The sequence below is a fragment of the Pistacia vera genome, unplaced genomic scaffold, assembly GCF_008641045.1.
Source record: "Pistacia vera cultivar Batoury unplaced genomic scaffold, PisVer_v2 Contig205, whole genome shotgun sequence".
In the NCBI taxonomy this organism is placed as follows: domain Eukaryota; kingdom Viridiplantae; phylum Streptophyta; class Magnoliopsida; order Sapindales; family Anacardiaceae; genus Pistacia; species Pistacia vera.
Window position 1 is genome coordinate 72,232 of NW_022196008.1, and position 72,089 is coordinate 144,320.

Here is a 72,089-nt window from a genome sequence, read left to right on the forward strand (position 1 = left end):
ATTTTAGACACCAACCAACTGACACGTGCACCAACGTTGATTGATCAATAAGTACACGTGATTGAGAATAAAAGGAAATAAATGAATGAGAGCTTTTAAAGTGGTTCGGATGCTAAGGTAGCAAATCCTACATCACTGATTTGTATTAATATGGTGGGTCAGGTCGCTAAAGCGGACTGACTTACAAATGATTGAAAAGTAAAATGCAGAGCCTTTTTGAGAGAGAGATTAAATGTCAAAATGATCGAATCCCCTTAATGAAGGGTCTTTCTTCTTTATACCCCAGCCGAATGGTGTATCATCATTAAATCCTTGGTTGGTGTGATTGTCATAACATAATCAGGCTTTACGTCCCATTACCCACTTCCCAGCTGATTTACGCGATTTGGAGTAGGTAAGCGGACAGTGGGAGCTCCAGGGTGCATGGCAGGCCTGACGGCGCTTACCATTCTGACGGGAGCAGGCCACGTCTCGTCACGTGACTCCATGTCAACCCTTTATTTCCCGGGCATAACAATCACCACCCAAAATCACCAACAAAACACACACTACCAAAATTATGTTACAAGACAAATCAAACAGAAGAAAGAAAATAAGAAATAAACTTTGATCTTTACTAACAAAACCAGATTTTTGAAGGGTATGTTGTTATGTTTTTTTTCAACTTTTCAATAATATGTTAATCCAAAGCTATAATATTGTTAGATAATACAATCTTAAATCAAAATGACAGCATATAATATAATATCACGGCCACAACAGGGCAATAAGGAAAATAGATATCATTTTGAAGGTCACAACCAAAATTACAGCATGCAAATTTTCCCGAAATCAAAACCAATAACCCATAAAGCCCTAATCATACAAATTTCATAACCCCAAAAGCCATATTAAATCAAATGACAACATTCCATACAGCAGCCAAGAATAAACAGATCGACAAACAAATTAAAGAAACAAATTGAAGAAGACTGAAATACCTTTAGGATAGAGGACTGACAAAGCATGGCTGCCATCCCAAGCTTCGATTTAAGAAAATGGCCTTGAAACTGTTTTTCATTTTTTTTATTAAAGAAGATGAGTGGCATAGTTAGGATTAACTAAATACGAAAATGGGTTAAAATGAAAGATTGAAACATATGGGGCCAAATCAGAAATAATAAAAGTTTTTAAAATTTGAAATTTCTCAAAACAGGCCCCACTAACTATTCACCTCGCTTAATCGAAATTCATCAGGGCAAAAAGCGATTTCTTGAACCAATGGGAGACAGTGCGATTTCCGATCGAACCCGCAATTCACACCATATTCAATCGTAAACTCAATTTCTTGAACCCTAAACAGAATATAGTCATGATTTCCGGTGAAAGTCACGATTTTCGATCGATTTCTTGAACCCTAAATGGAATCTGCGCGATTTTTGGCGATACAACCCCAATTTCCGATCGAAACTACAATTTTGACACCAATTCAACAAAACCATGGTTGACACTCACATGACGAGGAAAACCCAACTCCACTTCGAATCCTAGATTCTGGTGGCGCAAGCAGTTCAATGGTGCTCCTGTGGATCACGATCAGTGAAGGTGGTCCACAGGCAGAGGAGACGTCGGCAGCACAAAAGAACAGGGAAGAATCGGCAAACGGTTATGAAGGCGAGGAGTCAGGTGAGAATTCAGGCCAAGAGGAGGATCCAGCGAGAATTCAGGCTAGGAGAGTCTTCCGAGGATTCAGGCGACGAGAAGGAGGTCAGCGGAACGAGGCGGCGGCAAAGAAAAGGTACGTTCTGAACTGTATTGCTTAAGCGATTAATCCTCTTTACTCATGGTCGCATCACTGCCCAGATCTAAGATCGCTTAAGCGATCCTTTATGCTTAAGCGATTGATTCAGTGACTCTGGTCGCTTAAGCGATTTCAATCTTTTCGACGCAGAATCATAGATATAAGATATTATGCGATCTTTTGTGTCGCTTCAGAAAATCTTTTAGTCTACTCGTGGTCGCTTAAGCGATTGCAGAGCGTTAAGCGATCTTGCACAAGGCAGAGTCAAGATATCGCTTAAGCGACCACATGGTAATTTTTTGCTGCTAATATTTTGTTATTAGTTGTTTTAGTTATTTTTGTTCTGACATTTTTTATATCGATTGTGCAGATTGTGCGGACCGTAAACTATACAGACTATGAGTTGGACTTATAAGCGATAAGTGCATACTTCCCTGCAAGGGTGATGGTAAGGTCAAGTTGGAAGTTTTGATAGAATCAGGCATTTTAGATGGAATATGCATGGTAGAAGAGATTTCTGTCGCACTTGTTTCGGTAGGTTTTTAGGACTCGAAAATCATTGGAAAAAGGCATTTTGGGGGCAGGGAGTGCATACATATTGCTACACTCAGTAAATGCAATAAAAAAGATGTGGTTTGTGGTGGGCGGAAAGCCACTACATTTGGCATGATGGAATATGCCCTAGTGACGGGCTTAGGATGTGGGGAAGTGCGAATAAGAAGGCAGAGGCAGTAAGGAACAGGGGGAGCCAAAAGTTTTATAATAAGGTTTTGCAGGGGGATAGTCTATTACAGCACAGGTATTAGAGAATAGGCTAGAAACAGTTGAATTTACTGATACAGAGAAGATAAAGTGTGCTGGTTTGTTTTCACATTCGATCTTATTGGCTGGTGACTCAACAAAAGCTGTTGAGAAAGATTGGTTGTTGTTTGCAAGCAACTTGAAGTTCTTTATTCTAATCCGTGGGGACTGAATCATATGAGCGAACCATCAACAGCCTAAAAGTAGACATGGCGTTAAAGCAGTCCCAATGGGAGGGGAAGGATAAACCAAGCACGTACAATTTGTTTGGCTCCATGGGCAATACAGGTAATATTAATAGCTTTTTGTTATATTTTTTGTAACATATATGTTGTGAATTATGATATGGACTGGTTTTTTACAATATAGGCTGGATGTACGAGGTCATCCGTCTTTGCTAAGAGGGGGGGGGGGGGGGAGGGGGGAGAGGAGCAACAGTTTGGATGTGCAGCAGCAATTTCCTAGGATATTGCGGCGGCATGTCTAGAGGTACACCCATTGGATTATGAGCAAATAGATGTTAAGATTCGAGCGGCTGGGGTAAGATTAAAGGACTAAGCTTTTGAATATGCAGTTGCTTTAAAATGTCGCTCAATGATTGATTTTGTTCTTATTGCAGGGAGTCGTCCGTCCCTTCTCACCGCTACTGGGGCTGAAGTGGAAGAGGACTATGTCAAATCTTTCAAAGCACTAGAGGATGCAAGGGATGAACAGATAGACTGCCTGATGCGGGACCTAAAAGGGGTCACGCATGTGATGGCAGTTGTTGGGCCACTGCTTCACACGTGGTTGATGTCGAGGATGATGAAGCTCCAATCGATCGGAGGTGAGGAGGAAGAAGAGAAGAGGGAGAAGAGGTTCGATGCCTCAGCAAACGGTACAACAGTACCGCTTTGTCGAGCAATCGAGTCGGGAGAATGAGGTGTTGATCTAAAACGGCTTGTTTGAGGTTCAATAGCCGTTTATGCAAGTTTGACAAGATGGAAGAGTGCATGAAAAGGGGGGGAGAGAAAGTGGGTAAGGGAGAGAAGTTGGTACAGTGGAAGAGGAAGTTGGTATAATGGAGGAGGAAGTTGGTGGAGAATTAAAGGCTGTTGAAGTGCAAACTGGCTTGAAAAGAGAGAGCGGAAGAGCAAGTTGTGAAATCACCTACATGGTATTGACAAGTAAAGAAGAAGAAAATAAGAAATAATGGAGGAAGAACCAGAAAAATGAGAAGGTTGGTGGAGGAAGTGGGGCGGTGGTGATAATGGAGGAGGGCGAGGTGGGAGGCGAAGGAAGCGGGGATGTAAATAGAGGAAGCGGGAGGGAGGGGCAAGGGAAAATGGACTCAAATGTCGATTTGTATAGGCCATAGAGGAAAAGAGAAAACTCTTTAGCCTATTACAATCGATCAAGAAGTAATGGCCATATAAAGTGTAAGACGGGGATTATCCTCGGGAATGGTTTTAGTAGTTGTTGACGATGGGCACGTGGCTTGAGGACTCGGTGGTTATTTTTGTTAATTTTCCTTATTTTTGCCTATGTTTTCCATACTTATCTTTGTTGTTTTATTTGATGCAGCACATCGATGAGATATTGGCACTGATGAGGCTACGCAGACTACTGATGGTGATGTTGTATCCCAACTGTGCCATCACCGATGTGGCGTTTGGCCAAAGGCTTGTTTGGCATATCGTACTTTAATTAAAAATGCCGTTGCTAGTGGTGCAGCAAAAGGACCGAAGCGAAAAAGATTGGCCCAGTACAGTTGGATACATCCCTGATGATTTTCATTTTGATGACAGAATTATTACTACATCATCCTTGTCAAACAGATGCACATGGATAGCAATTGTTGCATCTAGAGGAGGGGTTGCTAAAGATCCTTGACTGCAACCCCACTATTTGTCGAGACAAGCAATGGAGGTGGAGTTAGAGCCATGTCCAGGTTGTTCCCGCAGTTGTTGCATGTAGCGGATGTTTGGGCACTTGGGTGATCAAGTACTAACGAAAAGTGGCCAATTAAGCGCTCTACCGACCCATAAAGAGGCAAGGTAAATTTATATAAAAACTAACTTACATAATCAATGTTCTATAAGTTTTCTAATGCTAATGTCTTCTCTATTGTGTGCTGAATGTGGGGCATATGCCCTGAAATTTATTGAGTTCGACATGACAATAGCCCGATGGAGGGTTGAATGACGAAACAATGAGATACTATCGGGAGGGCTGGGTGTGTCGACTGCTTCCATGGGCAGATGGATCCGTTTTGAGTGAGACAGAACCTAATAAAAAGGTATGAAAGTTGGACTTGAATTTTTAGTTTATGTGATGTTGATGTTGATACTTGGGTTTGGTGCTAATGCTGCAGGTGTCATGCTTATATGGAGCTTTATCGAAAGAGACAGACTGAGTAAATTCTCACCTAACCACTCTATAACTTTTTTATGTGTTTTTTTTTTATTTACAAAAGTTGACGTGTCGCAGGTGTGTGCCAGATAATTTTACAGGGTCCTGGCAAACAATGAGAGGAAACTTCTCAAGGCTGGTTGGCAAAAAGGGGCATCTGCAATAAAGGCTGCTGGGAAGGCATGGTACCAAACAATGATCTCAGACAGGTATAGTAAACAGAATTCGAAAACTTCTCAAAGGCTGGTTGGCAGGAGGAGGCATCTGTAATAAAGGGATTGTGCAAAGGTGTTAGTGACATTAACTCTTTGGCATCAAAAAGTAAATTAAAGGTATTGTATAGGAAATGTGAAAGATTTATTATGTATGGTGTGATCATTGTCAGAAATTGGATCTGACATTGGGAGATATTTTGTTTGTCCATATAAGATATCTCATTAGCAGTTTGAATTTACTATGTATGGTGTGATCATTGCTGCACACCAAGTGGTAATGGTTTTTTAGCGTTTTGTTTCATTTTGTGTATCACTACAACGTGTGATGTACTGGTGTGATTATTTGATTCACCACAATTGGGGGTAAGGTAGCTTGTCCAAATATTCGATATTTGCCGCATCCCATGCCTATTTTTTATTTTGTGTTTCGATAAACAGGTTACATTGATGTCTCTATATTTGATTTGTGATGAATTAGATTGATATAAATACTAATTTTGCGATACAAATTCTTTTCGGATTTGGGGGGAAAAAAGTGATGTACAAATGTTTCCCATACACGTCATTTCGAAATTAATTAACTTAGACAGGCATGGTACCAAACAATTAGTATAGACCCACCAATATATCTCTTAACGACCAAGACTTTCCAAAATGATGCTTAAGCGATCTCAAATTGCTTAAGTGACCAGAGTCTATTAGAGCATCGCTTAAGCGATACATATGATCGCTTAACGATTACCTCATGGGCAGTTATTCTGCCTCGAAAAATATCGCTTAAGTGATCCCAAATCGCTTAAGTGACAGAGACTCGTTTAGGAAGAATCGCTTAAGCGATCATAGATCTGGCGATATATTCTGTCTCGGATAAAATCGCTTAAGCGACCAAGAGGATTTTAAAAATCGCTTTAAGTGATATAAATGGATTGCTTAAAAGATCATAGATCTGGGCAAATTCATTCTGCCTTAGCCAAGATCGCTTAAGCGATTAAGGGTCTTTTACGAAACTTACTTAAGCGATACAAATGGATAGCTTAAGCGATTTTCGATCTGGGCATCTGCCACAGGCTAGATCGCTTAAGCGATACCAATCGTTTAAGCGACCAGGGGTAAAAGCGAAGAATCGTTAAGCGATATAGACGGATTGCTTAATCGACCAGAGTATAAAGCAAAAACTCCTTAGCGTACCGACGGATCTCTAAACAACTGTGTAAATACAGAGGATGCTAAGTGATACTATGTATTCGGATATTATTTATTGTATTTAGAGCATCGGTTAACCGATTACGCGTATGCTAAACATATAGGGTTTGCAAGGTGTTCAATGGACTATGACCTTTATTATAGATTAAACATTAGTTTTTACGTAGTGAAACAGTAAGTGTGATGTGTTTACGTACAGCTCAAGTTATGGCAGAAATACTGAAGCACGTCCAAAGACGTTTTTCTTCAGTTCCCAGCGTACTTTTCACGACTTCAAGCCAAGTTTTCACCCTTGTCCAGTCAGAATTAGGAAACACCCAAAACATGAAAGTTGTAGCTCTTCTTCTTAGAATTCCAAAGCTTCTAAATTCAGGTCATTCTGAGTTTCCAAACTCAAGTTACACAATTTACGCTCAAAACTGTCATTTATGCTAAAAATCATCGTTTAGGCCTACAAAAACAAATTAATAGAATTAGGTAGCAATTATGGCCCAATTTGTATGAAAAGTATCCTAAATCCTATCAAAATTCAATGCAAAATCATAGTATAAAATATGCTTATCACCCTCATAAGTGCTTGGTTTTCAACCTTATCGTACAAGTCCCTCCGAAGTGATCCAGTTCCCACCTCTACAGGAACCATCGCTTCGCAGCCATAGGCTAGCGAAAAAGGGGTCTCTGAGGTGGAAGTTCTTGGAGTTGTTCTGTACGCCCATAAGACTTCGGGGAGGTCGTCAGCCCAATTTCCCTTGGCCGCCCCGAGCTTAGCTTTTAGGGTATGCTTGATGGTCTTGTTGACTGCTTCAACTTGGCCATTTGCTTGCGGTCTGGCGACTGAGGCGAATTTTTTATGGATGCCCAGCTCGTCGCAGAATTGTTTGAACTCCTCGTTATCGAATTGCTTTCCGTTGTCCAAGATGAGGGTGTGAGGAATTCCGTAGCGGCACACTATGTTTTTGAAAACGAAGTCTTTTAGCTTTTTGGTCGTGATCGTGGCCAGCGGTTTGGCTTTCACCCATTTTGTGAAATAATCTACCGCGACCACAGCATACTTGACCCCTCCCTTTCCAACTGGCATGGGACCGATAAGGTCGATCCCCCATATGGAAAATGGCCAGGGGCTAGACATTGTTATCAGCTCGTGCAAGGGGGCTCGCGGAATGTTCGCGAACAGCTGGCACTTGTCACATTTTTTGACAAAATTGTGCGTATCTTCCTGGATCCGGGGCCAATAATATCCCTGGCGAACAACTTTGCTCGCGAGAGATCGAGCGGCTGTGTGATTACCTCAGATTCCTTCGTGAATTTCCCTCATGATGTAGTCTGCTTCCTCACTGGTTACACATCAGAGGAGAGGGGCACTGAATCCTCTCCTGTACAGCTGGTCCCCGATGAGTGTGTAACGAGCAGATCTTGCTCGCAGGACCCTTGCCTCAACCTTGTCGTCTGGCAAAGTCCTATCCTTGAGGTACTGGATGATGGGAGTCATCCAGGAATCCGGTTGAGTCATGTTAACGGCCTGTTCAGTTGAGCTAATAGTTGGAGCATCCACGAAACGAACAGGAATGTTGTCTGGAGCCTCTGAGTCTAACGACGAGGCTATCTTTGCTAGAGCGTCCGCTATAGAATTGTTATCTCTGGGGATCTGAGTGATTTCGAAGTGCTTAAACGACCCTAGAGCGGTCTTGGCCTCCTTTAGATAGCGGACCATGTTCTCTTCTTTAGCTTGGTACTCCCCTAGAATTTGGTTGACGACCAGCATGGAGTCACTGCAAATGCTGATCGCGGTTGCACCCATTTCTTTGGCAAGTCGCAACCCGGCGAGCAGGGCTTCATACTCTGCCTCATTGTTGGTCGCCTTAAACTCGAACCGGAGAATACCATGAATTCGAGCCCCTTCAGGGCTTACAAGGAGAAGACCCGCACCGGCCCTTTTCCTGTTCGATGACCCGTCAACGTAGAGGTTCCAAGTTGACAGGTTCTGAATACTTTCTCGCATGACCTCGCTGGGCTGTTACTCGCTCGGGAGATAGGAAAATTCTGAGATGAAGTCTGCAACAGCTTGCCCTTTAATGGTTGATCTGGGCTTGTACTTCAGGTCAAATTGGCTCAGTTCCATGGCCCATTTGAGCAGCTTACCTGAGGCTTTTGGTTTCTGGAGGACTTGCCTGAGGGGGTAGTTAGTCATTACGTTAATTGTGTGGGCATGGAAGTAAGGTCGCAGCTTTCTGGACGCGATCAGCAGAGCAAAGGCTAGTCGCTCCATTTCTGGATACCGCCTCTCGGTATCCGATAAACGCTTGCTTGCATAATAGACTGGCCACTGCGCCTTTTCCTCTTCCCGCACTAAACCTGCACTGACCACGAACTGAGAGACGGACAGGTAGATGAGCAGGATTTCCTGTGGAAGAGGCTTAGAGAGGAGAGGTGGTTTCCCCAGGTGTTCTTTTATACTCTGGAATGCTTGTTCGCATTCGGGAGTTCACTCGAATTTCTAGTTCGCCTTCAGAACATTAAAGAATGGTAAGCAGCGGTCTATTAGCCTTGATATGAAGCGACTAAGCGTCGCTATTCTATGCCCCGCTGATTAACCATATACCCAAGGAACTTTCCCGATGACACCCCGAACGAACACTTGAGAGGGTTTAGCTTCATTCTGTAGAGTCGGAGAATGTCAAACATCTCAGCGAGATGCGTAATGTGTTCTGAGGCGACCTGGGATTTGACCAGCATATCGTCCACATAGACTTCCATTGTCTTCCCGATCTGGTCAGAGAACATTCGGTTGACCAACCTCTAATAGGTCGCGCCCGCATTCTTGAGACCGAAGGGCATAACTTTGTAACAGTATAGCCCCCGGTCCGTAATGAAAGACGTATGCTTCTCATCCGGCCCATACATCCGGCCCATAAATCAGCCCTCCTTCTAGCGCCAAACTGTTGATGCGTGATTTTAGACACCAACCAACTGACACGTGCACAACGTTGATTGATCAATAAGTACACGTGATTGAGAATAAAAAGGAAATAAATGCAATGAGAGCTTTTAAAGTGGTTCGGATGCTAAGGTAGCAAATCCTACATCCACTGATTTGTATTAATATGGTGGGTCAGGTCGCTAAAGCGGACTGACTTACAAATGATTGAAAAGTAAAAATACAGAGCCCTTTTTGAGAGAGAGAAAGAGTAGAGTAAATGTCAAAATGATCGAATCCCCTTAATGAAGGGGTCTTCTTCTTCTTATACCCAGCCGAATGCGTGTAATCATCATTAAATCCTTGGGTTGGTGTGATTGTCAGAACATAATCATGCTTTACGTCCCATTACCCACTTCCCAAGCTGATTTTACGCGATTTGGAGCAGGTAAGCGGACATGTGGGAGCTCCAGGGTGCATGGCAAGCCTGACGTGCGCTTACCATTTTGACGAGAGCAGGCCACGTCTCGTCACGTGACTCCATGTCAACCCTTTATTTCCCGAGCATAACAGAAGTCCCCTAGTTTTTAAGGTTTGAGGATCGAACTTTGGAAACTAAGTCATGCCGTGATTGGAGGTTTTGGTTGTTTCGACCTGAATGGAAAAAGCTCGGGACAGGACCTTATGCGAACACGACCTCGCGCAATTCTTTGCCCAAACGACCTGACAACCATCATTCTAACGACCTGGGTGTTAGGTAACGACCCGGTTGTGCAGCGGAAAACAAAAAATTTACAACCACGGATCGTTCCTTAGAACCCAAAATCAAGGCACAGATTTTACAGTTTATGCAAAATATAAGAATCTGCAGAAAAATAAATCCAAAGGTTTGAGAAACCATACCCACGTTGGAGGCTCCACCAATGTTGTCTCTGAANTATGTTACAAGACAAATCAAACAGAAGAAAGAAAATAAAGAAAATAAACTTTGATCTCTACTAACAAAACCAGATATTTTGAAGGGTATGTTTGTTTATGTTTTTCTTTTCAACTTTTCAATAATATTGTTAATCCAAAGCTATAATATTGTTAGATAATCCAAATCTTTAAATCAAAATGACAGCATATAATATAATATCCACGGCCACCAACAGGGCAATAAGGAAAATAGATATCATTTTGAAGGTCACAACCAAAATTACAGCATGCAAATTTTCCCGAAATCAAAACCAATAACCCATAAAGCCCTAATTCATACAAATTTCATAACCCCAAAAGCCATATTTAAATCAAATGACAACATTCCATACAGCAGCCAAGAATAAACAGATCGACAAACAAATTAAAGAAACAAATTGAAGAAGACTGAAATACCTTTTAGGATAGAGGACTGACAAAGCATGGCTGCCCATCCCAAGCTTCGATTTAAGAAAATGGCCTTGAAACTGTTTTTCATTTTTTTTTATTTAAAGAAGATGACGTGGCATAGTTAGGATTAACTAAATACGTAAAATGGGTTAAAATGAAAAGATTGAAACATATGTGGGCCAAATCAGAAATAATAAAAGTTTTTAAAATTTGAAATTTCTCAAAACAGGCCCCACTAACTATTCACCTCGCTTAATCGAAATTCATCAGGGCAAAAAGCGATTTCTTGAACCAATGGGAGACAGTGCGATTTCCGATCGAACCCGCAAATTTCCACACCATATTCAATCGTAAACTCAATTTCTTGAACCCTAAACAGAATATAGTCATGATTTCCGGTGAAAGTCACGATTTTCGATCGATTTCTTGAACCCTAAATGGAATCTGCGCGATTTTTGGCGATACAACCCACATTTCCGATCGAAACTACAAATTTTGACACCAAATTCAATCCAAAACCATGGTTGACACTCACAATGACGAGGAAAACCCAACTCCACTTCGAATCCTAGATTCTGGTGGCGCAAGCAGTTCAATGGTTGCTCCTGTGGATCATCCGATCAGTGAAGGTGGTCCACAGGCAGAGGAGACGTCGGCAGCACAAGAACAGAGGGAAGAATCGGCAAACGGTTATGAAGGCGAGGAGTCAGGTGAGAATTCAGGCCAAGAGGAGGATTCCAGCGAGAATTCAGGCTAGGAGAGTCTTCCGAGGATTCAGGCGACGAGAAGGAGGTCAGCGAGAACGAGGCGGCCGGCAAAGAAAAGGTACGTTCTGAACTGTATTGCTTAAGCGATTAACCTCTTTTACTCATGGTCGCATCATCTGCCCAGATCTAAGATCGCTTAAGCGATCCTTTATATCGCTTAAGCGATTGATTCAGTTGACTCTTGGTCGCTTAAGCGATTTCAATCTTTTCGACGCAGAATCATAGATATAAGATCACTTATGCGATCTTTTGTGTCGCTTCAGAAATTCTTTTAGTCTACTCGTGGTCGCTTAAGCGATTGCAGATCGCTTAAGCGATCTTGCACAAGGCAGAGTCAAGATATCGCTTAAGCGACCACAGTGGTAATTTTTTGCTGCTAATATTTTGTTTATTAGTTGTTTTAGTTTATTTTTGTTGCTGACATTTTATTTATATCGATTGTGCAGATTGTGCGGACCGTAAACTATACAGACTATGAGTTGGACCTTATAAGCGATAATGTGCCATACTTCCCTGCAAGGGTGATGGTAAGGTCAAGTTGGGAAGTTTTTGATAGAATACAGGACATTTTAGATGGAATTATGCATGGTAGAAGAGATTTCTGTCGCACTTGTTTCGGTAGGTTTTTAGGACTCGAAAATCATTGGAAAAAGGCATTTTGGGGGCAGGGAGTGCATTACATATTGCTACACTCAGTAAAATGCAATAAAAAAAAGAAATGTGGTTTGTGGTGGGCGGAAAGCCACTACATTTTGGCATGATGGAATATGCCCTAGTGACGGGCTTAGGATGTGGGGAAGTGCCAGATAAGAAGGCAGAGGCAGTAAGGAACAGTCGGGGAGCCAAACAGTTTTATAATAAGGTTTTGCAGGGGGATAAGTCTATTACAGCACAGGTATTAGAGAATAGGCTAGAAACAGTTGAATTTACTGATACAGAGAAGATAAAAGTGTGCTTGGTTTTGTTTTCACATTCGATCTTATTGGCTGGTGACTCAACAAAAGCTGTTGAGAAAGATTGGTTGTTGTTTGCAAGCAACTTGAAGTTCTTTAATTCTAATCCGTGGGGACTGAAATCATATGAGCGAACCATCAACAGCCTAAAAAAAGTAGACATGGCGTTAAAGCAGTCCCAATGGGAGGGGAAGGATAAACCAAGCACGTACAATTTGTTTGGCTTCCCATGGGCAATACAGGTAAATATTAATAGCTTTTTGTTATATTTTTTGTAACATATATGTTTGAATTATGATATGGACTGGTTTTTTACAATATAGGCTTGGATGTACGAGGTCATCCCTGTCTTTGCTAAGCGGGGGGGGGGGGGGGAGGGGGGAGAGGAGCAACAGTTTGGATGTGCAGCAGCAATTTCCTAGGATATTGCGGCGGCATGTCTAGAGGTACACCCATTCGGATTATGAGCAAATAGATGTTAAGATTCGAGCGGCTGGGGTAAGATTAAAGGACTAAGCTTTTGAATATGCAGTTGCTTTAAAATGTCGCTTCAATCTGATTGATTTTGTTTCTTATTGCAGGGAGTCGTCCGTCCCTTTCTCACCGCTACTGGGGCTGAAGTGGAAGAGGACTATGTCAAATCTTTCAAAGCACTAGAGGATGCAAGGGATGAACAGATAGACTGCCTGATGCGGGACCTAAAAGGGGTCACGCATGTGATGGCAGTTGTTGGGCCACTGCTTCACAACGTGGTTGATGTCGAGGATGATGAAGCTCCAATCGATCGGAGGTCCGAGGAGGAAGAAGAGAAGAGGGAGGAAGAGGTTCGTATGCCTCAGCAAACCGGTACAACAAGTACCGCTTTGTCGAGACATCGACGTCGGGAGAATGAGGTTGTTGACCTCATAAACGGCTTGTTTGAGAGTTTTACAATAGCCGTTTATGCAAGGTTTGACAAGATGGAAGAGTGCATGAAAAGGGTGGAGGAGAAAGTGGATAAGCTGGGAGAGAAAGTTGGTACAGTGGAAGAGGAAGTTGGTATAATGGAGGAGGAAGTTGGTGGAGAATTAAAGGCTGTTGAAGTGCAAACTGGCTTGAAAAGAGAGAGCCGGAAGAGCAAGTTTGTGAAATCACCTTACATGGTATTGACACAAGTAAAGAAGAAGAAAATTAAGAAATAAATGGAGGAAGAACCAGAAATTGAGAAGGTTGGTGGAGGAAGTGGGGCGGTGATAATGGAGGAGGGCGAGGTGGGAGGCGAAGGAAGCGGGGATGTAAAAATAGAGGAAGCGGGAGGGAGTGGGCAAGGGAAATTGGACTCAAATGTCGATTTGTATAGGCCAATAGAGGAAAAGAGAAAACTCTTCTATGCCTATTACAATCGATCAAGAAGTAATGGCCATATAAAGTGTAAGACAGGGGATTATCCTCGGGAATGGTTTTAGTAGTTGTTGACGATGGGCACGTGGCTTGAGGACTCGGTGAGTTATTTTTGCTTAATTTTCCTTATTTTTGCCTATGTTTTCCATACTTATCTTGTTGTTTTTATTTGATGCAGCACATCGATGAGATATTGGCACTGATGAGGCTACGACAGACTACTGATGGTGATCTGTTGTATCTCGACTGTGCCATCACTGATGTGGCGTTTGGCCAAAGGCTTGTTTCGGCATATCGTACTTTAATTAAAAATGCCGTTGCTAGTGGTGCAGCAAAAGGACCGAAGCGAAAAAGATTGGCCCCAGTACAGTTGGACTACATCCCTGATGATTTTCATTTTGATGACAGAATTATTACTACATCATCCTTGTCAAACAGATGCACTGGATAGCAATTGTTGTGCATCTAGAGGAGGGGTTGCTAAAGATCCTTGACTGCAACCCCACTATTTGTCGAGACAAGCAATTGGAGGTGGAGTTAGAGCCATTGTCCAGGTTGTTCCCGCAGTTGTTGCATGGTAGCGGGATGTTTGGGCACTTGGGTGATCAAGTACTAACCGAAAAGTGGCCAATTAAGCGCTCTACCGACCCAATAAATGAGTCAAGGTAAATTTTATATAAAACTAACTTACATAATACAATTGTTCTATAAGTTTATTCTAATGCTAATGTCTTCTTCATATTGTAGTGCTGAATGTGGGGCATATGCCCTGAAATTTATTGAGTTCGACATGACCAATAGCCCGATGGACGGGTTGAATGACGAAACAATGAGATACTATCGGGAGGGCTGGGCTGTCGACTGCTTCCATGGGCAGATGGATCCGTTTTGAGTGAGCAGAACCTAATAAAAAGGTATGAAAGTTGGACTTTGAATTTTTTAGTTTATGTGATGTTGATGTTGATACTTGGGTTGTGGTGCTAATGCTGCAGGTGTCATGCTTATATGGAGCTTTATCGAAAGAGACAGACTGAGTAAACTTCTCACCTAACCACTCTATAACTTTTTTATGTGTTTTTTTTTTTATTTACAAAAGTTGACGTGTCCGCAGGTGTGTGCCAGATAATTTTTACAGGTTCCTGGCAAACAATGAGAGGAAACTTCTCAAAGGCTGGTTGGCAAAAAGGGGCATCTGCAATAAAGGCTGCTGGGAAGGCATGGTACCAAACAATGATCTCAGACAGGTTACTCGTAAACAGAATTCGAAAACTTCTCAAAGGCTGGTTGGCAGGAGGAGGCATCTGTAATAAAGGGATTGTGCAAAGGTGTTAGTGACATTAAACTCTTTGGCATCAAAAAGTAAATTAAAGGTATTGTATAGGAAATTGTAAAGAATTTATTATGTATGGTGTGATCATTGTCAAGAATTGGATCTGACATTTGGGAGATATTTTTGTTTGTCCATATAAGATATCTCATTAGCAGTTTGAATTTACTATGTATGGTGTGATCATTTGCTGCACCCAAGTTGGATAATGGTTTTTTAGCGTTTTGTTTCATTTTGTGTATCACTACAACGTGTGATGTACTGGTGTGATTATTTGATTCACCACAATTGGGGGTAATGGTTAGCTTGTCCAAATATTTCGATATTTGCCGCATCCCATGCCTATTTTTTATTTTGTGTTTCGATAAACAGGTTACATTGATGTCTCTTATATTTTGATTTGTGATGAATTAGATTGATATAAATTACTTAATTTTGCGATACAAATTCTTTTCGGATTTGGGAGGGAAATAAGTGATGTACAAATGTTTCCCAATCACAGTCATTTCGAAATTAATTAACTTAAAGACAGGCATGGTACCAAACAATTACGTATATGACCAACCACATATATCTCTTAAACGACCAAGACTTTTCCAAAAATGATCGCTTAAGCGATCTCAAATTGCTTAAGTGACCAAGAGTCTATTATGAAGCATCGCTTAAGCGATACATATGATCGCTTAAGCGATTACCCATCTGGGCAGATGTTCATTCTGCCTCGAAAAATATCGCTTAAGTGATCCCAAATCGCTTAAGTGACAGAGACTCGTTTAGGAAGAATCGCTTAAGCGATCATAGATCTGGGCAGATATTCATTCTGTCTCGGATAAAATCGCTTAAGCGACCAAGAGTATTTTAAAAAATCGCTTTAAGTGATATAAATGGATTGCTTAAACGATCATAGATCTGGGCAAATTCATTCTGCCTTAGCCAAGATCGCTTAAGCGATTAAGGGTCTTTTACGAAACTTACTTAAGCGATACAAATGGATAGCTTAAGCGATTTTCGATCTGGGCATCTGCCACAGGCTAGATCGCTTAAGCGATTACCAATCGTTTAAGCGACCAGGAGTAAAAGCGAAGAATCGCTTAAGCGATATAGACGGATTGCTTAATCGACCAGAGTAAAAGCAAAAAATCCCTTAAGCGATACAGACGGATCTCTTAACCAACTGTGTAAATACAGAGGATCGCTTAAGTGATACTATGTATTCGGATATTATTTATTGTATTTTAGAGCATCGGTTAACCGATTAACGCTATGCTAAACATATAGGGTTTGCAAAGGTGTTCAATGGACTATGACCTTTATTATATTTATATTAAACATATAGTTCTTTTACGTTAGTATGAAACATGTAAGGTGTAGATTGTTTACGTCTATGCTAAACATATAGGGTTTATGATTTGTTCAGTGGACTATGACCGTTATTATATTTATATTAAACATATAGTTCTTTTACGTCAGTATGAAACATTTAAGGTGTAGACTGTTTACGTCTATGCTAAACATATAGGGTTTACGATTCGTTCATTTGGACTATGACCTTTATTATATTTATATTAAACATATAGTTCTTTTACGTCAGTATGAAACATGTAAGGTGTAGACTGTTTACGTCTATGCTAAACATATAGGGTTTACGATTCGTTCAGTGGACTATGACCGTTATTATATTTATATTAAACGTATTTCTTTGTTTAATTATTTAGGAAATATGTGCATTTTTTTAATAAATTTTAGACCCATTAACTGAATTAATTACATTAATACCGCCTGAAAAATTTTAAAAAGTAACAAAAACACCCCCACCCACCCAACTTCCCAGATTCTAGCACCACCGACGGCTACAAACGACCGAAAATGGTCGGTAATTCACAGATGTGACATTTTCTGGCCAGATCCACTGTGGATCTGGCTGGAAAAGGCCACATTTGGCCGTCATCGACTTTCAAAGAAATGGTTGACGTTGATGGTCAACGAAGGCCAAATCTTGGGCATCGTTGACCGAAAACGACGGCCATATATTTGGCCATTGCAGATGGCCAGATGTCAACTTTTCTATCAATCGACGGCTAGATCTGGCCGTGATCTGGCCTTTTTCGACCACATCCGTGGTCGATCTGGCTAGAAAAAGCCATATCGATGCCTTATCAGCCTAATCTGACCACTATGTGGCGTAACACCCTTTCCCGGTAGGACTCCTGTGGTGGCGGCTGGAATCTAAGAAGTTGGGTAGGTGGGGGTGTATTTGTTAAATTTCAAAATTTTTTGTTGGTCGATTAAGCAATCGTACTAAAAGGAACTTCGTTTACACAGGGTCGCTTAAACAATCGTAGATATTGTTTAAGTGATTCTTTTCTTTTTCACTTGGTTGATTAAGCGATCATGTGATTGGCAGAATTAAATCTGCCTAGGTGCATGATCGCTTAAACGATCCGAGATATCGCTTAAACGATCCGAGATATCGCTTAAGCGATTGTTGCCTTCTTGTCCTGGTAGATTAAGCGATCGTGCACCTGGGCAGAATCATATCTGCCCAGGTGCACAATCGCGTGATATCGCTTAAGCGATCCTGTTTGAAAAACCCTTTGTCGCTTAAGGGATATACTTAGTCGCTTAAGCGATCATGGGCAATATATACTTTTCTAGCTTTTCTCCTGAATTTTGACAAACTAAAATTACCAACACGTATTAATTCCATACTTTCTCCTCAATTTGACAACCTAATTCCAAACTAAAATCACCAATAAATATTTAGTCTATGTAATTAGAAATATAAAGAATGATTTATTAAAGGTAACAATAAAATTTATAGCATCAATAATTGAAAACAATAACTCATCAACGGTTGGCCTTCGCAACTCCCTGAATTTCATCCTTCTTCGAACCTAATTTTCTGGATCTGCATGTGATTACTTCTGGCAACTGCTTCTCTTGTGGCCAGGTTGCTTGCAAATTGAGCATTTATTCATCTTTCGGGGAACCTCAGAGGCTGATGGAATACGCTTAACTTTTTTTCTCCCCTTTATTGTCTTCTTGAATGGCGGATGGATGATAATGTCAGCCAACTCTGGCAGCACTACCCACTGCTCTTCTGGAGGCACTGGATATATTGTTTCTAAATAAGCTAGCATGTAGTGATCTACCATATAGAGAGGGGAGCAAAGTTCCATGTAAATTTTGCTTCCGTTGGTGCTTTAGTGCTGCTAGTGCATGAGGACAAGGTAAACGTTTAATGTCAAACACTTTACAGCTATAAGTTTTACTAACAAGGTTAACTAGGGCATCCGGATCATAGCCGCGCACAGTGAACTCTTGAGCATTAAGAGGATAGGCAAACAGTGCATTTGATAATTCTATACGTTCTGGCAATAATTTTTCAGTTGACGGAATAAGGGTTGTAGTAAAATTATCTGACTCTGTACGATGCTCATGGAACCACCGTGACAATTTCCTTTAGATTGCATCAAAAAGTGCAACTATTGGAAACTCTCTTTCTATTAACAACTTCGAATTTATGGACTAACAGGCTTTTCACAAGTGTACGGAATCGTGCAAGTAGTAAAACTCGAGTAAACGAGTGTCGAATCCCAAGAGAACTACCTACTAAGTACCAAACTAGTATATTTTATTGCTATTTGATGAAACATAATTTTATGAATGAATTTAATGAAAACGAAAACAAATTAAAAACTAAATAAAAGCAGAATTTTATAAAAGCTGTGGCACAAAGATAAATAAGGCTAAACCCTAGGGCACAGATTTCACACCAATTTAATCCTATGTATTGACGATCATTACTAACTTAATTAAACTTATTCTAAAGGCCAAACTCCCTATTATTCTCCTAATTTTCTCTCAAACAATTAGCGAATTAACCCTTAAGCAATGACCCAAAATATCTCTAAGTTGAATTTAGAAGCTAAGAGATCATTAAGTTCTATGGAATTTACCAGAGCCTCACAGATCGCGGTAACCTATCTCTAGCGTTCGCTCAATCTATGGTTTTATTACCTTAGACTAATCAGGTTTCATCTCTCGATCTCAACCCAACCCATAAAATCATTCAACTCTCGGGCCCTTAAGAATTGAAAGCATTATGCACAATAATAAAACTTAGAATTAAAAGCTCAATAAGAATTAACAACAATTTAAGTCAACACATATTCATAAATTGGGCTACATCTTAGCCCTAGAAAAGAGATTTAGTTCATAAATATAGTAATGAAAACAACCATTGTATTGAATAACATGAGTTCAAGAAAGAAAAACAGAAACACTTCTCTGATTTGTGAACGAGAATCATAAGAATTCCGATCTCCAAAGTAGTAGCCGTCGTCTTCTTTTTCTTCCAATCTCCTTAAAACTAATTAAAAATCTTTATTTATAGTGCTAGGGTTTAGAGGTTACTTAGGAAAGGAATTAAAATCCTTAACCCACTCAAATTCGGATTAGGAGAATGCAATAACCCAAACAGGCCCGAGACCTATCACTGCGGCGATGAGAAACGTCAATGTGGCGATCGTTATTTCTGTCCATTGAGTCTGTGATATTCAGAATTTGGTAAAGTCATCAACACAAACTTTGTAGCTCTCTGAATAATATTTGCAATGCCACACGAATCGTCGAATTCTGATTTCTACAGCTCAAGTTATGATCCAAACAGCGAAGCATGCTCATCTTGAAGAATTTCCAGATTTTACGTTGTATCTTCGACGCGTCACAACTTTGTCGTTTCAACTCTGATTCTTGCACTGTTTGTTCCTACTCGTCATGAATTACATCGACATCAATTAATTAATCACTAACAAAATATATACTTTCAAGCTCTTATCACAACCCCTAACCAGCTTTTTACTAGTCCCTAGCAAACTAAGCGATAAAATAAGTCTCTAAGCTTGAAAATAAAACAACCAATGAAAACTTGTAACAACTGCTGTAAACTAGTAAAATGCTTGCATAATAATATAGAAAATGGGCCCAAAACTTTTCTTTTTATTATATGTACTAAGTCTTTTATACACAAAGAGCATGATTTACAAAATGCCATTTAAAAAGACAAAAACAGGGGAAACAGTGAACTTTTGCTCCTCGCTTGCCGACGCCCCTCCGACTGCATCATCACCTAGATCCTGCATCCACAAAGGAAAATGACGGGGTGAGCACAAAATAATGCTCAGTAAGTAAACCCTCTATTTGTCCAACCTCGTAACAATTTTTCTTAATTCTTTCCTCACACTTTCTTTTCCATTGTTTCCTACTAATGTCATGGCCTCATCTTACCGAAGGTACGGCTGGATGGCGTTCACACAGCGCCATCTCACTCTTCGTGACTATTGGGTGGAGTTCACACAGCACCAACCCACTCTTAATGACTACCGAGTGGGGATCACAAAGCACCTATCCGGTTTCCATAACTATCGGATGGACCGTTTCTCATGACTTTCGGGTGACGATCACAAAGCATCAACCCGTTTCTAATAACTATCGGGTGGCGATCACAAAGCATTAACCCTTTCTAATAACTATCGGGTGATGATCACAAAGCATCAACCCGTTTCTAATAACCTTCTCATTCACTCTACTCTAGCACTTCTCATTCTCTCTACCCTTAGAGTAGTTGCATTCACAAAGTTCTCTACTCATAGAGCAAGTGCTTACTCAAAGTTTTTTACACTTTCTTAAGTCACTTCTCAATGCACAATTAATGCTTATGGATGGTTCATCTCCACTAATGCACTTATTAAATGCCAACATGCAATGTTGCAAGAATTAAGGTTCACTACTCATACTCAAACCTCTATTAGGCATTTCATCAAACAACTCAAGTGCATAACAAGACTCTACTATAACAATAATTCTATGTCTTTCTCTAACCATCCAAAATGGGAGAAAACTCCCTCACATAGCCATAATTCCTGCCATAGAATAACACTTCCAAAAAAGATTTCTCAATATCCTTCAATTCCATCTCTAACTACATTTCCAACCCACATCTCACTTCTCATAATTGAAGTGTATGAACAACCACAAAGCAATAATAATCTCCATTTAAAACTCAATAACGTAGCATATAACATGTATATAGCATACATACATAATTGCTATTAAATCTCTAATCAAGAAAATTCTCAAATCTCAACTTGGGTTAGGATTTACTTACCTTGTGATGAAGAGATCTCACTAGCTCTTCCTTTCTCTTGGTTTGCTTGATTTTTCTCTACCCTTTAAACAATTCAACAATTAAACCAAAAGACCTCAATAATCAAATATACACAAAATCTCACAAAACTTCACATCCAAAGCAAGAATCCTACCTTAGGGTGCCTTAGATTGATTTTCTATCCCAAATCACTCCAAAAGCCCTCTAAAACTCCTTTAACAAATGAAAGAGAAATTGAGAGGAAGTGAGAAAAGGAGAGTGGCGGTGGAGAAGAAGAATGAAGGGTTTGCAATGACTTAATTCCTTTTAATACAATTTATACACAAGCATTCCCATTTTGCCCTTACTCTTCCTTGGACATTCCATCCATGTCCTTTGATTCATTACAAACACACCCCCATACTAACATATTCTCCAAGAAAATTCCTTACATTTTACTCCCCACTTTCTCTACTAATTAGGGGTAGAATGGTCAAATTGCCCCTAGGGAAGAAAATATCTAAAACTTAACAACAATTTGGTCGGAATGTCGCTGCAGCGAAGAAACTTCTGTCGTCGTGGCGAAACTGTCCAGCAGCTTCCCGTGGCTTCAACACCTCTTCGCCGCGGTGAAGATTCTTCTTCGCCCCGGCGAAGCCTGGAACACAAAACTTCCTCTATTTTCAACCAATTTCCAGGCAAATATTTAACATACCACTCAATCAAAGGCCAACCAACAATAATACTAATAAACCGACTCAAATAAGAGCAAAAGAAGAAACATTAGCTACTTACCTCAAGTGGGGCGTTACAATTCTTCCCCCCTTAAAAGAATTTCGTCCCCGAAATTCATACAAATAACTCTGGGAAGCGATTCTGCATGTCCTGTTCTACCTCCCAAGTGGCCTCTTCCACTTTGTGATTCCTCCAAAGGATTTTCACTAGCGGAACACTCTTGTTCCGAAGCTCTTTAATCCTTCGATCTAGAATCTGAACTGGACGTTCTTCATATACTAGATTCTTTGATAACTCAACGTCCTCTACACTCAGGATGTGGAAGGGATCACTTACATACTTCCGTAGCATCGAGACATGGAAAACATCATGCACCTTGTCCATGCTAGGTGGTAGAGCCAACCTGTAGGCCACCTTTCCCACTCGTTGCAATACCTCAAATGGACCTATATATCTTGGTGCTAACTTTCCTTTGCTTCCGAAGCGCATTACTCGCTTGTAGGGGGAAACTTTCAAAAAAACTTTGTCACCCACTTGGAATTCCACCTCTTTCCTCTTCAAGTCGGCATAGCTTTTCTGTCTATGTTGGGCTTGTTTCATTCTATTTCTGATTAACTTCACATCTTCAACCAGTTTCTGAGTCACCTCTGGCCCAAGAGCGATACTCAGTTCATCTTTTTCACCTACCTCATCCTAATGTAGTGGAGACCTACATCGTCTACCATATAAAGCCTCATAAGGCGCCATTTTAATTGTAGACTGATAACTGTTGTTGTAGGCAAATTCCACTAAGGGTAACATCTCATGCCAGGATACTCGATAATCCATGCAACAGGCTTTCAACATATCTTCGAGCACCTGATTGGTTCTCTCGGTTTGGCCATCTGTCTGAGAATGATAGGCAGTACTGAATGCTAAACGGGTACCCAAATTCCTCTGTAAACTCATCCAGAAATCTAAAACAAATCTAGAATCTCTATCTGACACTATAGTCTTGGGCACACCATGCAATCTGACTATCTCCTTGAGGTAAATCTGAGCTAGCTGATCTGTAGTGGTACTCTCCTTTACTGGAAGGAAATGGGCTAATTTGGTTAATCTATCCACAATCACCCATATAGCATTACACCCTTTTTGTACCCTAGGGAGACCCGTGATAAAATCCATCGAAATGCTCTCCCATTTTCACTTTGGAATACTCAGTGGTTGAANCTTGATTTACATTCGAGGGAAGTTAGATTAGAAGAGAATGTACATCAAGAAAGAAGAGAAAGGCAGGACACGCAGGCCCTATTTAATAAAATACAACCATACATACCCAAAAATATTTAAAACATTCACCCTTAGGTCTAAGGCTCATGTACCGGGCACCATGCAATATACAAACAAGTACAAAGCATACATTTCAAAAACAAACAATTTTTGAAATTTGTGGGTTAATTACAATTTACCCCCTGATAATTTGCAAAACTACTGTTTGGTCCAAAAGTTTTGAAACTTTACATTTTGGCCCCTGCACACTCGGAAGTGCGCTCGCTGCAGTGATGAGTTAGATCGCTGCGGCGTGCGTTGATTACTTGACGTTCACGCTCAAAGCTGCGACGATTTGGTACAGTGCCAATCCTAAGGACGATCGCCGCAGCGATGTGTTATATCGCCGCGGCGAGCGCTGTTTTTCGTACAGCGCTCGTCTAGAGGATGATTGCCGCGACGATGTGTTATATTGCCACGGCGAGCGCTGTTTTCATACAGCGCTCGTCTAGAGGACAATGGGTTATATAGCCGCAGCACTCGCTGCGGCGAGTGTACATAGATCTGTAGCTCCGGATCTGTTCATACAGCAACCAAAAACACTCTAAACGGATTTTGCAATCAATCAAACACATTGATCTCAACAAAAATCCACCAACCATTATACCAAACCAGCAGATCGTNGGTCCTGTAATAAACATCTTGAGTCTTCAAGTATGGTTGCCTCGTCCTTTGCTCCGTCTTCAAGTACATTACAAAAATATCGTTCTAAATTTACAATAAATAATTATACAAATTCTTTACATCAATAAATTTAGAAACCTCTATTTACATTCTAGGGTAGTTAGATTAGAAGAGAATGTACATCAAGAAAGAGGAGAAAGGCAGGACATGCAGGCCCTATTTAATAAATTATACAACCATACATACCCAAAAATATTTTAATACATTCACCCTTAGGTCTAAGGCTCATGTACCGGGCACCATGCAATAGACAAACAAGTACAAAGCATACATTTAAAAAACAATCAATTTTTGAAATTTGTGGGTTAATTACATTTACCCCCTGATAATTTGTAGAACTGTCGTTGGTCCAAAAGTTTTGAAACTTTACATTCTGGCCCCTACACACTCGGAAGTGCGCTCGCTGCGGCGATGAGTTAGATCTCTGCGGCGTGCGTTGATTACTTGATGTTCACTCTCAAAGTACGTTCGCCGCGGTGATTTGGTACAGCGCCAATCCTAAGGACGATCGCCACGGCGATGTGTTATATCACCGCGGTGAGCGCTGTTTTTCATACAGCGCTCGTCCAGAGGATGATCGTCGTGACAATGGGTTATATCACTGCGGCGAGCGCTGGTTTCGTCACCAGCGCCAGTGTGAACAACACTCGCTGCGGCGATGGGTTATATCGTCGCGGCGAGCGTACACAGATCTGTAGCTCCGTATCTGTTCATACAGCAACCAAAAACACTCTAAACGGAGTTTGCAATCAATCAAACACATTCATCTCAACAAAAATTCACCAACCATTATACCAAACCAGCAGATCATCAACAAATTAAATTAATCAATTAATCAGTTTCTTAAAACATGTTTTTTTAAGATAGATTTTCAGCAGATTCAATATGGCAACATATCATCAATCAAATGCATGTTATCAACCATCCATTTAAAAATTGTAAAATTCAGTACCCTAGGCTCTGATACCACTGTTAGTAAACGGTCCCGTATACACAGCGGAAACAAAACAAAATTAATGTAGAGATCATTTACATGAGCCAAGATCAAGGGTATAATTTTACAATTTTATCAAAGCAAGAATCTGCATAAATTAATAATCTGTGTTTAGAAACCATAAGCATGTTTGGAGGCTCCACCACGATTGTCTTTGAACGTTTTGCTACCGATCCAAGTGTAGGATCGAACCCACGTAGTCCACATGAAGACAATCTCAAAAGAACCAAAGAGGGATTTGCTAGATCCTCTTTGGCTTCAAGATTCAGAAGAAGAGAAATCAATTGAAATTGATTTTGGCTAAACCAATTTTCTGCCGTGGGAGTGTATTCCAAAAGGGGGCTGCTGTGTGTTTTATTTTTCAAAGGAAAAATCCTCTCCTTAAAAATCACACACTTTTCCTTTTTATATTTAAAACAATTTGCCCTTATCCCATACGGAATAGGCTCGGGCTCCAATCCAAACGCCCCATGTTGCCAAACACTCCCAATTTGATTTATTTTATTTTCCATCATTATCTCAATTAAAATCAATTAATATATATTTAAATATATATTAACATTTAACAATAATGATAACATATTTAAATATGTGTGAACACACATTTAAACGTAATTTCACTTATTTAATTTTTCTAACAAATTAAATAAAGGCTACGACCTCAGCAAATTTAATTGCACTGTGAAATTACCAAAATACCCTTTCGCCTTAAAAGACGAAAACGCCCTTCTTTCTTCTTGGATCTTAAATTGTCTTCTATGTGTGTGACCCATAGGCTCCTCATCATATCGGCAGTGTATAGTATCGCGATTAACACCAATTAATCGTCTCACTAATACACAGACCAAGATTGGCCCCTAGCAAGGCATCATGGCCACCCGATAGATTCGGATTCAGCAAAGTAGCTACCTGTCAACGATATGGTTACCGTGCAATTCGATCCTTTCATCATACGTTATCTCGACGAGACGAAGGCATAGAAATAGTGTCAACCTTCGGTTACTCTCGATATTATTTATTCAGTTTCTGGACCAATGACCCGTATTATAAACTGGATAGAGCAACAACTCAATCCCACTGTGGCCACAGTTTTAGTGTCATTGCCATATACTGAATTGCGCCGTGAGATAACTTNCAAGCACCCATGTGTTGTACCAGGTTGTCACCAAACAACCTTGACAAGTGAGATCAGTCACTGCCTTTCGACAGGGTCGTTCAACACTATGATAGCCATGCCGTATTATCTGTGCCCTTACTTCAGAATAATACTAGGGCTACAGACATTTCTAGAATGGCCACCATATGTGCTCATAGGGTTCTCACTATCAAGATTTGAAACACTTGATACCCTCATCACGGTTCTACCATTCTAAGGACATATATCAATATATATTGCAATAATAATGATTTACGCGATATAGAATAAAATGTCGTTTATTGATTAATGAACATTATTACAAAGAGTCAATTCTACAATAATTGATTGGCTCTAGGATACCTACTCTAACATGAGGTACATAAATAGTGTCTACCTCAAAAGCTACCTTGACATGTTCTATATTTGGTTCTTGAATCTGATGACTATTGGATTCGAGCACCAACTCGATTTCACTATGGCCACAGATTTGAGGTCGTAGTTCTTTTACCAAATATCTCGTTGAGATAGGATCACTTGTAACCAGAAGTGATGGATCCCTTGTTGATCCACCGTAGCCATAGTGTACTTCTCGATGTAACCAATCATTACCGTTTTGGTAATCGCTAAAAGAGATGATGTTAGGCTAGTGTCAAATCACATTGATATTTACACATGGCTCTCTAGTGATCTCAAGTTGAAGGACCACATGCATCACCATCCGTAAGAGGATATATTCCATAGGCACTGGGTTTACCATCTCATGTAGAATCTTATGATGGGTTAGTCTAGTGTACTTGCACAAGCAAGCAGCCATGCGTTGCACTAGGTTGATGCCTACAATCTTGACATGTGAGATATCTCATAACCTTTCGATATGGTCATTCAATGCAATGATAGTCTCTCCATATAATCCGTGTCCTTGGTTAGATTTATACTACGACTATGGACAGTTTAAGAAGGCTCACATTGTGCTCATAGGGTTCTCACAACTAAGATTTATAACACTTAATTCCCTCGTTATTGGTTGCGACCTTTCTAAGGACATATACTATTTTTTTTACGCGTAGTAAATAGATGCTACAGTATATGCTCATAAATAAGCTATGCCTTTTATTCATTAATTTGAAATGAGTTTACAAGAGTTAAATCATTGGCTCCAATGCACCTACTGTTAGAGTAGATGCCCTAGAGCCAATCAATTATTGTAGAATTTACTCTTTGTAATAATGTTCATTAATCAATAAAAGGCATTTTATTCCATATCGTGTAAATCATTATTATTGCAATATGTATTGATATATGTCCTTAGAATGGTAGAACCGTGACGAAGGTATCAAGTGTTTCAAATCTTGATAGTGAGAACCCTATGAGCACATATGGTGGCCATTCCAGAAACGTCCGTAGCCCCAGTATTATTCTAAATTAAGGGCATAGATAATACGGTAACTATCATAGTATTGAACGACCCTGTCGAAAGGCAATGACTGATCTCACTTGTCAAGGTTGTTTGGTGACAACCTGGTGTAACATATGGGTGCTTGCTGTAGGCGATTACACCGCAGTAAGTTTACTGGACTGACCCACCAGACGATTCCATATGGATGGTAACCCCAGTGTCTATGGAACAAATCCTATAACGAATGGTGGTGCATGTGATCCTTAGACTTGAGATCACCGGAGCGCCTTGTGCACTGATTGGTGTAGTTTGACACTAGCCTAATGCAATTCTTTTCATAGCTATCAATACGGTGGTGATTGGCTGCATCAAGGAGTGTATCAAGACTATGGTGGATTGACAGAGGATTCATCACTCTCGGGTACAGGAGAAGTTATCTCATGGCGCAATTCAGTATATGACAATGACATTAAAACTATGGCCACAGTGGGATTGAGTTGTTGCTCTATCCAGTTTATAATACGGGTCATTGGTCTAGAAACTAAATACATAATATCGAGAGTAACCGAAGGTTGACACTATTTCTATGCCTTTGTCTCGGAGAGATAATGGATGATGAAAGGATCGAATTGTACGGTAACCATATCGTTGATAGGTAGCTGCTTTGCTGAATCTGAATCTATTGGGTGGCAATGATGCCTTGCTAGGGGTCAATCTTGGTTTATGTACAGTGAGACGATTAATTGGTGTTAATCGCAATACTATACACTACTGGTATGATGAGGAGCCTATGGGTCACACACATAGAAGATAATTTAAGATCCAAGAAGAAGGAAGGGCGTTTTTGTCTTTTTAAGGCGAAAAGGTATTTTGGTAATTTCACAGTGCAATTAAATTTGCTGAAGGTCGTAGCCTTTATTTAATTTGAAAAATTAAATAAGTGAAATTACGTTTAAATATGTGTTCTCACATATTTAAATATATTATCATTATTGTTAAATGTTAATATACATTAAATATATATTAATTGATTTTAATTGAGATAATGATGGAAAATAAAAATATCAAATTGGGACTGTTTGGCAACATGGGGTGTTTGGGTTAGAGCCCAAGCCTATTCCATATGGGAATAGGGCAACTTGATTATTTTACTATAAAAAGAAAAGTTTGTGATTAATCAATTAATTGATTTCTCTTTTAAAGTGAAACACACACAGCAGCCCCTCTCAATACACTCCCACGACAAAAACACTTTAGGCTCAAAAATCAATTCAATTGATTTGCTTTCTTCTTAATCTTGAAGCCAAAGAGGACGTAGCAAATCCCTCTTTGGTTCTTTTAAGATTGTCTTCGTGTGGACTACGTGGGTTCGATCCTACACTTGGATCGGTAGCAAAACATTCGTTGACAAATTTGGAGGAGCCTCCAACGTGAGTTTGTTTTCTTTAAAATCAGATTTATTTTTCTGCAGATTTTATTTTAATATGAATTGTAAAATTATACCCTTGATCTTGGCTCATGTAAACGATCTCTATATTATATTTACTTTGTTTCCGCTGCGTATATGGGACCGTTTACTAACACCTACTCTAACAATCTCCCACTTGCATTATAGCCTATCATTCATAGGTTTGATCCCATATGATGCTATGTGCCTATCATGCTTCTGCTATGACAAAGCTTTTGTAAGTCGGTCTGTGATGTTATCGTCAGTAGGTACTCAATCAATTTGTCGCCTCTCAATTCAATAGTTAGGTCAGTAAGGTTAATTAATTTGGTGCATTCGGCACGCTACCAAATTTTGGCGCCATTGCCGGGGAGTGGTATTTGTCGATTTTTTTTATATATTCTATGTTTTTTTTTTTTTTTTGTGATTTTCTTTAATCAGTGCTTAGTTGTTTTTTTAATTTTATTTTATTTTATTTTGTTTAATTGTGATTTTTAGGTTTTTGAAAAAAAAAATAGTACTATTTAGTATTGTTCCTAAGAGAAATTTTGGTTGAACTAGGAGTGCTGCAAGTATCCATTTCAAAGAAAACGACATTCTGAGCAAGACTAGAAGGAGAGTTGGAATTTGATCCAAAAATCGAACGCAGTTTACGGAAGTTGCAAAAAGAGTCACGTCAAGCAAGTTCTTCATCTCCTGATCTAAATATAGCCCTTGGTTCAGCATCTCACAGCTCATCCAGTGATCCAGATTCAGAGATAGAAGAAGAGATGGCCGCTGGCAGAACATTAAAGGAGTTGGCTGCCCCTGATTTTAATCATCAGCCTTTGTGTATTCAATACCCTACTTTAGATGTTGCTTTTGAACTTAAGTCTGGTCTAATTCACTTGTTGCCTACATTCCATGGTCGTGCAGGTGAAGATCCAAATAAACATCTAATGGAGTTTCACGTTGTCTGTTCAAGCATGAAATCGACTGGAGTGACAGAGGAGCAGATTAAGTTGCGAGCTTTTCCTTTTTCGTTGGGGGATGATGTAAAGGATTGGCTCTATTATTTACTATCGGGGACAGTCACAACATGGAACGAGATGAAAAGGATGTTTTTAGAAAGATATTTCCCAGCATCTAGAGCTGCCACTATCAGGAAAGAGATATGTGGGATAAGGCAATATAATGGAGAGACGTTGTATGAATATTTGGAGCGATTCAAGAAGCTATGTGCAAGCTGTCCTCACCACCAGATAAGTGATCAATTGCTAATTCAGTATCTCTATGAAGGATTGCTGCCTATGGAAAGAAATATGATAGATGCAGCAAGTGGAGGTGCTTTGGTAGATAAGACTACTGAAGCTGCCAAACAGTTAATCTCAAACATGGCTGCCAATTTCCAACAGTTTGGTACAAGACATGATGCGCCAACCAAAAAGGTGAATGAGGTAAGTACATCTTCCATTGAACAACAATTATTTGATCTTACCTCTCTTGTTAGACAATTGGCTGTAGGGAATGCGCAACAAGTAAAAGCTTGTGGGATATGTTCAACAATGGGACACCAAATGGACATGTGCCCAACACTTCAAGAGGAAGGGACTGAACAAGTCAACACAGTAGAAAACTTTTCTGGACCACCGAGGCAACATGATCCTTACTCCAACACGTACAATCTAGGTTGGAGAGATCATCCGAATTTCAGTTATGGAGGAAATAGACAAGTAGGAGGTGGACAGAATTTCTTCCAAAATAGACAACAACAGCAACAAGGTTTTCAACCGAAGCAACCTGCATCACAGAGTTCAAACTCATCCCTGGAAGATATAGTTAAGTCCCTTGCTTTGAATACCAAACAGTTTCAACAAGATACAAGATCTAGTATTCAAAGTCTGGAGAATCAGATGGGTCAAATGGCAACTGCTATAAGTCGTTTAGAGGCTCAAGTTGGAGGAAAGTTGCCTTCTCAAATAGTGGTGAATCCAAAGGAGAATGTGAATGCAGTGACGCTAAGAAGTGGCAAGAAAGTGGAAGAACCAAAGCTGAACATTCCAAGTGTAGAAAAGGAGGCAGAGATTAAAGATGAAATTGAGAAAGAAAAGGCTACAACTAAATCAAAGGTAATTCCTAACCCTTCAATTCAACTTCAGTCTAATACTTTGCCTTTTCCTAGCAGATTTGCGAAGTCAAAGAAAGAAGAGAAGGATAAAGAAATTTTGGAGATGTTTCGCAAGGTGGAAGTGAATATACCTCTATTGGATGCAATTAAACAAGTGCCAAGGTATGCAAAATTTCTTAAGGAGCTATGCACCAATAAGTGGAAGTTGAACGGTGATGAGAAGATAATAATGGGAGAAAATGTGTCAGCAGTTTTCCAAAGAAAACTTCCTCCCAAATGCAAGGATCCAGGTATGTTTACAATTCCGTGTAAGATAGGTAACACCAGAATTGAGAGAGCTATGGTAGATTTAGGAGCTTCGATTAATGTTATGCCAAGATCTATTTATGTTTCATTAAATCTAGGTCCTGTGAAAGATACTGGTGTTATTATCCAATTGGCTGATCGCACTAATGCATACCCTGAAGGGGTAGTTGAAGATGTTCTTGTGCAGGTCAATGAGTTAGTGTTTCCAACGGATTTTTACATTCTGGATATGGATGATTCTTCGTCTCCTGACCCTGCACCTATCTTATTGGGAAGACCATTCCTAAATACAGCTCGGACAAAAATAGATGTTCATGATGGTACCCTCACAATGGAATTTAATGGTGAAGTAATTCGTTTTAATATTTATGATGTCATGGAGTCGGGCTAACGACTTTAACCAAAGGCGCTGCTTGGGAGGCAACCCAAGAATTCAGATTTGATTTTCTTTTCCCTTGACTTTAGTTTTTTTTTAGTTTTCCCATATTTTTTTTTTCTTTTTGTTTTATTTGCCTGTCTCTACATTTGGGTTTTACATTGGGGACAATGTAAGTTTTAAGTGTGGGGGAGAAGTTAGGCTTTAGGTGTTTGTTTATGTTAAGAAAAAAAAAAAAAAAAGAGTTTTTGTTTTTACGAAGGTTTATGCTTTAAGTCATGTCTTTGAATGTCTAGTGATGCATGAAATAATAACTTGACTTTGTGTTGAGCATATTCCTTGACTTAGGATGTTAGCAATATTTCATAAAATAGAGTTAATCATATTTGAATCTTTGTAGTTTTGAAACAATATGTCTTGAGAAGTTGGGTGAACTTGGTGACGAAGCATGATTGAGGAGTGTATAACAACCCTTAAAAGAAAGAAAAAAATTGTTTCTCTTAAGCTAGTCCTAAATTTGGGTTTAAGCAAATAGGAAAAAGAAAAGAAAGGTATGTGGTGAGTCGAGATGGAGCGTAAAACGCACTCACTCATAAACACAACCATGAAATGAGATGGAGCATAAAATGCACTCAATTGTTTAAAAAAAAAAAAAAAATTTAGTTTGCTACCCAGTTTGTAGTTGTAAAGAGAAACAATTGAGAAAAAAATTAAGAGGTGAGTTGTACATGAATTGGTTGTGATTAGTTTCCTTGTTTGCATTGATTGAGAGTAATTGTGGAAAATGATGAAGAGATACGAATGTCATTAACTCTACTTTACTTTATCTTTGTTGCTTCCTAAGTTAGGTATGAATATGCATGGATTAAATAATGTTGCTTATGCATCATGATGGTGTTCTGGATATGACTTGAGTGTTTGAATTAGTTTGCCCGAGGACGTGCAAAAGCTAAGTGTGGGGGAATTTGATAAGAGTGTAATTGATATATTTTTATTCCTTCCATATTATGTTTTTTGTTATGTTTTATGCCTATTTGAATTGATTAGAGTTTATTTTGTGAGTTTGGCATAGTTGGATAGACTTTAGGAAGTAAGTGATAAAAGATTAGGAAATTCCAGATTTTCCAGATTTTTCGTTATTCTGACCAGTGCTGCGTTTTCCAGGTTTTTCATGGAGATAGATTCCTCAATTGCAAAAGTGGTCTTCAGAGAAATTAAAGTAGACAAATCAAGCTTTTCAGGAAGGTATTATTAGTGAGAATCCGAGTTCGTTTGGGTTTTCAGTTGTTGTTGCAAAACCGGACCTGGAATCCTAGTCGCAGAAGGATTCCTTAGCTGAGCATCGAATCTTCAAATGGGCCTAACTGGAGCGTCGGATATCGAAAGCGGGTGATTCAAAAGCCCAAATTCATCTACACATCCTAGACTACAATTTTTATGAAGTGATGGAGCCCAGAAAAGATCTTTTACATTGCGAGAATCCTGGTGCAAGCTGGAGACGAATTCTGGAATCCATATCTGATCAGATTTTATCAAATCTGGAAGTCTATCTTCTAGGAAACGTCTAGGAAAGAAATTCCGTGATTCTTGGGGAAGAATTAAGGAAAACACATGTTATTTAATCAGAAGTTTTTAGGTTAAACGGGGGGAGGACAGTAGAGTTTTAATTTTGGAGAGTTTTTGCGTTCTAGATCAAGATGTGCGGCTAATTTCCTTCTTCAGTTCAAGGGGATTTTGAAGCCTAATTTCATGTCATTGGTGTAACCTGACTCTAGTAACATTGTTCTTAATCTCGTTTTTATTGGAATTGTTTATGTTATTCTGTTTTAATTGTTTGTGATTCTTGTTTGAGTGATTTAGTTTTGGCCTGCTAAATTGTTTAATCAGAATTTACCTGTTAGAATTAGGAATTGTGATCCGTAATTGTCCTTTTTCTATTCAACGAGTGACACATGATGATAGCTGATTATGGACAAGTTTTCGGTCTATTGTCTTGAATAACATAACCTAAGTTAAATAATCCGAGCTTGCGTGATTGTTGCTTAGATTGATCTATTCTCCTAATTCTTAAGGCTGCCATTGAATTAAATTTAGAGAGCTTGTTCTAGGTTGTTCAAGGGTTAGTATCTACTCGAAGAGCTTGTTTCAGTAGTGACAAACTAAGGGAGAATTCGGGTAACAGAGCTTGTTGTTTCCTAGGGTCAGTAGTTTCATAATGATGAGATAGAACAGTGTTACGGTTACTTTATGTCCAATGCATGTTTAGGTGGATTTTGAACCGAGAGCTGATTGTTTAACCTGATATTTTATTTCTCTGTTTTACTTTTGTTTGCCTTGATTACAAACCCCCTTTCATTGCTGTTGTCAGGTTTTCTATTTAGAATTTAATTTGCGTTTCTGTTGTTTTTATTGTTTTAGAATATAGAAATTAATCGAGTCATTCCCTGTGGGATCGACCCTTGCTTGCCCTTTATACAATTCAGTAGTTAGGTCAATAAGGTTAATTAATTTGGTGCATTCGGCACGCTACCAGCAGTCTACTCCGTCGTAGTCCCTGCACAAAAGTGCAAATATGAGAATCACATCCTGTGTCAATCACCCAATATGTAATAGGAGATACATTGATTTCAATCATGTACACACCTTTAGACGAAGATGCAAGCTTCTTCTTGCTTGCTTACTTGCTTGCTAGCTAGGAAGGGCTTGCAATGTTTCTTCCAATGACCAGGCTTGCCACAATGGAAGCAAACAACCTTTCCATCTTTGGTCACACCTCCAGCAAGTTTAAGGACATCTTGGGGTTGAGCTTTGGATTTGCCCTTGGCATTTCCTTTGCCTCACTTCCCATTTCCTTTCCATGGTGTAGTGTTAACTAGCATCACTGACTTGGACTTCTTCATGTCTTTCTTTGCTATCTTCAGCATATTCAAGACCTCTGAGAGAGACTTCTCCATAGAATTCAAATTGAAGTTCATTATGAATTGGGAGAAGGAATCAGGAAAGGATTGCATAACAAGATGTATTGATAGTTCTGCCTCCATACCAAATTCCAGTATTTCAAGCTTATGTATGAAGCTAATCATATTGACTACGTGCGAGCCTATTGGGGTTCCCTTAGTCATTCGGCATCTATATAATGCCTTTGAGATGTGTGATGATGGAGCCAGCATCCAAATTCTCATGTTGCTCTTGCAGATCAGGTGTCAACGATGCAAGTACAATACATTGTACAATATCAGCATTGTCCAGATACTTTCTATAAGCATCTATAGCATCTTGAGTAGCTTCAAGTTTAGGCGCTTCCATAACAGGTTCATCCAAGATGTACAATGTCACGACCGGGGGCTATCCTCTATCATGCCACCTTCGGGCTTAAGGACTTTCCCCACGCGTCAGACATGTCTAAGGCATTGTCTGCTTTGGGTCTTTCTAGCCATGCCTCCTTCGGACCCTCACAACTTTGCTTCACTTCGTGGTCTTTTTTCCACCTTGCGAACGCCTCCCCTATGACTTGAACCTTGGATTTATACTTTGGCCAAGTAACATGAGTACCATTGTGCTAATAGATATCCTTTAGAGTTACTGAATCAATTTTTCTATGATATACTGACACAGGCTTGTCAAGCCCTGGTTGATAATGCTGCAGTGGTGCTATGGGAGAGAAGACTACACAAGGGACGAATAAGTTATATGAGATGCTTGGAGCCAACTCACAGTAGAAAAATGTTAGAGGAAAATCAAGAGGGATGTATGAAGTAAATACTAACACTAAGTTGGCGATGCATGTTTTAGAGTTAGCCAAACAGATGAAAACTATGTGGAATATGTGTTAGGAATCAATCTACCTAACGCAGTGGAAAAACAAAGATTAAAAGATTAATAGATTCCTTTAAAGCCCAAAATCAGTGTACAGATTATATAGTTAACACGTTAAATCAAAATTCTATAGAAAATATAAACAATCCATTCAAGGATTAGAGATCTTACGCACGTTTGGAGGCTCTTTCAAATGTCTCTAAATCTACTTCGCTACCAATTCAACGTAGAACCGAACGAATGGTGATCCACATGAAGAAAATCCGAAGAACCAAAGAGGGATTTGCTAGATCCTCTATTAGCTTAAAGAATAAACTTGAATCAAAGAAAAACTTTGATTCAAGAGCAAGGCAAATGTGGCAGAAGGGAGAGAGGGCTGCCTCCTTTCCAATGAATGAGTTTTAATAATCAATTCTCTCATTTCCTTCAATACACATGCACTTATATAGTGCATGTGTCAAAACCCTATTCCATCAAGGAATAGGATTAGGCTCCAACCCAAATTAATCCATGTGTCTAAACACTTTCCTTTTGGTATTTTATTTTAAATAATTATTATAATTAAAATCAATTAATACATTTATAAAATGTATTAACATTTAATTAATAATAATTTATTTAAACATATGCGTACATATATTTAAATATAATCTCACTGATTTGAGTTAACATTAAATCTAGGCAACAACCTCAGCAAATCTAATTGCACTGTGAGATTACCAAGATACCCTTTCACCCTAAAAGATGAAAATACCCCTTGCACAAACTAATTCTTAAATTATCTTCTATGTGTGTGACTCGTAAGCTCCTCATCATACTCGCAGTGAATAGTATCGTGATTAACATCAATTCAAGATTGGCCCCAGCAAGGCATCACAGCGACCCAATAGATTCAGATTCAACAAAATAGTTACCTGTCAACGATATGGTTATTGTGCAATCAAGTCTTTTCATCATCTGTTATCTCATCTAGACTGAGGTATAGAAATAGTGTCAACCTCATGTACTCTCGATATGTCTATATTCAGTTACTGGACCAATGACCGGAATAATAAATTAGATTGAGCAACAACTCAATCCCACTGTGGCCACAACTTTAGTATCAGTGCCATTTACTGAATTGCGCAGTGAGATAACTTCTCTCGTACCTGGGAGTGATGAATCCTCTGTCGATCCACCATAGTCTCTATACACTCTTCGATGCAGCCAATCACTACTGTATTAACAGCTCTAAATAGAACTGCGTTGGGCTAGTGTCAAATTACACCAATTGGTGCACAAAGTGCTCCGATGATCTCAAGTCTAAGGATCACATGCACCACCATTCGTTAGAGGATTTGTTCCATAGACACTGGGGTTACCAACTATATGGAATCCTCTAGTGGGTCAGTCTAGTGAACTTGCCTGGAGCAAGCACCCATGTGTTGCACTAGGTTATCGGTAAACAACCTTGACAAGTGAGATCAATCACTGTCTTTTGACAAGGTCGTTCAACCTATGATAACCTTATCGTATTATCTATGCCCTTGGTCAAAATAATACTGGGGCTGCAGACATTTCTAGAATGGCCACCATTTGTGATCATAGGGTTTTGACTATCCATATTTGAAACACTTGATACCCTCGTCATGGTTTTACCATCTTAAGGATATATATCAATACATACATATATGATTTACACAATATAGAATAAAATATCTTTTATTGATCAATGAACTTTATTACAAAGAGTCAATTCTACAATAATTGATTCGCTCTACGGTGCCTACTCAAACAATATGATGATGGGGCGAGGACAAAGTATTGCCAAAAAGGTATGTGTTGTTTGTGATAATATTAGTCATGCAACTGGCTCTTGTCCTTTTGGTGGGAATTTTTCAGAGAATTCAGAGCAAACTAATATGATGAACTCTTACAACTCGAGGCCTAAATATGATTCATTTTCAAACACATACAACTCGGCTTAGAAGAGTAATCCTAGTTTTTCATGGAATAACAATCATCAGCAGTTTGGCTCAAATGATCAATCAAGGATATCTTCACTAGAAGAGACATTGAATAGCTTCATAAAGTGTCTCAATAGTACCAACTGAACTTTGATCAAAGGTTTCAGCAGCAAAAGGCGTCCATTAGAAAGCTAGAAGTTCATATAGGATAGATAGCAGAGGTAGTACAAGGCCATGTTCTTGGGAAATTACCAAGCCAACCTGAGCAAGCAAAAGCAGTCACGGTGCTTCGAAATGGTAAGGTAATTAACAAGGAAATTAATTCTGAATCTAATAAGCTTTTAATTGACCATGCAGGGGAAAATAAAGTGAATGAGAAGCAGTCACGTGTATCCATTTAGAATGAGGAGATCAGCCCCATTGTTGCTCCAACAAAGCCTTATGTTCCACCTATTCCTTTTCCGAGTCGATTGAAGAAAAGCGAATGGGATAAGTCATTCTCTAAAATTTATGATATTTTATCTAAAGTTGATGTGAATTTACCATTGCTTGATGTGATAAGGAATATGCCTGCTTACGCAAAGTTCTTAAAGGATTTGATTACTTGCAAGCATAAGTTTGAACATAATGAAAAAGTAATGGTTCCTAAAAAGGTAAGTGTTGTGTTTCAAAGGAATTTGCCACCCAAATTGAAAGATCCAGGTAGCTTCATCATCAACTTCACCATGGGTGATAAAAATGAAGAACGAGCAATGCTAGATTTGGGGGCAAGCATTAATCTCATGCCTTACTCCACTTATCTGTGATTAGGATTGGGGGAATTAAAGCCAACAACAATGTCTCTACAACTGGATGAAAATTCAATTAAATATCCAAGAGGTATTATAGAGACTGTCTTGGTTAAAGTTGATGAACTAATAATTCTTGTTGATTTTGTAGTCTTAGATATGGAGAAGCTGTCAACTCATGATAGAGATTTGCCCATTTTGCTCGGCCGTCCATTTATGGCTACAACTAAGACAATGATTGATGTTCAGAATGGCAAGCTCACTATGACGGTTTTGGAGGAAACAATAGAGTTCTTAGTTTTCAATTCCTTGGTCTTTCCCTCATATTCCAATGATTGAGCCTGAAAGACCATGCATTCCGTCTTGCGTAGACATTAAATAAAGAGCTTACTAGGAGGCAACCCAAGTTTTTTAGTTTTTTTTTTTTTTTTAAATTTTACATTTATAATTTGTGTTATTTTTGTTTATGTGTTAGTTAATTTCACAAGTCAGATAACTTAGATCAAAAACTTCATGCCACGGCGTGATGCAAATGGTGCCGCGATGCCACACAAGTTTTGATGATGCCTTTAAAAGGGGGTAACTTTCTCTTTCCTTCTCTATTTGTCCTTTCTAATTGTTACATGTTGAGTGTTGGAAATGCAGATTTATTTAGTGATTTGCGGTGAAAGTGTAAGGAATTTAAGGTTTAATGCATGATTTATGATGTGAATTCTTGAATGTTTTGTCATCTTCCAGAATCACAGGTTGTGTGTGTTTTTCAGGTATTCAAGTGCAAAATAATGGATTATTCATGCTTGTGTTGGTGTTTGGACATCCTAGACTCGCTCGAGTGCGGATAAATCAAGGCGAGAAGTAAAAGTGTGGAATTCCAACTATGCACTACAGCTTAATTAAACTGAGCTGCGGCATAAACAAGCCAAGGTGCAATTCAACGGAGCCTTGATGGAAATGAGCTGGGGCGCAACGCAATTCAAACATGCCAAGTTGCAATTAAACTAAGCTACGACAAAAATAAAGTGAGCTGTAGTGCAAATCACACAGAATGTAAAAATGTCTCATTTCCAACCCTAATTTTGGCAACCAATATTTATAAGTTTGTCATTTTGTCTAAAAACTACATAAAGGCAATTTTAGACCGTTTTTAGAGAGTTTTAGGTTTTACATACACATTTTAGGGAGAGAATACATTTGGGGCTTCTTGGAAAGGTGGAGCTTGGAGAGGAGAGGTGGTTCTCTTCCTCTCCTCCTCCTTTGTTATTCATGATTATGGTTCCATGTGTTGTTGTTTCTTTTCCTTTATGTTGTATTTTTTTTTTTTTTTTTTTTTTTTTTTTTAGGGATTTGATGTACTCTAATTGAAGGCTTGTGTTTTATTGTTAATCTATTTGTTTGATCCATTCTATTATGTTCTAGATTTATTCATTGCATTTAATTTAATCTTTAGTTGATATTAGGGCCTGATCAACCTTGATGTTAGTTGATTGATTGTATGAGACAAGATTGCGTGTGGAATGATTGATTTGTAGCCCTGCCTGGGTATAGATTGGTTATTGTCTTTAAGATCATCTTGTGCTTAATGGGCTTTCGTTACTAGACTAGGCTACACGCCACTAGCTAGTTTAGTTGACAGAAACACTAGGTTATTTTGAATGGCTGGGTAATACCTTAGAAACGAGAGACGTTGTGCCTATCTTAATTAGCTCTGTGAATGGATGATTTGTGTCTATGTGAATTGATGCCTCTGTTGCTTAGACTATGCTACACTCCACTAGCTAATTTGAATTATGAAAGTATTAGGTTGAACCTAATGATGTACGAACCCTAGAATGGAGTGGGGAGAACAATAGTTTGATGATGAACACGTAGCCTGATAATTTTGATGGAGTTAGAGCCCTAGGATTCTTTGTATATAGTTAGATTTAGATTTACATTATTGTCAATTTTATGTTTTTCTTTATTTCATTCACATTTTGATTCATCAAGGCATAGTTACTAGGTCGCGAGAGCACCTCTAGTCTCTATGGGATCGCCCTTACTTGTGCACTATGCTACGATTGTGACTCGTGCACTTGCAAAGGATTAAACTTTGTATACCTCTCATTACATTGAGGATGATGTAGGTTTTAGGTTAGGGGTGGGGAAGTTCCCTTTTCCTGAATTTTCTTAATTGAATTTTTTATTTTATTTTTTTTTATTATTATTATTATTTTTTTTTTAGATTTGGTGTGTTTTTATGTTATTTTTAATTCAGTGTGTTTCAACTTTTCTGAATTAATTCATATGTCAATGAAAATAAGATGATTGCAATGACATGGGCATTTAGAACAAGTCAAATTTTACTTTAGTTTAGGAATAATTCTAAATGCTGATTTTGCCTAAGTTGAGACTCTCAAGAATGTGGTTTGTTTTGTTGGTTAGTTCTAGCATTTCAAGAAGTTTTGTGTGGGATTATCCTATGAAATTGTTGGGATCCCCAAATTCTAGAACCTATTTGATGACCACTTGAGGTGAAATCCTAGATGACACATGCTGAAGAAATGACTTAGGCCATCTTTGGACCGTTTGTGCTTTTCAAGCCAACCCTACATTTTATTATCTCTTGTCACCCTTTTGTGTTGATATTGAATTTATATTAGCCTTGATTTTCTTTCATTTATCCCACAATAACATACCCTTTTAACCCCTAATCACATTACTCTACCCGTGATTTTTAAGAGGATTTAATCTGAATTTATGCAAACTAAGAGTGTTTGTGTGTGGCTTAGAGTGTTTTCTCAAAATTTTGAAGGGCATTCAAAAGAATGGGTTCGGGGTTGTGGTGTATTATGAATATCAAGGTAACAAGGGGAATGATTGTAATATCCATGCTTCCTAACTATAGTGTCATACCAAAAAAAAAAATAATAATAAAAAAAAATAAATAAAAAAAAAATCTGAAAAAAAATGGATGAATCAAGTATGGAAAGTGTAAGTGCAAATGCGGTTGGGAAGAGAGACTTAACAAACGCTTGGCAACTTTAGAGAGAATGTGATATGCTTTGAACGATGTTGTTGCTAATAAGTAAGATTAATCCTCTTATTTTGTTTGATTCCTTTCCATTCTTTCATAAGCCAAGACCTTAGCCTAAACATTACAAGCTCAATAAAGTCCTAATGATCTAAAGTTGTGTGATTATTCTACAATAGTGGAGAGTGGTGTAAAACCCCCCTCCAGTCAGGTATCCTCTGAATATCCCTCAATGAGAATCCCGAGGATACATGTCTGGAGAACGAGTTGTATTTAGAAAAAATCTGTATAAGGATAATAATAATAATATCCAAAACATGCATATAAAATGTCACGCAGGATCCAAACTTATAATTTACAAACTTTAAGAAATTACACAATCAAAACATATTTATAGGGTGGAAGCTTCCAAAGGTATTTCACAAATATTTATCATTTACATTATTTACATCAAGATAAAAACATCGAGATGACAATAAATCATCTCCCCTCACGTGTAGTCCCGCTGTCTCTAGCATCCCTCGCTTCTAGTCTACCTGCAAAGCAATCAACAATGAAAGGGTGAGCGCTAATCGCTCAGTAAGGAATGATCCGTTTCATTCTGAATGTACTATTTGATCTTTATTTAAACATATTTATTAACACATCACTTATCTTTTACATCTAGGGATACTTCCCCTTTTATTACTAATTCATATGCTTTTCATCATTTTATCCCATGGCTATATAAACATCAATGTGTACACATACAAATAAGTATGTAAACATAGTACACACACATCACATATCATGACATAACATCTAAAATCATCTAACATGAGTATAAATCATCTCATGATGTAAATAACATCATAACTCATGTAATGCAACTAAATGCATATGAAACATTTAACGTCTAGCCGATCGGACCTTTCTTAGCATCTTAAGCACTTCATATCATCTAGCCTCAAATTTCATCTAGAGCTCATATCATCGGGAGGCGTGCTTACGCGTTATTTAGCATCTAAAGCATATATTCATCTTTCCTCAACCGATATACGAGGATATGCTTACGCGTTTTCCATCATGTCTATATGCATCTCTATCATGTCTATTTGCATCTCTAACATCTTATGGCATGTAAATACATATTTTGGTGAGCTTAATACTTTTAATTCATCTATGGATTATCAATCCACTTACATTACCTCTTGCTCACATACATCATCTTAAAACATGTATTATATTGCATCTTCATGCCATTTCATAACATTAATCATGTATTAACATCATGACCATGTATATCTTTCAAATATCATCTAACTAATGGGTAAACATTAGTACATGGCATACTTACAATAATACATTAATAATCAATTCATAATCATAAGAATTGATTATGTTAAATCTTAAACTTTAATAACCAGTTTATGCTTCAGGCCATTTTCCATCCTTTTCTCAAACGAATTGGCTCTTGGCATAAACATAAAAGTTATAGGTCTGTGTCTTAGCTTTCTAATGCTTCAAGAATCATCTCATTTCGATTTTTATAACTCAAGTTATGGTCGAAATACAGAAGCAGGGTTACCAAAACCCCTAAGCCCACTAAATCCGAATTTTCATATTAACTATGCCACATCAATTCCTATTGACATTAACCAATAGGTTAACTTGTGGATCAAATAAACCTCCCCTTAATAGTCTTTAACATCTTAAAGGAAGTGTAAAATCTCATTCCCATAATCATCCATTATTGCTATAACATTGTAAGCTAATGCAAACAACACATCAACACTTCTAATAGCAACCATTCAACACCATGTGGCCTCCAATACTACAATTTTTGCCACAATCAGTATCCACACTTCATTTTCTTCAATCAAACATCACAACTCATAAAACATAAAGAGCAATAACTTCATGTATAATGAATTCAAGGCAATAAGTAGAATAAATGAGTTCAACTACACTTGCCATCAACTAATTCTATGCCTTAAAGCCTTAATTTAAGGTTTCATAAAAATCTACAAACCCTAGCATAAACCCTAAAGTCATGGGAGGTTCTTCCTTACCTTTTTAAAGACTTCCTCCAACAAATCCTTTGCCTTTGACTTCTTTTACACCTTAATCCTACATATATAACATTATACCTCAACATCTACCTCAAATCTTCAAATTACATCAAAACTAAAGTTTTTAATCCTTACCTTAAACCCTTCAAATTGAAGATCCAAGGCTCCTATCTTGTTCTCCTTGAAAAATTATGCAAAACTCCTTGAAAACCTAGAGAAAGAAAGCTTGTTTCATGGAAGATTTGAGAGAAAATGGAAGAAATGTTGAAGAAAGGCTCTCTCCTTTGGCTTGAACGAATTTCATCTCATTTATAGGAAAATATTTCATTTATTTTCCAAAATTATGCAATTGGCCCAATTATTTTAATTGTATAACTCATAAGTCCTTAATTCTTCATATAAGGGCATTTTGGTCATTTCACACTAGACATAATTATTACTTAATTAATGCCATTAAATGCAATGAAGCCTACTCATCCTTGACTTTTTCAATGCTTATCCATAGGTAAAATAACCATTTTGCCCCTAAGCCTCTTTATGGATAATTGATTCATACCGTTCCAAATGAATTGACTATTTGGCCCTTAGTTAGATTTTATGCTTTTTAACATAAAATAAACATTTAAAGGACTATTTTGAGTTAGGAACATACCTTTGACATCTTGGGTATTACAAGTGGTTTGAAAAGTAGGCCTATGGAGTTTGTATTTATAGAATTTTATTCATATTTCACAATTATTAGGATCAATTTTTTGTCTATGGATGTTGCATATGGAATTATCTCTGGTGTTAGGATTGACAGATTGTGGATTGACGGATGTTAGAGAGTTGAGAACAAGGGTGAGATTGATGTTTTGGATGTTCCTAGATTTGAGATAATGTTTGATTATTCTATATGTTGTGTGTGTATGCAATTTCTGAGACACTTATATGAATTAGTTTGGAAGATTTTGTTTAGTTTTAATTTTATGTGTGAATGTTTGTGTGTTAGTTAGGATTTGTTGGATGTTAGTGGGTAACATGGCTGTAAACCCTTACGAGACTATAACTTGACCACTAGGGGGACCTAGGGGTTTAAAGGTTGAGTTTAGTTTAAAGTGTTAGAATAGGGTTAGCCTATTTTTGATCGCTTTGATTGCTAGAGATTAGCAAGATGCTGGTTGGGGGTTGTGATGAATGGTGAAATGGTATTTATATTCCGTGATTCTATGGGTAGATTTTTTGAAATTCTTTGACTTTAAGGATTAATTTTGTGCAAATTTCTTTATTTATTTCTATTGTCAAGAATCATGGGTATGTGTATGAGTTTTAGGTTTTTAGGCGGAAAAATGGTGACTTTATACTCACGATGGTTGGAGGTTTTGGATGTGCTAAAGAGGGAAACCAGGTCGTCAAGCAAAAGAAATAACATGAAATTGCTGGATGGTGCCACGACATGGTTTTTCTGCGTCGCGACACAAAAAGATGATTTGGGGCAAAAAGTTTACCGCAACATGCCAAACCTTTACGGTTGTGGAAGAATTTTGCACCACAATGCTAGATAATCACGTTGTGACATGGATCGTGAGAAAAATAAAAACCTCACCTTTTCCAACTCCAACTTGAACTTGTATTTTCCCAAAAGCACCCCTAGCAAAGGAAAAGTATAAATAGGACTTTGTAATTTATTTGAGGGATTCTCTTTGACCTAAATTGAGAGCCACTTTGTAGCAAGAAAGAGAAGGAGATTCTTCCTAGGGTTTTGGATTATTCATGCTTTTGGGGGAATTGAGGTTTGCTTTTTTTATGTCAAAGTGCTTTAGGGATCCAATGTAGCCTAATTGGAAGGCTCTGTGTTAAACATATGTTATTGTTATCAATATAATGAAAATTTTGATTCATTCATGTTATTAATTTAATCTTTAATTTTCATTATTGTGCGACGACACTTAGTGTGAATTATTAGGTTGTACGTGTTGAGATTAGACATATATTATATTTTAGTCTTGAAAAGCTCATGTGAATGAATGATTAGTACTATGTGCATACACCCTAACAGAGTGTTAGTAGGTTCATGATTTCTTGAATAATTAGTGTTTGTGCATACGCCCTAACAGATACGCATTTGTTCTTGATTTTGAGTATTCCTGTGTTTAATGGGTTTTTAATTCATAGGCTAGACCATACGCCCTAGCTAGTCTTGTGTTAAAAATACTAGGTTTATCCCGAACGCCTTACGATAATACCTTGATTTAGTGAATGTGAACCCTAGAGACTGAATTGATAAACAATAAAGAGATGTTTGACATAGAGTTGGATAATTGTGGTGAAATTGGAGCCCTAGGTTGTAACAACTGCTATAAACTAATACAATGCATGCAAAATAACAATAGAAAATTGGCCCAAAACTTTTCCTTTGTATTATAAGTCATACGTCTTTTATACACAAAGAATGTCATTTACAAAAATGCCATTTTAAAAGACAAAACAGGGAAAACAGTGTAGCTATTGCTCCTCGCTTGCCACCCCCCTCTGACTGCATCATCACTAGATCCTGCATCCACAAAGGAATAACGGGTGAGCACAAATAATGCCGTAAGTAAAACCCTCTATCTGTCTATCCCCGTAGTATTACTCTTAATTCTTCCTCCAACTTTCTGTTGTTCCTACTAAACGTCATGGCCCCATCTATCGGAGGTACGACGGATGGCGTTCACACAGCACCATCTCACTCTTCATGACTATCGGGTGGAATTCACACAGCACCAACGCTTCTTAGTGACTGCCAAGTAGGGATCACAAGCCATCCCGGTTTTCGTAACTATCGGGTGGAGACCACATAGCACCTACCCGTTCCTCATGACTTCGGTAACGATCACCAAGCATTAACCCGTTCCTAATCACTGTCGGTGATGATCACAAAGCATCAACCCATCTCTAATAAATATCGGTTGATGATCACAAAGCATCAACCCTTTTCTAATAATAACCGGTGATGGTCACAAAGCATCCACCCGTTTCTAATACCTATCGGTGTGATCACAAAGCATCAACCCATTTCTAATGGATATTCGGGTGGTGTCACAAACATCAACCCGATTCTCATAATTGTGGGTGATGATCACAAAGCATCCACCCATTTCTATATTCTTCTCATTCACTCTATTCTAGCACTTCTCATTCTCTCTACCCTTAGAGTAGTTGCATCCACAAAGTTCCTCTCCTAGAGCAAGTGCATACACAAAGTCTCCTACTCTTTCTTAGGTCACTCTCAATGCACAATTATTGCCTATGGATGGTTCATCTCCCAATGCACTTATGAAATGCCAACATGCAATGTTGCAAGAATTAGGTTCACTACTCATACTCAACCCTCTATTAGGCATTTCATCAAACAACTCAAGTGCAAATAAAACTCTACTATCAATAATTTCTAAATCTTTCTTAACCATCCAAAATGGGAGAAACCCCCCTCACATAGCCACATATCCTGCCAAGAAAGACACTTCCAAAGGATTCCTCATAACCCTTCAATTCATCCCAAACTACCTTTCCAACCCATCTCACTTCTTATATTTGAATGTATAACAATCAAACACACTAGAAATCTCTATTTAAGCCTATAACATGGCATATACATGTATATAACATACATACATAAGTGCTATCAAAACCCTAATCAAGAAAATTCCCAAATCTCAACTGGTTGGGGTTTACTTACCTTGTTATGGAGAGATTTCACTAACTCTTCCTTTCACTTGGTTTGCTTGACTTTTTCCTACTCTTAAACAAAGAACAAAAACCCTCAATATTCAAAATACAAAAAAACTCACAAGCTTCACAACCAAAGCAAGGTCCTTACCTTAGGATGCCTTGGGTTGATTTTCTACACCCCAAATCACTCCAAAAGCCCTTTAAAACTCCTTGATCAAAAGAAAGAAATTTGAGAGGAAGCAAGGAGGAGAGTGGCGATGAGAAGAAGAATGAAGGGTTTGCAATGACTTAATTCCTTTTAATGAAATTTATACACAAGCATTCCCATTTTGCCCTTACTCTTCTTTGGAATTCTATCTATATCCTTTGATTCATTACAACACACCCCCATAGCAACATATCTCCATGAAATTCCTTGCATTTTACTCACCACTTTTCCTGCTAATTAGGGGTAGAATGGTCAAATTGCCCTTAGGGAAGAAAATATCAAAACTTAACAAACATTTTGGTCGGCCTGTCGCTGCGGCAGAAGCTTCTGTCGCCGCGGTGAAACTTTCCAGCAGCTTCCCATGGCTTCACACCTCTTCGCGCGGCGAAGATTCTTCTTCGCCCGGCGAAGCTGGCACTGAACTTCTTCTATTTTCAACCAATTTCAGGCAGTTTCAACATAACACTCAATCAAAGGTCAACCAAACATAATTACCAAGAAACAACTCAATAAAGCAAAGAAGAAACAATACAACGTACCTCAAGTGGGGCGTTACAATTCTTCCCCCCTTAAAAGAATTTTGTCCCGAAATTCACACAATAACTCTGGGAAACGATTCTGCTGTCCCGTTCTACTTCCCAAGTGGCCTCTTCCACTTTGCGATTCCTCCAAAGGATCTTCACTACGGAACACTCTTGTTCCAAAGCTCTTTAACCCTTCGATCTAAAATCTGAACTGGACGTTCTTCATATACTAGATTCTCTATTACTTCGACGTCCTCTACACTCAGGATGTGGAGGGGATCACTTACATATTTCCATAGCATCGAGACATGGAAGACATCATGCACCCTGTCCATGCTCAGTGTAGTGCCAATCTGTAGGCCACCTTTCCCACTCGTTGCAAAACCTCAAATGGACCTACATATCTCGGTGCTAACTTCCCTTTGCTTCCGAAGCGCACTACTCGTTTGTAAGGGGAAACTTTCAAAAAACCTTTGTCGCCCACCTGGAATTCCACCTCTTTCTTGTTCAGTCGGCATAACTCTTCTGTCGATCCTGGGCTTGTTTCATTCTATTTCTAATTAACTTCACATCTTCTACCAGTTTCTGAGTGTCATCTCTGGCCCAAGAGCGGTACTCAACTCATCTTTTTCGCCTACTTCATCCCAATGAGCGGAGACCTACACCATCTACCATTAGAGCCTCGTAAGGCGCCATTCTAATATAGACTGATAACTATTGTTGTAGGCAATTCCACTAAGGGTAACATCTCATGCCAGATACTCTATAATCCATGCAATAGGCTCTCAACATATCCTCGAGCACCTGGTTCGTCTCTCGCGTTTGGCCATCCGTCTGAGGATGGTAAGCATTGCTGAAAGCTAAACGTACCTAAACTCCTCTATAAACTCGTCCAGAAGGCTGAAACAAATCTAGAATCTCTATCTGACACTATAGTCTTGGGCACACCCATGCAATCTGACTATCATCTTGAGGTAAATCTGAGCCAACGATCTCATTGGTGCTCTCCTTTACGAAGGAAATGGGCTGATTTGGTAATCTATCCACAATCACCCATATAGCATTACACCCTTTTGTACTCTAGGAGACGCGTGATAAAATCCATTGAAATGCTCTCCTTTTCCACTCTAGAATACTCAATGGTTGAAGCAACCCTGACGGCCGTTGGTGTTCTGCTTTCACTTGCTGACAAGTTAGACATTTAGTCACAAACTCTAATTTCTTTCTTCATACCTGACCACCAATAGCCTTTCTTTACATCTTGATACTCTGGTTGCTCCCGATGAGCGGTGTACGGTGTTTTCATGACCTCCAAGAATTTTCTGTTTCAACTCCTCATTCGGAGGAATGCACAACCGATGCTTAAAATAGAGGACCCCATCCTCACAAAGAACTCGGATGTCTTGCCCTCAAGCACTTGCTGAACTGTTTTCTGACACCACTCATCGGCCACTTGCTTTACTTTGATTTCCTTCAGTAACGAAAACTGACCTCTAGACTGGCAATTCTTCCCGGAACCACTTCAATCTGTTCCTTAACAATTCTCCTGTTAACTTTTTCTACTTGGTAAGCCGGAATAAATGCTTTTCTACTCAAAGCATCGGCTACTACATTGGCTTTTCCCGGTTGATACTTGATCTCACAATCATAATCCTTCCAGTTCTAACCACCTTCTCTGCCTCATATTCAACTCCTTTTGAGTGAAGAAGTACTTTAAACTCTTATGATCGGTGTAATGTTACTCTTCACACCATAAAGGTAATGCCTCCAAATCTTTAAGGCAAAGACCACGCTGCTAATTCTAAGTCATGCTGTAGGTATCTGATCTCGTACTCTTTCAATTGACGAGAAGCATAAGCTATAACCCTACCTACCTGCATTAGCACGATGCCATCCCTGCAGAGAGGCGTCTGTAAAAATGTCATAATCTACACCCTCCTGTGGTAACACTAATACGGAGCTGTTGTTAACCTCTTCTTCAACCTTGGAAGCTCTCTTCACATGCTACGACCAGACAAAAGGAGTTTTCTGTTTGGTAAGAGCTGTCATGATTTAGCCAGTTGGGCGAATCCCGCTACAAATCGCCGATAGTAACCTACTAAACCTAAGAAACTCCTGATTTCTTCACTGTTCTCGGCTTTTGCCATTCAAGGATTGCCTGCACTTTGCTTGGATCTACTGAAATCCCTTCTTTCGACCGTATGACCCAGGAATATCACTTGATTAAGCCAAAACTCACACTTAGAAAATTTAGCGCACAACTTCTTTTCTCTCAGCCGTTGCAATACTATCCAAGTGTTTCTCATGTTCTCTCTTGACTTTGAGTAAATCAGAATGTCGACAATGAAGACAACAATAAACTGATCCAAATACTCATGGATACCCTATCATCAGCCCTAAAAATAGCTGGGGCATTAGTCAAGCCAAAAGGCATCACTACAAATTCATAATGCCTATATCTGTACGAAAGCATTGTTTAGCCACATCTTGCTCAACCACTCTTACCTGATGATACCCGCCTCAATCAATTTTGAGAACACAGTCGCTTCTTTCAATTGATCAAAAAGTCATCTATCCGGGGTAGCGGTTACTTATTCTCACTGTAATTTTATTCAACTCCCTATAATCAATACACGTCCTTAGTGATCCATCCTTCTTTTTCACAATGGATTGGAACTCCCCAAGGAATGACTGGTCGGATAAAGCCTTTATCTAAAACTCTTGGAGTTGCTCTTTAGTTCTTGAAGCTCAGCTGGGCCATTCGATAAGGGCTTTAGATATTGGTGCTGTCCCTGGTGCTAGTTCGATCTAAATTCTACCTCCCTTTCTGGAGGCAAACCCGTAACTCTTCCGGAAACACATCTAAAAGTCTCGAACTACTGGCACCCTCTGAATCTCTAGCTGTAGAACATCACCCTCTGCACTCCATGGGCAATATATCCCGAACACCCCTTTCTCAACATCTTCCTAGCTTTCACACTACTAATCAGCATGCTCAACTGATGGCCCTCTTCAAAACTAAACTTATCTCCACTATCGAGATTAAATCTTGCCTTCTTTTTCCGACAGTCAATCTCTATCTCCATATCTCCTAGAAATCCATCCCAATATCACATCAAAGTCGGGCATATCAAAAACTATTAAGTCAACTGCTAACTCTCTACCCTGGATCACCAAGACTCTCTTAACAAAATCTCTTGAGTCAGGACACTAACCCCATCGGATAACTCTATCTTAATGGGTTGAGTCGCTCTATAGGTTTCAAACCTAATCTTTCAATCATCCCATAAGATAAAAGAATGAGTGGCGCCTGAATCAATTAAAGCATATAAGGGAACTGAATGAAATAATACTGACCAGCAACGGCTTATGGACTGGCCCCTGCTTCCCCCTATGCCACAGTAAACACTCTAGCATTTGCAGTACCTCCTGAACCCTGAGTGGTTGGTGGAAGAGGAGCTTTACAATCTCTCATCATGTGCCCTGGTTGTCGGCACCTATAACACACTCTCTGGTCCCTCAGACATTCTCCTGGGTGATTCCTCCCACACTTAGGGCAAAGAGGAAACCCTGTCGTCCGGGGTCGCTTATTCTTCCATTCTTTTCTATTCTGTCTATACTGAAACTTCTTCTTCTGATTCTTCATGTCTTTACCTTTTAGACCCTCATGTTTCTCTCTCTGGGGGGCGGAGGGTGGCTCACTTGGTCCTCCTGTCGAGGATCCTACGGGGAAGATTTTATTCTCAAAAATCTCCACCTTCATTGCCCGCCTCAAAGCCTCACTATAATTTCAAGGACGGTTGGAACTTGTCATTATATCCTAGGCTATCTCTGGCTTCAACCCGTGCACAAACTTATCCCTTCTCAAGGCCGGAGTACTAACTATTTCGGGTGCGAACCTTGCAAGAGAATTGAATTTCACCGAATACTCTTTTACGGCACTAGTCCCTTGCCGTAAACTGATAAATTCTTGGACCTTCTCATGAACTTGGTCCTCTGTTCTATACTTGGCCTCAAACTCTTGCCTGAACTCTTCCCAAGTCATTACTGTCACATCATGAGTTTCTTCCATTAATTCCCACCAAATTTGGGCATCACCCCGAAACAAGAAACTCGCATACTAGATCTTCTCCCGGTCTGACATGGGAAATAAACCCGTGGCTCGTTCTACGGACCCAAGCCACTCTTTTGCTATTACTGGATCTGTAGTACCCTTAAACTCTGAGGGTTGATGTTGACTAGAAAGACCGTAAATCGGTTCAACTCTGCTCTATACTGGGGGAGGTACCGGTTGTCCTCTTTTGACATGCGCAACTGGCGGTACCTGTACGGGGGTTTCAACTCTCCCTTGGGTTTCTGCCATAACTTGCTGTATAATTCCCCGAATTCTAGCTTCATCCAAGGGAGGGGGCGTAGACTCTGGTGGGTTAGAAGGTTCTCCTTCATTCACCACACCCTTACCGCGATTCCGATAACTACGCCTCATCTACAAAATAATCATACCAATGAACTCGAGAAACAATTACTGTAAGGAAAGAATTAACTCACACAGTCAGTTATAGGACGTCGTGGCGATGAGAATAGTACACTGTTCAATCCCAAAATCTTTGCTCTGATACCAAAAATGTAACATCTGCTGTAAACTAATACAATGCATGCATAATAACAATAGAAAATGGGCCCAAAACTTTTCCTTTGTATTATAAGTCATACGTCTTTTATACACAAAGAACGTCATTTACAAAAATGCCATTTTAAAAGACAAAACAAGGGAAACAGTGTAGCTATTGCTCCTCGCTTGCCGACGCCCCTCCGACTACATCATCACCTAGATCCTGCATCCACAAAGGAAAATAACAAGGTGAGCACAAAATAATGCTCAGTAAGTAAAACCCTCTATCTGTCCATCCCTATATGTATTACTCTTAATTCTTTCCTCACACTTTCTGTTGTTTCCTACTAAACGTCATGGCCCCGTCTTACCGGAGGTACGGCCGGATGGCTTTCACACAGCACCATCTCACTCTTCATGACTATCGGGTGGAATTCACACAGCACCAACCCGTTCTTAGTGACTACCGAGTAGGGATCACGAAGCACCTACCTGGTTTTCATAACTATCGGGTGGAGACCACATAGCACCTACCCGTTCCTTATGACTTTCGGGTAATGATCACCAAGCATTAACCCGTTCCTAATCACTGTCAGGTGATGATCACAAAGCATCAACCCATCTCTAATAAATATCGGGTGATGATCACAAAGCATCAACCCCTTTCCTAATAACTAACCGGGTGATGGTCATAAAGCATCCACCCGTTTCTAATACCTATCGGGTGATGATCACAAAGCATCAATCCATTTCTAATGGATATTCGAGTAGTGGTCACAAAGCATCAACCCGATTCTTATAACTGTCGGGTGATGATCACAAAGCATCCACCCATTTCTAATACTCTTCTCATTCACTCTATTCTAGCACTTCTCATTCTCTCTACCCTTAGAGTAGTTGCATCCACAAAGTTCTCTACTCATAGAGCAAGTGCATACACAAAGTTTCCTACTCTTTCTTAGGTCACTTCTCAATGCACAATTAATGCCTATGGATGGTTCATCTCCACTAATGCACTTATGAAATGCCAACATGCAATGTTGCAAGAATTAAGGTTCACTACTCATACTCAAACCTCTATTAGGCATTTCATCAAACAACTCAAGTGCATAATAAAACTCTACTATAACAATAATTCTAAGTCTTTCTCTAACCATCCAAAATGGGGAGAAACCCCCTCACATAGCCACATATCCTGCCAAAGAAAGACACTTCCAAAAGGATTCCTTAATACCCTTCAATTCCATCTCAAACTACCTTTCCAACCCACATCTCACTTCTTATATTTGAAATGTATAAACAATCACAAAGCACTAGAAATCTCTATTTAAGCCTCAATAACATGGCATATAACATGTATATAACATACATACATAATTGCTATCAAAAACCCTAATCAAGAAAATTCTCAAATCTCAACTTGGGTTGGGATTTACTTACCTTGTTATGGAGAGATTTCACTAGCTCTTCCTTTCACTTGGTTTGCTTGACTTTTTCTCTACTCTTAAACAAAAGAACAAAAACCCTCAATATTCAATATATACAAAAACTCACAAAGCTTCACAACCAAAGCAAGAATCCTTACCTTAGGATGCCTTAGGTTGATTTTCTACCCCAAATCACTCCAAAAGCCCTTTAAAACTCCTTGATCAAAAGAAAGAGAATTTGAGAGGAAGCAAGAGAGGAGAGTGGCGATGGAGAAGAAGAATGAAGGGTTTGCAATGACTTAATTCCTTTTAATGAAATTTATACACAATCATTCCCATTTTGCCCTTACTCTTCTTTGGGAATTCTATCTATATCCTTTGATTCATTACAAACACACCCCCATAGCAACATATTCTCCATGAAAATTCCTTGCATTTGACTCCCCACTTTTCCTGCTAATTAGGGGTAGAATGGTCAAATTGCCCTTAGGGAAGAAAATATCAAAAACTTAACAAACATTTTGGTCGGCCTGTCGCCGCGGCAAGGAAGCTTCTATCGCTGCGGCGAAACTGTCCAGCAGCTTCCCGTGGCTTCATCACCTCTTCGCCGAGGCGAAGATTCTTCTTCGCCCCGGCGAAGCTTGGAATACTGAACTTCTTCTATTTTCAACCAATTTCAGGGCAAGTATTCAACATAACACTCAATCAAAGGTCAACCAAACAATATTACCAAGAAACCAACTCAAATAAGAGCAAACGAAGAAACAATAACAACGTACCTCAAGTGGGGCGTTACATAGGTTTTGGTCAATTGGATTTTAGATAATTTTTATAGTTGATTAATTTTAGTTCTAATCAGTTGTTGCTTTTCTTTAATTATTTTATTATTAATTCTAGTTATGAGTTTTAATTGAAGCATAGTTATTAGGATTAGTAAATTGTTTACAAATCTCTGTGGGATCGACCCTTGCTTTTTGCACACTAAACTACGATAGCAATTCGTACACTTGCGAGGAATTAGAATTTGTTCATTAGTTATCATTTGGCATTCAACCTTAGCATGCTTCTACAAATAAGACACTCCAAAAACTCGTGTTGGCACATGGCCATTCTATCACCAATTTCCTCAAGCTTAGAGGAAGTTGGAAGGTCACCCTAGGTTTATTATTCTATTACAAAGAATAAAACATCTTCAGGATTCGTCATGCCTTCGCCTCATCTTCAAAGCTTATTCTACTTTACAAATAAATTTAAAGAAACCTTGAGTTACATTTGAGGGGATTTAAATGAGAAGAGAATTCACATTGAAGAATGGGAGGTAAGGCAGGACACACAGGCCTTATTTAAAACAAACAAATCCAAAACAATAAAACCTAAGGTCTATGGCCGAGTACCAAACACCATGCCTAATAGACACCAACCATACAATGCATAAATTAAAATTTACCATATTTGAATTTTTGGGTCAATTTCACTTTGGCCCCTTTAATTTTGAAGATTTTTTATTGGTCCCTAAACTTCATAAAATTATTTTAGTCCTTGTCTAGTTTGAAAAATGACTAAACAGTCCAGAATAGTGACAACTCATTCTTCTATTGATGGCTAAGTGTAAGAGTTCAAAACGCTTTTCTCCATTCCCTAAAATACCCTTATCCTGCAGCAATAGGACAATTCCTTTGCAACCCTAATTCCTACATGAAAGATCGTGGGATTTATCCTCTTCGATGGCAAAAACCATTAAATCCTAGTAGCCTAAAACAGGCCACTCCCACTAGGCTCACGTACATAGTGCGAGACCCAAAAGTCTCAGACGGCTAGGCATGTTAATGCCTAGCCTTGTCTTGCCGTAGCAAGGCATTGCCACGCGCTCACAAGCGTGATAGAGGCTATCGTTGCTGCAGTGTTGAGACAGTGTGTCACGCGCTATGGCATGTGGTAGTCGCTATATGCCAAGGGTAATGCGTATGAGGTACATACCCCCTAATTGAGGGCCAGTCGTGCATGAAGGCATGGCCAAGGGCCCTTGGGGTTTCCTGGTGGCGTGCGGCAACCCGAAACTAGGCACAGCCACGCGCAGCAATGCGCAACAAGAATGGTGGCCACGCGCACCAATGCGTAGTAGAAGGTAAGGTTGTCGTGCTCTCCAGCATGCAACCATGGTCAGGGTGGCTATGCACAGCATCGCACAACCATGGAGTAGGGGGCTACACACGCCAACGCACAACCATGGACAACGAGTGCATGCAGCACACAAATTTAGCCACCTAAATTAGGGTTTTTTGTAAACCCTATTCTAGCCAATCTACAAGAAACTCATCAACACAATTAAATCCAAAAACAGCAGGTTTGAAATTAAAATTAAAAACCCTATGCATGCCAATCTAGCACCCAATCACATACATTCAATTAATAGTCGAATTGAAGCTCTAATACCACTTGTAGGAACCATGTCATGGCAAGCACAGAATAACAAAAATTTTATTCTTGCCATGGCACGATTCCCTTACCCAAGATCATGATTTTGACTAAATTAGTCAAGATAAATTAAAACTACCATACAAGGTTATGTGATATACCTTCCGTTGGTGGCTCCTTCTCTGGATTGGAACTTTTAGTACTGTTCACTATCACTATTCACAGGTACTGTCACAGGGTACTGTTCACAGGATACTGTTCACAGCATACTGTTCACAGCATTGTTCACGGGTACTGTTTACTGGTACTTCACTATCGATCCAACGTAGGATCGAGTCTGTCAGTATCCATACAAAGGTAGGCTCGGGATCACCCTAGGATTGACTGCTAGATCAATCGGAGGGCTTAAGGGAGGTGGTAGATAAGAGAAATTCTCTCTCTCTCTCTCTCTCTCTCTCGGTCTAGGGTTGGTGGCTAGGGTTTTTGGGAGAGGTAATTTTGCAAAATTAACTTTTGATTATTAGCTCACTTAAAATAAAACCCAATGACCCTTAATATAGACAATCTCAAATAAGAGTCCAATAAGGATTGTAAATCCTTAATTCCTTTTCGGATTGGATTACAATCGTTATTTGAATTGGATTGCAATCCGTGATATAAGGGAATAGAATATCTCTTAAAGATATTCTCCTAAAATATGAATCTTGATTAAATAAATATTCCTATTTATTTAATTCCTATATAAATACATATTCTAATTAAATAAATATTACTATTTATTTAATCGATATATATTTATATATATTTATCATATTTAATATATGAGTTTTAATATATATTTAATTAAATTAAATATATATTTCCATATTAATTAAAATTAATACGATTCCAATTTTGCTAAAAATTCTCCCAATAAATTGGATAATAGCGTCAACCCTTAGCAAAATTACCAAAGTGTCATTTTCGCCCATAATGACAAAAATGCCCCCAGACTCCCAAATTACCAAAATACCCTTTTTAGTCCAATGACAAGATTGTCCTTCAATTTTTGTTTCTCCCTTAACTACCTTCTATGTGTGTGACTCGAAGGCTCTTCACTTTGCCGACAGTGTCGCGCTAACTAATTAAGAATCAAGCAATTAGTATTTTTGTACACAATTCAAGATTGGCCTCTAGCAAGACATCATGATTCCCCATAAGTAAAGAATCAATAATTTAGGCTTACCTTGTCTTTGGTATGGTTACCTTGCAATTCGATCCGTTTCATCATCTTTTATCTCATCAAGGTTTGAGGTACAGAAATAGTGTTTACCTCAAAAGCTACCTTGACATGTTCTACATTTGGTTCTTGAATAAGACGACTATTGGATTCGAGCACTTACTTGATTTCTGTAACACCCCACTTGAGGTACGTAGTTAAGATTTGATGAATGGTTCGAATGTTTATCGATTTATCCTTAGTTGAGTCTGTATGTTGTTATTATTGTTTGGTTTATCCTTGGATGAAAAGGTATATTGGTTTGGTTGAGTGTTTTTCTTGAAGGTTGGTATGATTTAGCAAAATTTTAGGGTTATAGTCTTCGCCGGGGCGAAGAAGTCTTGTCGCCGCGGCGAAGAGGGAGTGCTTCAACCCGGGTGGCCTCTGTGAGTTTTCGCCGAGGCGAAGAAAATAGCTTCGCCGCGGCGAAGACTCAGCTGAATGTTTCCCTTGAGTTTTTGAGATTTCTTTCTTTTGAGACTCAATGACCATTCTACCCCTTTTTAGCAGGAAAAGTGGGGAGTGAATTGTAAGGAAAATTCATGGAGAATAGTTTGATTGGGGTTGTGTTTGCAAAGAATGAAAGGTCTTAAATGGAATTTCAAAGAGTGAGTAAGGGTATTTTGGGAAAGAGTGGAGAAAAATATGTGATATTAAGGGTTAGCTTTAGAAACCCCTTCATTTTGTTTTCTCACCACCGCCTCTTTCATCCCCTATTTCTCTCAATTTTTCATCCAAGATTCCAAGGATTCTTGAAGAGCTTTTGACTAGAATTTGTTACAAATTGATCCTAAGTACTAAAAGGTAAGATTCCTTACTCTAGAAGCAAATTTTCATTTGTTGAAAGAATGGGATCCTTATTAAGTTTTGTATTGAAGGTTAAGAGAAAGTGTTAAGCCATCAAGAGTGGAGAGTTTAAGTGGGTTCTACTTGTGTCCAAGGTAAGTAAATTCATCTAAGTTGTGATTTACTTGATTGAATGATGTGTAGAGAGTTTTAGATCTATGATTAATGCTTGAATTGTTTATGTTGAAATGAGTTGATGAATTCATGAATGGGTTCAATGTTGTTATATGAAGGATTTTCCACCATGAGGAGGGTGGATTGTGTTGTGAAATTTTGGTTGAAGTATGGGTAGAATTAGAAGTAATTGAGAGGAATTTTTGAAGTGTGTTTCTCTTTGCAGGATGTGTGATGATTTAAAGGAGTTAAACTCCAATTTTGGATGGTTAAGAAAGAAATATGATTAAAGTTAGAATAGAGTTTATGTATGCACACATATTGTTTGATGAAATGCCTAAAAGAAGTATAAGTAAAATTAGAGAACCTTACCTTATGCAACATAGCATATTTGCATGTCATGAATGCATATAAGGAAGATTTTAGGCATGAGTCATCCATATGCATGTGTTTAATTGAGTAATTACATAAGAAAAAATATGAGAAATGAGAAAGAAACACTCTATGAATAGAGATAAAGAAAACAACAAATTCTCTTAGAGTAAAGAGAAAGAAAGAACTAGCACTAGAAGATAAAATGATTCTTAAGTGCTATAGAAAAGAAAAGAAACTAGGTTGTGCGATGGGAACTCGTGAGTATAGAGTTACCCTCATGTAAACCGTTATGAGAAAGAACGGTCTCTGCCATGAGAGAGCGGAATGCGTGCAAATCGCTATGATAAGGAGCGATCTCCGCCATGAGAGAGCGGAATGCATGTGATCCGTTATGAGAAAGACGGACTCCGCCATGAGAGAGCGGAATACACGTAAACCGCTATGAGAGAGAGGGAGCAGTTTCCGCCATGAGAAAGGCGGTATGAGATTGAGAAAAAAAGAAAAGAATAGAAAGAAAAGAAAAGAAAGAAAAATGAGAATTTGAATTAGAAATTTGATAAGAATACAAAGAGAATTGATGAGTAATGCACGGGGATGATAGCGTAAGAGACTGTTTTACTTACTGGGCATCTTTGTGCTCACTCCGTTGTTTTCTTTGTTGTACAGGAAATAGGTGAGGACTTGGTCGGATGGACGTCGGCAAGCGGGGAGATTTGGCTGCACTGTCCTTTGTTTCGTTTTGTTTCGAAAGTCCTTGTACATATGATGTTTTGTTTTGTAACGAATGTGATTACTAAGTAAAGGATATTTACACACGACACTCTAGTGATCTCAAGTCGAAGGACCACATGCACCACTATATATAGGAGGATATATTCCACAGACACTGGGTTTACCATCTCGTGTGGAATCCTCTGATGGGTTAGTCTAGTGTACTTGCACAAGCAAGCAACCATGCGTTGCACCAAGTTGATGCCCATAACCTTGACATGTGAGATCTATCACTACCTTTCGATAGGGTCGTTCATGTAATATACTGTATAGCTAGTAATTCTGTAAGAAATATAAGATAAAATCCACCAAATAACTTTTACAAACATATGTACATAATGTAAATCCGAAAATTCTAATTTTTAATTCATATAAATATATACACAAAATATTGATATATTTTAGTAAACATAAGGTAATCTTGAATAGTGCCGCCAAACTCCTCCACTTCTTGACGTCCCACCCGATCAAAAATCATCTAGTACCTGCAAAACAGTAAAATAACGGAGTGAGCACTAATTGCTTAGTAAGTAAAGAAAACTACACTACTGTGTTTCCTCTGTTACTCATGTTCTGAGTTTTTCTTTTCTCACTTAATTCTTTAATTATATTCTTCATTCTTTTCTGTTTCTCTTATGTTGTATCTCTTTTTTTTTCTCTTCTGTTTTTCTTTCTCTTATATTGTATCTTTCTTTTCTTTTCTATTTCTGTTTCTTTTATGTTTTCTTTCTAGTATGCTGAGGACTAGGTTGATGCATGGATTTGGAATCCTGGCCATGTGAGTGGGTACAGCCCTCATCTACATGCACTACTCACGGACTGTACAAGTACTGTTTCTCTCTACTGTGGCCACTCGGTCGTGGCGGTGTGCATGTAGGCATGCTCTACTAGGTATAGTCCTCATCCATACGCACTACTCACAGACAGTACAAATACTGTATCTCTCTGCTGATGCTGCTCACTTGTGGCAGCATGTATGTGGGCATCTTTGTCACTCATAGGCTCCCCATCGCAAAAACCTTATATCATAGCATGCTATAGAAAGATATACTATAAACATTTCAACATACACTTGCATTCTTTAAAAACATACACTTTCCATATATGAACATATCATTTCATCATCACCATTTCATGGATGCAAACAAATTCATAGAAACATATCATCCTTAGGCTTGTTTATACATACACAAGCTCATACTTAGGTAACATATAACATATTACACATAGCCTCTGTGGTCATTCATTACATCAAATATATGTTCATACAATCATTAGATAATCACAAAGACCACTCATTCAAACATGCTTCACAACCCTTTAAGCATAATTTTCATACTTGGAATCAATCATAGATTATTAGATTAAAAAATAAACTAATAATTTGGAAGCACTTTTGAGGTAGTCATTCTGCACAGGTCATATTCAAAAGGTATACCTCGAGCTATACACATCGGATTGCTATGGTCTTGGTCTCATTTTAAAGCTTCGAGAAAAGGCTACAACTTGTAACAACTGCTCTAAACTAGTAAAATGCTTGCATAACAATAATAGAAAATGGGCCCAAAACTTTTCTTTTTTATTTCAGGTAATAAGTCTTTTATACACAAGGAGTATTATTTTACAAGATGCCATTTAAAAGACAAAAACAGGGGAAACAGTGTAGCTATTGCTCCTCGCTTGCCGACGCCCCTCCGACTGTATCATCACACTTTCTTTCTATTGTTTTCTACTAACATTATGGCCTTATCTTACCGGAGGTACGGCCGGATGGGGTTCACACAACACCATCTCACTCTTCATGACTGTCGGGTGGAGTTCACACAGCACCAACCCGCTCTTAGTGACTACCGAGTGAGGATCACAAAGCATCTACCCAGTTTTCATAACTATCGGGTGGAGACCATAAAGCACCTACCCGTTTCTCATGACTTTTGGGTGACGATCACAAAGCATCAACCCGTTTCTAATGGCTTTCTCTACTCTAGCACTTCTCATTCTCTCTACCCGTAGAGTAGTTGCATTCACAAAGTTCTCTACGCATAAAGCAAGTGCATACACAAAGTTTTCTACTCTTATTAAGCCCCTTCTCAATGCACAAATAGTGCATATGGATGGTTCATCTCCACTAATGCACTTATGAAATGCCAACATGCAATGTTGCAAGAATTAAGGTTCACTACTCATACTCAAACCTCTACTAGGCATTTCATCAAGCAACTCAAGTGCATAACAAGACTCTACTATAACAATAATTCTATGTCTTTCTTTAACCATCCAAAATGGGAGAAAACTCCCCCACATAGTCATAAATCCTGTCATAAAATAACACTGTCAAAAAGGATTTCTCAAAATCCTTCAATTCCATCTCAAACTACATTCCCAACCCACATCTCACTTCTCATAATTAAAGTGTATGAACAACCATAAAGCAATAATTATCTCCATTTAAATCTTAATAACATAGCATATCACATGTATATACATACACACATAATTGCAATTAACTCTCTATTCAAGAAAGTTCTCAAATCTCTACTTGGGTTGGGGTTTACTTACCTTGTGATGGAGAGATCTCACTAGCTCTTCCTTTCTCTTGGTTTGCTTGATTTGTCTTTCTACCCTTAGGATGCCTTAGATTGATTTCTACCCAAATCACTCCAAAGCCCTCTAAAAACCTTGACAATTGGAAGAGAAATTGAGAGGAAGTAAAAAGGAGAATGCGGGTGGAGAAGAAAGAATGAGGGTTTTGCAATGACTTAATTCCTTTTAATACAATTTATGCACAAGCATTCCATTTTGCCCTTACTCTTCCTTAGGAACTCCATTTATACCCTTTGATTCATTACAAACAATCCCCATATTAACATATCTCCAAGAAATTCCTTACATTTTACTCCCCATTTTCCTACTAATTAGGGGTAGATGGTCAAATTGCCCTTAGGGAAGAAAATATCTAAACTTAACAAACATTTGGTCGGCCCGTCGTCGCGGGGAAAAATTTTCTGTCGTCGCGGCAAAACTGTCTAGCAGCTTCCCCCTTCAACACCTCTTCGCTTCGGCGAAGCCTGGAACACTAAACTTCTTCTATTTCAACCAATTTCAAGGCAAGTATTCAACATACCATTCAATCAAAGGCCAACCAAACAAATAATACTAATAAACCGACCTCAAATAAGAGCAAAAAGAGAAACATTAGCTACGTACCTCAAGTGGGGTGTTAAAATTTTCCCCCCTTAAAAGAATTTCGTCCCCGAAATTCATACAAATAACTCTGGGAAGCGATTCTGCATGTCTCGTTCTACCTCCCAAGTGGCCTCTTCCACTTTGTGGAGTCCTCCAAAGGATCTTCACTAGCGAAACACTCTTGTTCGAAGTCCTTTAATCCTTCGATCTAGAATCTGAACTGGACATTCTTCATATACTAGATTCTTTGTTAACTCAATGTCCTCTACACTCAGGATGGCGAAGGGATCACTTACATACTTCCGTAGGATCGAGACATGGAAAACACATGCACTGTCATGCTAGGTGGTAGAGTCAACCTGTAGGCCACCTTCCCACGTCTGTAATACCTCAAATGGACTAATATATCTCGGTGCTAACTTTCCTCTACTTCCGAAACGCATTACCCGCTTGTAGGGGAAACTTTCAAAAACACTTTGTCACCCACTTGGAATTCCACCTCTTTCCTTTTCAAGTCGGTATAACTTTCTATCGATCTTGGGCTTGTTTCATTCTATTTCTGATTAACTTCACATCTTCAACCAGTTTCTGAGTCATCTCTGGCCCAAGAGCATACTAATTCATCTTTTTCGCTTACCTCATCCCAATATAATGGAGACCTACATCATCTACCATATAAAGCCTTGTAAGGCGCATTCTATTGTAGACTGATAACTGTGTTATGGTAATTCCACTAAGGGTAACATCTCATGCCAGGATACTCTATAATCCATGCAACAGGCTTTCAACATATCCTCGAGCACCTGATTCGTTCTCTGCTGTTGGCCATCTGTCTGAGGATGATAAGCAGTACTAATGCTAAACGGGTACCCAAATTCCTCTGTAAACTCGTCTAGAAAGCTGAAACAAATCTGGAGTCTCTATCTGACACTATAGTCTTGGGCACACCATGCAATCTGACTACTCCTTGAGGTAAATCTGAGCCAGCTGATCTATAGTGGTACTCTCCTTTACTGGAAGGAAATGGGCTGATTTGGTTAATCTATCCACAATCACCCATATAGCATTACACCTTCTGACTCTAGGGAGACCCGTGATAAAATCCATCGAAATGCTCTCCCATTTCCACTCTGGAATACTCAATGGTTGAAGCAACCTGACGGCCGTTGTGTTTCTGCTTTCAGTTGCTGACAAGTTAGACTTAGCTACAAAATCTGCAATGTCTTTCTTCATACCTGACCACCAATAGCCTTTCTTTACACTCTGATACATCTTGGTTGCTCCCGATTAGCAGTGTACGGTGTGTCAGAGCCTCCATAAGATTTCTCTTTCAACTCCTCTTCGGAGGAATGCTCAACCGATTCCTAAAATAGAGGACACCATCTCCACAAAGAACTCTGATGTCTTGCCCTCAAGCACTTGCTAACTGTTTTTCTAACACCACTCATCGGCCCATTGCTTTTCTCTGATTTCCTCCAGTAAAGTAAACTGTACCTCTAGACTGGCAACCTCTTCCTGGAACCACTTCAATATGTTCTTTAGCAATTCTCTATTAACTTTCTCTTGGTAAGCCGGAATAAATAGGCTTTTCTACTCAGGCATCAGCTACTACATTGGCTTCCCCGTTGATACTTGATCTCACATTCGTAATCCTTAACCAGCTCTAACCACCTTCTCTGTCTCATATCAACTCCCTTTGAGTGAAAGTACTTTAACTCTTGTGATAGGTGAGAATTCTTTATTACTCTTACACCATAAGGTAATGCCTCCAAATCTTAAGGCAAAGACCACGGCTGCCAACTCTAGGTCATGCGTAGGGTATCTGGTCTTGTACTCTTCAGTTGACGAGAAGCATAAGCTATGACCCTACCTAACTGCATCAGCAAGGCACCAAGTCCCTGTAGAGAGGCATCTGTAAAATGTCATAATCTACACCCTCCTGTGGTAACACTAATACAGGAGCTGTTGTTAACCTCTTCTTCAACCTTGGAAGCTTTCTTCACATGCTTTGAGACCAACAAGGAGTTTTCTGTTTGGTAAGAGCTATCAACGGTTTAGCCCTAGGCGATCCCGCTACAAATCGTAGGTAGTAAATCTAAGCCTAAGAAACTCCTGATTTCTTTCACTGTCTCGCTGTCTACCATTCAAGGATTGCCTCACTTTACCCGTCTTCCGAATCCCTTCCTTTGACCAGTTGGCCCAGAATTATCACCTGATAAGCCAAAACTCACACTTAAATTTAGCACACAACTTCTTTTCTCTCAGTCGCTGCAATACTAATCTCAAGTGTTTCTCATGTTCTTCCCTCGACTAGAATAAATACGATGTCATCAATGAAAACAACAATAAACTGATCCAAATACTCATGGAATACCCGTTCATCAAGTCCATAAAAACTGCTGGGGCATAGTCAAGCCAAAAGGCATCACTACAATTCATAATGCCCATATCTTTTACTAAAGGCAGTCTTAGCAACGTCTTGCTCAACCATCTTACCTGATGATACCCGGACCTCAAATCAATTTTGGAGAACACTGTCGCTCCTTTCAACTGATCAAAAAGGTCATCTATCCGGGGTAGAGGGTACTTATTCTCACTATAACTTTATTCAGCTCCCTAATCAATACACATCCGTAGTGACCCATCTTTCTTTTTCACAAACAGATTGGGCTCCCCAAGGGAATGACTCGGTCGGATAAAGCCTTATCTAAAAGCTCTTGAAGTTGCTTTCTTAATTCTTGAAGCTTAGCTGGGCCATTCAATAAGGGCTTTAGATATTGGTGCTGTCTGGTGCTAGTTCGATACTAAATTCTACCTCCCTTTCTGGAGGCAAACCCGTAACTCTTCCAGAAACACATCTAGAAAGTCTCGAACTACTGGCACCCTCTGAATCTCTAGCTGTGGAACATCACCACTCTGCACTACATGGGCAATAAATCCCGAACACCCCTTTCTCAACATCTTCCTAGCTTTCATACTACTAATCAACATGCTCAACTGATGGCCCTCTCCCAACTAAACTTATCTCCCTATCGAGATTAAATCTCGCTTTCTTTTTCCGACAGTCAATTTCCACCCATATCTCCTAGGAAATCTATGCCCAAAATCACTCAAAGTCGGGCATATCAAAAACTAGTAAATCAATGTTCATGTACTCTCTACCCTGGATCACCATGAACTCTCTTAACACATCTCTTGTGTCAGAACACTAACCCCATTGGGTCTCTATCTTAATAGGTAAGTCACTCTAATAGGTTTCAAACCTAATCTCTCACTCCCATACGATATAAATAATGAATGGCTCTTAAATCATTAAAGCATATAAAGGAACTGAATGAAATAATAACTGACCAGTAACGGCTGATGGACTGGCCTCTGCTTCCCCTTGTGCCATAGTACAACTCTGGCATTCACAGTACCTCCTGAACTCGTGCGGGGTGTGGAAGAGGACTTTACAATCTCTCATCATGTGCCCTGGCTGTCGGCACCTATAACACACTCTCTGGTTCCTTCAGACATTCTCCTGGGTGATTCCCCACATTTAGGGCAAAGAGGAAACCCTTCCGTCCGGGACCGCTTATTCTTCCACTCTTTCTGTTCTGTCTACACTGAAACTTCTTCTTCTGATTCTTCCTTTCTTTACTTTTTACACCTTGTTTTTCTCTCTGCGGGGTGAAGGGTGGCTCACTTGCTCCCTGTCGAGGATCCTACTGGGAAATTTTATTCTCAAAAATCTCCGCCTTCATTGCTCGCCTTAAAGCCTCACTATAATTCGAGGAGGATTAGAAACTTGTCATTATATCCGGGCTATCTCCGGTTTCACTCGTGACAATATCCCTTCTCAATGCTGGAGTACTGACATTCCGGGTGCAAACCTTGCAAGAGAATTGAATTTCACCGAGTACTCCTTCACGGCACTAGACCCTGCTGCAAGCTGATAAATTCTTGGACCTTCTCATGAACTTGGTCCTCTGTTCTATATCGGCCTCAAACTCTTGCCTGAACTCCCCAAGTCATTGTTGCCACATCATGAGTTTTTTCCATTAATCCCACCAAATTCGGGCATCACCCTAAAAACAAGAAACTCGCATATCGGATCTTCTCCATCTGACTGGAGAATAACCCTGTGGCTCTTTCTACACCCAACCACTCTTCTGCTATTACTGGATCCGTAGTACCCTTAAACTCTGAGGGTTGATGTTGACTGGAAAGACCGTAAATCGGTTCAACTCTGTTCTGTACTGGGGGAGGTACCTTGTCCTCTTTCGACATTCACAACTGGTGTACCTGTACGAGGGTTTTAACTCTTCCTTGGTTTCTGCCATGACTTGCTATATAATTCCCTGAATTCTAGCTTCATCCAGGAGGGGGCGTAGACTTTGATGGTTAGAAGGTTTCTCCTTCATTCACCACACCTTACCACGATTTCGGTAACTACGCCTCATCTACAAATAATCACACCAATCAACTCAAAAAACAATTACTGTAGGAAAGAATTAACTCACACGCGGTTATAGGACATCATGGTGATGAGAATAGTACACTGTTCAATCCCAAAATCTTTGCTCTGATACCAAAAATGTAACAACTGATGTAAACTAGTAAAATGCTTGCATAACAATAATAGAAAATGGGCCCAAAACTTTCTTTTTTATTTCATGTAATAAGTCTTTTATACACAAAGTATTATTTTACAAGAGCCATTTAAAAGCAAAAACAGGGGAAACATGTAGCTATTGCTCCTCGCTTGCCGACGCCCCTCCAACTGTATCATCATCTAGATCCTGCATCCATAAGGAAAATGACGTGTGAGCACAAAATAATGCTCAGTAAGTAAACCCTCTATTTGTCTATCCCCGTAACTATTTTTCGTAATTCCTTCCTCACACTTTCTTTGTAATAATTGCTTCATACTAGGATACATATAGAATACATCACGTAAATATATTTATATTAGCAAAAGTAAATGGGCCACAATTTTCTTTTAATACATTTAATCATTCTTTATACAAAGTAAGGCATCATAAGTAAAGGTTATCAAAAACAGTGACAGGGTAGCTATTCCTCCTCGCTTGCCGATGCCCATCCGACCACGTCCTCACCTAGATCCTGCAAACACAAAGAAAAACAACGGGGTGAGCACAAATAATGCTCAGTAAGTAATCCTCTATCGTCTATCCCCGTAACTCTTTCTCTTAATTCTTTCCTTACACTCTTCTCATCTCATTTATTTTCTCTTTCTGTTTCTCTTTCACATAGCTCTTTTCAATTAACTTTCTGTTGTATGTCACGGCCTCATCTTACCGGAGGCACGCTGAGTGGAGATCACAAAGCACCCACCACTTTCGTGACTTCTACTCTTTCTTTTCCTCTATTCTTTCTTATATTTTCTCATTCTTTCTCACTGGAATGTCACGGCCCATCTTACCGGAGGCCGCCGGTGGATTCACAAAACACAACCCATCTTCGTGACTTCCGTTGGAGTTCACAAAGCACCAACCCATCTTCGTGACTTCCGTTGGAGTTCACAAAGCACCAACCCACTCTTCGTGACTTCCGGTTGGAGTTCACAAAGCACCAACCCATTCTTAGATTTTCTCATTCCTTTACTTTTAGAGTAGCCCATTCACAAAGTTCTCTACTCTTTCTCAACATCTTCTCAATGCACAATTAATGCTAAGGATGTTCATGCTTAAAGTTCTTTACTTAATGCACTTTTCAAATGCACAAATGCAATATTGCATCAAAACTGTCATTCTGCGCAGGTCACACTCAAGAAGGCATAACTTGAGTTATACATCTCGGATTGCTCGTTTTGGTCTCGTTTTAAAGCTTAGAGACAGGACTACAACTTTTATGTTTTGGTCTAAACCAGTTCAATCCGTAAGATGCCCAAAATCACTCAGAAAGTCACGGCTGTGACAGGGCAGTTTGGTAACATGTTTTCACTTAGGCATTTCATCAACATTAATTGTGCATAAACAAACCCAATTCAATTATCATTCTATTTAGTTCTCAACCATCCAAAATGAGAGAAAAACACTCTCTTTAGCATCACATACCTATATGGCAAACACACTCCACAAAAATTTCTCCAATTCTTCCAATTTCAACCCATCATCAAATCATCACATATACTTCTCAATTCAAATTATCCAACACAAGCATAATTCATCATCAATCTCATCTCAATTTCTCAATAATCAAAACATATGCATATTTAGAAGAAATCTCTACTCACTTGAATTCTTAAATTTAGCTTGAGTTGGATTTTGAGTGGAATTTACTTACCTTGTGCTTGAGTAGTCTCTCCTAAGCTCTCTATTCTTGTTGGATTCCAATCTTCTCTAACCCTTTGGATGCCTTGAATCAAAACCCTATGAAAATCTACTCAAAAGCCCTCAAATTCCTTGGAAAAGTGATGAAAACTTGAGAGAAAAAAGGAGAGGAGTGTGGGGGTGGAATGAACGAAAATGAGGGTTTCAAACCCTAACACTTTAATTTATAACCACACTTTCCCATTTTGCCCTTGCTCTTTCTTAGAATTCCATCTATGTCCCTTAGTCAATTACAATAATACCCTCATTTTTAATGCATTCTCTATTAATTCTATCTCTTTTCACTCCCCACAAGTTCAACTAATTTGAGTGAAAAGACCATTTTACCCTAATGAAAGTTTAAGGGATTTTCTCTACATTTTCGTCGCAAAATACTTTAACAAAAATTCAACTAAGGGCCAACCAACCAATTAACAATATATTGACCCAAATAAAAACAAACAATAACATTTAAGCAATACACCATAACTTAACTATGTACCCCAAGTGGGGCGTTACATTCTTTCTATTGTTTCTACTAACGTTATGGCCTCCTCTTACCAGGTACAGCCGGATGGTGTTCACACAACACCATCTCACTCTTCATGATTGTCAGGTGGAGTTCACACAGCACCAACCCGCTCTTAGTGACTACCGAGTGAGGATCACAAAGCATCTACCTAGTTTTCATAACTATCGGGTGGAGACCCAAAGCACCTACCCTTTCTCATGACTTTTGGGTAACAATCCAAAAGCTCAACCCGTTTCTAATAACTATCGGGTGACGATCACAAGCATCAACCCATTTCTAATTACTATAGGGGGATGATCACAAGCATAAACCCGTTTCTACTATTCGGGTGACGATCACAAAGCCATCAATTTTGCAACCCGTTTCTACTAAATATCGGGTGACGATCACAAAGCATCAACCCGTTTCTAATGACTTTCTCTACTCTAGCACTTCTCATTCTCTCTACCCGTAGAGTAGTTGCATTCACAAAGTTCTCTACTCATAAAGCAAGTGCATACACAAAGTTTTCTACTCTTCTTAAGTCACTTCTCAATGAACAAATAATGCATATGGATGGTTCATCTCCACTAATGCACTTATGAAATGCCAACATGCAATGTTGCAAGAATTAAGGTTCACTACTCATACTCAAACCTCTACTAGGCATTTCATCAAGCGACTCAAGTGCATAACAAGACTCTACTATAACAATAATTATATGTCTTTCTCTAACCATCCAAAATGGGAGAAAACTCCCTCACATAGCCATAAATCCTGTCATAAAATAACACTGCCAACAAGGATTTCTCAAAATCCTTCAATTCCATCTCAAACTACATTCCCAACCCACATCTCATTTCTCATAATTAAAGTGTATGAGCAACCATAAAGCAATAATTATCTCCATTTAAATCTTAATAACATAGCATATCACATGTATATACATACACACATAATTGTAATTAACTCTCTATTCAAGAAAGTTCTCAAATCTCTACTTGGGTTGGGGTTTACTTACCTTGTGATGGAGAGATCTCACTAGCTCTTCCTTTCTCTTGGTTTGCTTGATTTTTCTCTACCCTTAGGATGCCTTAGATTGATTTTCTACCCCAAATCACTCCCAAAGCCCTCCAAAAATCCTTGAATAATTGGAAGAGAAATTGAGAGGAAGTAAAAAGGAGAGTGGCGGTGGAGAAGAAGAATGAAGGGTTTTGCAATGACTTAATTCCTTTTAATACAATTTATGCACAAGCATTCCCATTTTGCCCTTACTCTTCCTTAGGAACTCCATTTATACCCTTTGATTCATTACAAACACATTCCCATATTAACATATTCTCCAAGCAAATTCCTTACATTTTACTCCCCACTTTTCCTACTAATTAGGGGTAGAATGGTCAAATTGCCCTTAGAGAAGAAAATATCTAAAACTTAACAAACATTTTGGTCGGCCCGTCGCCGCAGCGAAAAATCTTCTATCGCTGCGGCGAAACTGTCCAGCAGCTTCCCCGACTTCAACACCTCTTCGCCGCGACGAAGATTCTTCTTCGCCCCGGCGAAGCCTAGAACACTAAACTTCTTCTATTTTCAACCAATTTCAAGGCAAGTATTCAACATACCACTCAATCAAAGGCCAACCAAACAAATAATACTAATAAACCGACTCAAATAAGAGCAAAAGGAGAAACATTAGCTACGTACCTCAAGTGGGGCGTTACACAACTTTTATGTTTAGGACTCAATCTAGTTCGATAGGTAAGATGCCCAAAAATCACTCAGAAAGTCACGGATTTGACAGGGCAACCTTGGTAACATGCCTACTTTAAGGCTTTTCCATACCTATTTACCTCCACTTACTCCTTAACCTTTCCTAACCATTCTCCCCTGTGAAAACATGTTAAAAGATCAATAATAGACAATCAAACTTCAATTCTTGCCTTTCTCTAACCCTTTCTCCATTAGGGTTTAGCCAACTCATGCATGTAATTTCTCTTTGGATTTTCATCAAACACTTCATATGCACATGCAACTACCATGTTGGCTACACTTCCACAACTCTATAATTCAACCAAATTGTGAACCAAAAACTCACTAAATTTAGTATCAAACCTGGCTGAATTTCTCACTTCTCTATACTCCAAAAATTTCAACACAAAATCTTCCACAACTTTACCAAATCATCACATAACCATACACTACTTCTCATGGCTAGAATTTATACATCAATAAACATAAAAACAGCCCATACTTCTCTCATACCATCACATTCAAACATGCAAAAATTCATTCAACACAAGTCTTGCTCAAATTAGGTTTACTTACCTTGAATATGTGAGATCACTTCCCTTTGCTCTAAATCTCTTCCTCTTGGACCTAGATCATATAAAAACCATAAGAATTTAAAACTTTAAAGTTTAATCACACTCCTTTTGCTAGAATCTTACCTCAAGATGCTTTAGGATTGAAAATCTATGAAA

At 39.0% G+C, this 72,089-nt stretch overlaps 1 protein-coding gene and 1 long non-coding RNA gene across 2 annotated transcripts; both read left to right on the top strand.

Annotated features, from left to right (window-relative positions):
* Positions 1-11,192: 11,192 nt before the first annotated feature.
* On the top strand, positions 11,193-31,756 carry LOC116128914. The gene is made up of 2 exons (XM_031414671.1): positions 11,193-11,382; positions 29,676-31,756. Exons 1-2 carry the CDS (start codon positions 11,193-11,195, stop codon positions 31,754-31,756), a joined length of 2,271 nt encoding a protein of 756 aa, XP_031270531.1.
* A 26,434-nt stretch (positions 31,757-58,190) lies between these two features.
* On the top strand, positions 58,191-59,542 carry LOC116128910. Its single transcript, XR_004127827.1, has 3 exons — positions 58,191-58,293; positions 58,368-58,430; positions 59,491-59,542. It is a non-coding gene; the product is annotated as an uncharacterized LOC116128910 (long non-coding RNA).
* Positions 59,543-72,089: the final 12,547 nt, after the last annotated feature.

Excerpts from the sequence above, each read along its gene's own strand:
- LOC116128914 (XM_031414671.1), top strand. The coding sequence starts at position 11,193 with ATGGTTGACACTCACAATGACGAGGAAAACCCAACTCCACTTCGAATC. Across the intron at positions 11,383-29,675 it reads TTATGAAGGCGAGGAGTCAG|CATCTCACAGCTCATCCAGT; the intron begins GTGAGAATTCAG and ends CCCTTGGTTCAG.